The sequence below is a fragment of the Ixodes scapularis genome, unplaced genomic scaffold, assembly GCF_016920785.2.
Source record: "Ixodes scapularis isolate PalLabHiFi unplaced genomic scaffold, ASM1692078v2 PGA_scaffold1__304_contigs__length_218370807, whole genome shotgun sequence".
NCBI lineage: Eukaryota > Metazoa > Arthropoda > Arachnida > Ixodida > Ixodidae > Ixodes > Ixodes scapularis.
This window is the reverse complement of record NW_024609846.1, coordinates 212686754-212758842: the sequence shown is the minus strand read 5'-3', so window position 1 is coordinate 212758842 and position 72089 is coordinate 212686754.

The window sequence follows — 72089 nt, the reverse complement described above, 5'->3', positions numbered from 1 at the left end:
CGCGCGCGATATCGGTTTCCGTGACAGGCAAGATTGTAGCGGGTTCCCGCGTTTTTTTTGCATCATGAAACTTGAATCTGCTGCGTATGCGATCTGCGGTATCACTTCCCGTAAGATGCGAGTTCTCGGCGGGTTCCCGCGACTCCTCCGCAACGTGAAACGCGAATCTGCTGCGTCGGCCACTTGCGGTATCCTTTCCCGTGACACAGGAGTTTGTAGCGAACTCCCGCGTGTTTATCGCATTGTGAAACGCGAATTTGCCATGTCCGCGATCTGCGGTATCGGTCCCCGCGTCACTTGGTTTGTGGCGGGTGCCCCGGCGCTTATCATTAATTTTGATACAGTTTTGCTGTGGCATACATAAAGATAGCCCACCCCATGTTTTTCACCATTTATCTCTTCATTTTGGGTGGGCGTTTTTACGGGATTTTACGGTACCCTTTTTCATAAAGGAAAGTGCGACAAAACCATTTTAGTTGTATTACATCACTATTATCTCGTTTTTATATTATATTGCCGCGCGCGCAGCTGGCCAAGCAGGCAGCGCGCGCGTGGCTTATCGCGCTTGCTTCCCACGCTGAAAGCCAGGGTTCGATTCCTGGCCGCGGAGACGCATTTTTGTTGACACTGTAATGTAAGGTTCTGGTGAATTCGAGAACCGTTTTGCTGATTCGAGGTTAGATAGTTCCACGCGCCGAACCTTCTACGCCAAACGATCCAGAAACCCACGAGGGTACATAAGGGATTCCGCAAGGCGAGCGGGGTCAGTTTTCGCCCCAGCGTTCGACTGTGCTGCTACGCCGACTTCGACGCCCGCGACGCTCTGTTATTATCTTTGTACCCTTTTAGTTTTGGCACAAGTTCGCCACGTTAAACGTTTATTTCTTTCTGTTTATTTTTTGTTCTTTTGGTTACCACCCGTGACATTTTGGTGGAGGTGCGGGGTACCGCATGTCCGTGCAGCGCTCCCCTCCGAGTTCCCGCAGTGCAAGTCTGGACCCAGCCTCCCGAGGACCGAGCGAAGACCAGATCGAGACCCGATCCAGTCGCCGCACCCAAGGTCTACCCCCGGAATGCGGACTTTTACCACCCAGGACCAGGCAGCCGACGATGGCCAACCAGTCGCAGACCCCCGTCGCTCCTGCCGTCGTCTACCTACCCGTCGCTCCTCGGACACCGGCTCCGCTCCGCGGCGAACTCCACGAAGACGTTAAAGATTAGATCGACCAATTCGAACGCGATGCCCGCCACAATAGCTGGACCAACGAGCAACGGCTGCAAAACGTGTATTTCTCGCTCGAGGGGACTGCCGGAAGCCGGTACGAAAATCACGAGTCTTCATTGACATCCTGGGACATATTAAAGAGCCAGCTGAAGGCGACATTTGTCAACCAGCACCGCCGAGAGAGAGCCGAACACTTACTGCGTACCAGGACTCAAGGCCCCAACGAGAGCATCACCGGCTTCGTGGAGGATGTTCTCCGCCTAAGCGCCCGCTCCGTCCTCAGGCTACCGAGGAGAAGAAGCTTCACCACCTGCTGAGGGGTGTGAAAAGCGAGATTTTCGGCGGTCTCATCCGGAATCCCCGAACAACAGTCGACGAGTTCATCACGGAGGCGACAAATATGGAACGGGCCTTGCTAGCCCGCGCCAGACACTACCAACGACACCCTGGCGTAACTACTCTAGCGACATCTGGATCCGACCTGGGCACCACCCTCCCCGGCATCCGTGACCTTATCCGTGAAGCCGTCCAGGAGGAGTTGAAGAAGTTGCTACCTGCTGCCACAAGCCTGGCTACGCCCTCAGTCGCCGAGATTGTCCGGGAAGAACTTCAGCAGGCGCTGCAGCCAGAAGTTCTCGCCAGCGCCGCTCCTGAAACACCGAAGCTGAGCTACGCCGCAGCTACCCGACGACCACCACCCCCTGCTCACCCGTATACGGCGCCACCTCGACGTGAACCTCTAGCGCCGCAGTATTCACGACGCCATGAAGATCGGGCGTACGTCCGCCCGGAACAAGCTGCTCCACGAAAGACCCACGTGTGGAGGACGGCCGATCGACGCCCGTTGTGCTACCACTGCGGGGAGGCCGACCATATCTACCGTCGTTGTCCCTACCGGCAAATGGGCCTGCGTGGGTTCCACCCGAACGACCCACGCCCGAGGTACGGCGAACGCCCTCACCAGTGTCGTCTCTCCGCCGTGAGGCCCGCTCCCCATCGCCACGACGTTCAGCCTCCCCAGCGCCACGATCCCGCCGAGAGAGCCTCTCTCCCCTGCGTCGTCGGGAAAACTGAGTGCGGCAACGCCTGGAGGTGACGTTGCCGAAAACGACGGAAGCAAACTGCCTCCAAGAACGCCAGAGCGCTCCCACTCTCTCGACGCCCCGCATTGCACCGACGCGCCTGCAACGGTGTCAAACAAGCTAAACGTTGTTATCGATGGCCAAAACGCATCGGCACTCGTTGACACCGGCGCAGACAACTCAGTATCGAGTGGGAGGCTCTCTCGCCACCTTCGAAAAGTCACGACGCCGTGGGATGGACCGCAGATACGAACCGCCGGAGGACACCTCATCACGCCTGTCGGAAGGTGCACCGCTCGCGTCGAAATTCACGGCGAGACGTGTCCTGTGAAATTCGTCATTCTACAAGACTGTTCCAGAGACGTCATTCTCGGCATGGACTTTTTGTGTGAATACGGCGCCGTCATCGACCTTGGAGAAAACAGATTGACGCTGCGGACACCTGTTCCGCCTTCAGAGAAACTCCAAACTGCGTCAGCCGCCGTCCGAGTCGCTGCCGACCACGTGAATCTGCCGCCGCGATCAAGTGTTGTCGTACCTGTCGTGACCGATGCAGCTACCCATAGCGAAGTTCTTCTGGAACTTCGCTACGAGTGTCGGTTCGCCTATGACGAACTGAAGTTTATAGGTCACGTGGTTAGCAACGAAGGCGTGCGCCCAGACCCTGAGAAGACTCGCGCCGTCGCGTCATTTCCAGTGCTGACAGACAAAAAGGCCGTGCGAAGATTCCTTGGACTTTGCGCCTACTATCGTCGCTTCGTTCGGGATTTCGCACGGATTTCCGCACCGCTCACAAACCTCACGAAGGACGCCGAGAGGTTCGAATGGGCCGAGGAACAGCAGCAGGCATTCGACGAGCTGAAGCGACGACTCCAGACGCCTCCGGTTCTTGGACATTTCGATCAGGATGCGAACACCGAGATTCACACTGACGCAAGTAACGCAGGACTTGGCGCGGTACTAGTTCAAGTACAAGAAGGCACCGAACGAGTCATCGCCTACGCAAGTCGGACACTGTCCAAGGCAGAGAGAAATTACTCCACGACTGAGAAAGAATGCCTTGCGGTCGTCTGGGCAATCACGAAGTTTCGTCCGTACTTGTACGGAAGCCCGTTCCGCGTAGTCACGGACCACCACTCGCTCTGCTGGCTTGCGAACCTCAAGGACCCGTCAGGACGCCTCGCTCGATGGAGCCTCCGGCTACAAGAGTTCAACATGACTGTGGTTTACAAGTCAGGACAGAAGCACAGCGACGCTGACTGCCTGTCCAGGGCCCCTGTCGAAACACCTTCCGGCAGCAGCGACGACGATGATGACGAGTGCTTTCTAGGGGCAGTGAACACCGATGACATGGCACGACGTCAACGAGACGATCCGGAGCTGCGAGCCTTAATCGAGCACCTGGAAGGGCGTGGCGGTACAGTACCTCGTGTTTTCTCACGAGCCGTGCCGACCTTCGCCATTCGACAAGGTGTACTCTACAAAGAGAACTTCGGGAACAACAACTCGCCGTGGCTGCTGGTAATCCCGACCGACCTTCGAGGGGATATCTTTCAAGCATGTCACGACGACCCGACGTCCGGACACCTTGGATACAGCCGGACACTGGCCCGTATTCGTGAAAAGTATTACTGGCCCAAGCTCCCCAAGACCGTCCACCTGTACACACGATCATGCCACGAGTGCCAGCGACGCAAGAAACCTCCAAAGAGGCCAGCCGGACTCCTGCAGCCTATTTCTCCTCCAACTGCACCCTTCCAGCAGATCGGAATGGATCTACTTGGTCCTTTTCCGCCTTTATCATCGTCGCCACAGATTATCTCACGCGGTACGCCGAAACGAAAGCTCTTCCTTCGGGGACTGCTGTGGAAGTTGCCAAGTTTTTCATTGAGTCCATCGTCCTCCGGCACGGCGCTCCAGAAGTTCTGATCACAGATCGCAGATCATCGTTCATGGCACAACTGACCCAAGAAATCTTCCGACTCAGTCACACCAGCCATCGTCGTACAACTGCGTACCACCCGCAGACCAACGGGCTGACGGAGCGACTCAACAAGACAATCGCCGATATGATCTCTATGTACGTCGAGGTAGAGCACAAGACGTGGGACGAGGTGCTGCCCTACGTCACGTTCGCCTACAATACGGCGGTTCAAGAGACCACTGGATTCACCCCTTTCCAGCTGGTACATGGTCGGAAGGTAACGACCATGCTGGACGCCATGTTGCCCCATGAGCCATCTGACAACGAGAGCGACGACGCCCAGGCGGTTGCTCAACGCGCCGAAGAAGTTCGCCAGCTCGCCCGACTCCTGATTCAAGACCAGCAACGCGTCGACGCCGGCCGCTACAACCTTCGTCGCAGGGACGTCCACTTCCAGCCCGGAGATAGGGTGTGGGTATGGACGCCCATCCGTCGCCGCGGCCTCAGTGAGAAATTGCTGAAACGATACTTTGGACCCTACAAAGTGCTTCGTCGACTCGGGGATCTGAACTACGAAGCGCTTATGGCCTGAATGTCCAACGGGACTGAATGTCCAACGAGCCTGAATGTCCAATCGGTCACGTGACAGGCGAGACGGAATGTGCAACGAGACATTCCGTCTCGTAATCACTACGAAGTGATGCCCGACGGAACACGGACTTCGTCACGCCGCACTCCACGTACGGAAGTCGTCCACGTCGTGCGACTGAAGCCGTACTACGCTCGATAGGACTGTGGACCTTATGTGTTCCAAATGACTCTTTAGTTTTCTGTTATTTTTATTTTTTTTGTTTTCGGATTGCATCGGGGCGATGCACTTTTTAAAGGGGGGAGTAGTGCCGCGCGCGCAGCTGGCCAAGCAGGCAGCGCGCGCGTGGCCTAACGGTTATCGCGCTTGCTTCCCACGCTGAAAGCCAGGGTTCGATTCCTGGCCGCGGAGACGCATTTTTGTTGACACTGTAATGTAAGGTTCTGGTGAATTCGAGAACCGTCTTGCTGATTCGAGGTTAGAATGTTCCACGCGCCGAACCTTCTACGCCAAACGATCCAAAAACCCACGAGGGTACATAAGGGATTCCGCAAGGCGAGCGGAGTCAGTTTCTCCCCAGCGTTCGACTGTGCTGCTACGCCGACTTCGACGCCCGCGACGCTCCGTTATTATCTTTGTACCCTTTTAGTTTTGGCACAAGTTCGCCACGTTAAACGTTTATTTCTTTCTGTTTATTTATTGTTCTTTTGGTTACCACCCGTGACAATATGCGTGCTTGCCGTTGTCACACAAACGAAATAGCAGCTTTTCTTTGGGAACTCTTGGCCACGCTTGGGTAGTAATTTAATTTTTTGCAGTGGCCACATTTATTTGACTAACTTTATTTGTCATTTAATACTTCGAAATAAACGTACCTTAAAGCGAAGTTTGAACACTTTCTAACAGCAGTAACTGAGTGTCTCGCTATGGTGGTCTGAGGACCACCATAACCAGATTCAGACAGGCGTGATCTGAAGATCACTCTGGCGTGAGTGCCAACCTACGTATGCACAGCTGAGCAGCTGGAGGCAGCTCATTCAAGAGGAACCCTGAAAACGCACTGTCTGGAGCGCAATTAAGAATCTTCTCATGTTCAGGGCGAGGAAACAAGATCTGACTTGATCAGGTTGGCTGGCATCTACTTGAGCCGCTTCGGTGGCTCGGAGGCGGAGCACCGGCCTGCGGAAAACTAGGTGGCGTGTTCGAATCCCGGCCGAGGTGCCCCCAATATGACGGAGGCTTATTGCGGAGGGGGCGCCGCGTAATCGAGATTTCGGTGTCACGTCAGAAGATCTCCAGCTGGCCGAAATTGATCCTCTGGGACGTGCCAGATACCCTTCGTTAGTTTGGGTTGTAAAACCCCGATATTTTACTTTGTTTGCTTGGCATATGCTTTGGCGCTGCATCAACTAAATTGCTCCGCAAGCTAGTTGTGGCGTGACTTGTTTAATGACAATTTTTTTTTTTCAATTAATCGGGTTTCCCGTTTTCCCATAATATATTAAGCGAGAAAAATATTCTAGAACTTGATTAGCTTAAGAAGATGTAGTAAAAAAATATACAGTGATGTCTCGTTAATATGAACACGTCCACTCTCGTAAAAAGTCGTCCATAATGAGAGTTGTCTATAATAACGAGTCAAAAATGCATGCATTTTCCCAGTTTATCTCCGAAAGTGGTCGCCATATAGCTGGGTATTCATATTAACGGGGTCCCTATTAACAAGACATGACTGTATATATTTATCTTATAAAAAATAACACCATTGACATTGATCTTTTCTGAAAAAAATTGTTTTGCTACTATCCAATGATGGTTGTGACATTAAAGTTGTGATAAAAGGGTGATGGATGTAAATCGACGCTTAAAAAAAGCTTTATTGTTGCTAAGTAACAATGAATCACATTTTGATACTCAGGATGCGAGTACTTTGGCAGTTTGAGAATATACACACGTTGACATCTTCCTATACAAAAACATTCATTTGAACTCGTGGTAGGTTGTAGATATACAATATTGTGAACGTGCATTGAGCAATCCTCGCAAATTCTATACAAAAAACGCTAGTCGTATATAAAATGATTATGTCCTTCAAAAAATAAGACATCGACTCAGTGTAATATGTTTCGTAAAAATGTAAAATATCTGTCACAACCTTGTTCTGATATTCTCAGAGAGCAGAAGCGTCGCAAGTAAACACAACTACAGCAGCGAGAAAAGCCACGCTACCAGGTCGTATACTTTGTTTCTAGAAAAGCACATCTGGCTCTTAACACATTTCTGTGTGACCCAACCTTGTATGTGCAACACGTATATCAAGGTCGCTGCGCAGCATTGCGAGCTTCCAGTTCAATTTCCGTAATATCAACTTCACATTACGGTCAATTTCGCACAAGGTGATGTCCACTTGAATTCAGGACGTCATTGCGTGGCGTGCGTTGTGCTGGCCGCTTGTTTTGTTCGGAGTTCGATCTTTCAGGAAACTTGTTTATATTGCTTGAGGTTGTTATAACTCAAAAGAATCCCAGTGCAACCGCGTGCTCCCGAGACTTTTGGCGCAGGCTTGCAAGAGCGGTGACTGGCATCTCGAAGTCCTTGCACATCTGGCTAGTGTTAGCTCCTGCAAGGCAAGTGGAACCAGTGATTAAATACACCACCATGCACGGAATGTTGTTGTGTACACGACATAAGTGCGAGTTCATTTTAGATTGTTGACGACTGGCCAGGTTTCAGTCCAGTGCCCTGTGCTTTTGCTGGTATACGGGCAAGCAGCTTGGCTATTTGGCGTGTAGCAAGATTACTCCACACGAAGAGACGCAGAAGCGTCCAGGGGTCCTTGCATATACTTCGCCTGGTAAGTTGGGTGCAGTGCTGTCAACGATCATTGGCGTGAGAACACAGCTCCGCAAGATAATTTCTTGGATGCTCTCCCACACAAAACAAAAATCACTTTCTAAAGTCATCCGCTTGCCTGTGCCCTCAAGGAGCAGATCGATACTCTTATTTTAATATAAATAACCTTCACTTAGGATCTCCTTTAGTGAACCTTCTGTCAGCTGGTACAAAACTTAAAGGTTTCTGTATCAGACATCACGTGTCCAAAACGCTAAACTAAGGTTTTTTATAAACTAGAATGCTTCTGGCGCACGGTTATGAGTTTGGCCAATTTGCAGAGCGAAAGCACACATGTTTATAACGAAGAATTCGTGTTTTGTTTTTATGAAAAAGGGAGGGGGAAGACCCGGAGTATTGCAATGTCACGGGACGATGTAACGTTACGGAGTGGTTTATCGCATTAAAGAGAAGCTACGGAGGTTCTTGAAAAAAATGAGTTAAGAGGTGAATTCTAGCGTATTTTTACCCCGTGAACCCGAATATCCAAACCATTTGCTGCGCAAGCGCGAAAGATAGCCGGTGTACTTGACGTCATCGACGGATCTTTTGGCTGCTCAAAGCTAGGAAGGCGGGGCTTCAGCTCTATTTTGAAATTGCTCTTATGGCTCTCCGGCGCGTCGCATTGAAACATAATTGTGATATCTGCTATTCTAAAGGCCAAATGAACGCGGTACAAGTGTTTTTTTCTCGAATGCAGAAGTGCCCCATCTTCCCTTTAACAAAGGCGATGACTGCAAAATAAAGCATGAATTTCCTTTAAATTGAGCCGACAGGATTAGATCGGCAGTCAGTCCCGGAACTCATCGGAAACGCATTCTTCGTTAACATGAGTTTTGCGAGGGCCTACGTATTTTTTCATGGGCAAGACAAAATAAACTTCTCACTGACACCTGACTTCTGCAGTTGTGCTTCTTCACAAGTTGGTGGCAAGGTGGTAACGCACATGCATAACAGAAGTGGCTATCAATCTGTTTTTGACGTGATTAAGAACAGCATTGGTTGTTCGTCTCTCTCGTATTACGACGACCTTGGGGATTTCATACAAAGCAGAAAATGGTGCAATGGTGCAGTAAGGCCGCTACAGTGTAGCTGTGGAAGCGCGTGAACTGCAAGAACTAAAAAAAAAAAATGGTAAATTTAAATACAAGTAGGGTGAGACACATAAAACAGCAACTAAAGGATTTTTTTTTGCACAGTTTAGCGAGTTGAGGTTTGGAGGGAGGACGTCAGAAAAATGCAGATGTATTTTGACCAATCGACCAAACCGACACGCCTATAAGTGACTTTTATACGGAACGCAGCGGAGTGTGACGTTTAGCCCGGCCTTGGTGGCACGCGCCGCTGTGCCTTTTTAAAGCGTCAGCTCCTCCTCCTTTTTTGCAGCTTTCTTTTTTTACAAAAGCTTTGGAAATATGGCCAAATCTTTTCGAGCATCGCGACGTCGCTTCGTTCTCCCCTGCTCTCTTTTTTGCGGTTGTTTCCGAACGCCTTTTGCAAGCTTTCCACCTCTAGTGATTTCCACCGTGCCATGCCACGCGCGATACGAACACGAGCGAAACTTGCATTAGTTGCCGTAAAAACGCAATTCTGCATCAAAAGGGGCCTTTGTACTGAGTGATGGCGGGACGGCATTTCGATCTGGAATTTCGGGGGCGGGGTCTTTCCTGAAGTTTTAGGCTGCGACAAACTTGACACACCGGATGAGGACTCGGTGAGGTGGTGTTGTTTACCTGTTGCGAATTGACTGGCATAAGGAAACGTTGATTTCATATCCATGGCCATGGCTCCGTGGGATCCTCCCAGGTTGTTGAATGTGCTCGAGATGAAGCCCTCCGTATTGCCAATCATTCCCCTGTGTTGAAGGAATTAAAGCATTTGTGTCAATAGAGTCACTTTGAAATTCAGTCGGGAAACTTCGGCCCCAAGCATCATCTCAGTGTATGGCAGCCGGGCCAAAGAAATGGTGGCGTTTTTGAAGCTGATGAAGAAAAAAGTTGAAGATACTGCCAAGCAGAGAATGCATGATGCCTGTACGTTCGAGACGTCTGTAGAACGCCACGCACGAATTTAGATAAAGCATCTGCCGTTTATTTCGGAGTGTGGTCCAATCAGTCTCTTGGCATAAGCTTGCTCTAAAGCCTTTTGATTACAAAAGTGTAATCAACGGGCTTACTGGTCACTGCTTTGCAATGGTTTGTTTTTCTGTTCATATCATCAAAACTAAACAAATCAAGGAAAACTAGTGAGGTGATCGAAGAACCAATTTTCATCTGCCATTGACGTGCGAAAGTGACTGTGTCCATATAAATACAGTTTCATGACAGCCATCAATTTGTCAAAAGTGGAACTGTATTTATTTTTATTACCAAATGCCACTGCATTTTGAAAATGGTCTATTCTTCGCAACTTTATCATTTCGGAGTTCGAACAAATATTTAGCTTGACGAAACTTACAAAGGCTACAAAAATTAAATGAAGCAGAGGAAAATTAAAGTCTCTATTTTATAATTTCGGATTTCCGCGCAACTACTGCAAGGCAAACTGGAAGTGGCATCTGATAGGAAATGAAGTGTGTTTAAATTCGTGTGAAATAATTGCGCCGGACTTTTGAAAGGGGCATAGCAGTGACTTCAGCAATGCAGACGGCTTAAGTACTCGATACATGCAGTTCTCCAATCAGGGCCGTTTGCTAATGTAACTCTGTTCAACAATGCTCCACAGCACGCAGCGGATAGCGCATGGATCTCTATAGTGAGACCAGGGAGGGTCAGAGAACTCATGCTTTGAAACGTGAATAGCCACTGCATTTCCTGTTAAGGTACGCTAAACCATAGCTCCGTTCCTTATTGGGCGTGAAAGTCGGCCCTTCCGGCCTTGAACCGGATGACAGAAACAAATCCCCCGAGCACCCTGATAGACATCCTTAGCTAAGAAGGCCATAGTGCCCAATGTTCGACGTCAACTACCAGAGGCAGTCTCGTGCTATCATTGAGTAATCACGAGTCGAAACTAAACACCCCGCGATGGCCTCCGATAGGTGACGCGCTAAATGAATACAGCGCTACCGCCTCGCTATACGGGAGTTTTTAGTTATTCTTTCAGATTTGTTTAAAAATAGCCGTGAAAGCTACACTTACGCGGTTTGTGCAGGTGAGTTATACGGCCAAGTGGACATAGGATGGAGAAATAGTCACAGCTATTAGTTGGCTAATTAAGTAAAATTTGTTAATTAACGTTTTAATTGGTGCAAATACACACATAGTTCCAATTAGAAGCTTGCTAAACATTATCGAAAACTGCCAAATCAACTATTTTTAGAAGGTTATAACGCAGGGGCAGCATTTTACGGCGATCTGTAAAAACGCTCCACTTGGGCGCGTTGCTAGATTTCGGTTTCTTATCGTAGCGCATCTTTGCGCCCGCGGTCATGCACCTCGGTGGTCGCGGCGCGAAGCCACCCCCTCGCCTCCCTCGTGGAATGGAGGGAAGTAGGGCGCACGTGTGTTCCGCGTCTCAGCCACTGGGGAGCAGGACTGCGGGCGCGTAGATGCGCTCCGATAAGAAACCGAAATCTAGAAACGCGTTCAAATGGAGCGTTCTTGCAGACCGCCGTAAAATGCTGCCGCAGCATTATATCCTTCTAAAAAGAGTCGATAAAGTGATTTTGGTTGACGCTCATCAAGTTTCTAATTGGAGCTATATGTTTGTTTGCACTAAATAAAAAGTTAATTAACACGTTTTACTAAATTAGCCAACTAATAGCTGCGACTATCTCCCTATACTATGTCCTCTTGGCCGTATAACTCACCTGCACAAACCGCATAAGTGGAGCATTCACGGCTTTTTTAAACAAATCTGAAAGAACAAATAAGAACACCCTGTATAGCGCGTGTTGGGCTGGCCCTCACGTACCCGAAGTTCTCCGAAGCCGTGCCGGTAAAGGCGGCGTGACTGAACACGTTGGAGGCTGCATCGCCGATGGCGGACGTCCTCGAGGAAGGCACCAGGGACGCGGAGCCAATGGCTGCTGCCGCCGGAGTCCACGCCATGTCGCTGGCCGCAGTCAGCGCCGGAATGTGGAAATCCGGCACGCTGAGTGAGGAGCCCGCGGCTGCAGCGCCGCACTGAGCCGAGCTGTTGCTGCTCAACAGGTTATAGACCTGCGATGGTGGAAGAGAACCAAGTTGCCGTTGCACGAACCGGGAGAACAAGTGGGAACGTTCAAAACTAAACACGTATACCGTTTACTGATACGGTTGCTACTTCCACACGCCAAACTCCGATTGTCACCGACAAGACCAGAACGGCAGGGAGGTCCTTTTGTTGTGTCGTATTCAGCGCGAGCTTCCTACCTTCGATAATGCTTCGGCTTCTCGTGACCCTCGAGCATGCACGCGCAGGCACATGTCGACGAAGAGCAACGAAAGCGTGCTGGAGCCGGGCACCCGATAGAGACGTCCTGCCGTTTTTATCCCGTCAGCAAATATTGTGATTTTCTTTTTTAACAGCGGTTTATAGAGTTATAGAAAAGTGTTGTTATCACCTTCTGCGTGTTGCCATCTTTCTTGATTGGGCTATGGAACGCATTCTGGGCATGCGCAATAAGTGTACGGAATGGCAGGCGCTGCGCCTGCGTCCACAGCTATGTGACTCGGCATGTTTCGCCTCTAGAATGAACGCTACAAAGGTGTATAGCCGAGTGCGATTGAAGTATTACAGCGATATTACAGCGATATCACAACGATCGCTGTTAGTGGTACACTTCGCGATTCCACGGCGTCGACGCGGGCCATTTTTGGCACTCCGCCAAAACATTCCGTGGGCCACTGATAACAAGATAGCGAGCAAGCAAGATAACATCCATGGCCATGCATGGTAGCCAGATAACACGCACGATTAGTAAAACAGAACTCGTTTGGCAATCTGGCAGTGGACTGGGGCACGTGGCCATGTGACCTAGAATTAGCACGAAACAATTCTCGGGATATACGCAGATAAAAGTGCCTTATGAATTTACGATACATTCTGTATCAGAGCACAATGGGAAAGCAAGTGCGTCAATGCCCCTGACCGATACAGAGTTTTATTTTCTAAACGAATAGCCAGAAAGATGATATTAATAACGTGTGGTGTTTCAATTGACCTTCATTTAAGAGTGCACTTCGTGTTGTCTACTTTCTTGTCCCTGTGTATTCGGCACTTTTCGTTTAGCCCGTGTGACTATTTCTAGTGAAATGTTCTCAGCTTAATAGGGCCTCATTGATTCCGTCCGGTGTGGAAACACCTATTCGTATTCTGTGGTGCACGCTCGCACCTCTCACTTTTATTCAGTCCATCTGCTCGGAAATGTCACCTTAGCAGCTGCGACGTTCAGTCCTCAGCTGTCGCTGTGCTTCACCTTGCAGGTTGCGTAAGTGTTTACAATATTTTCCCTAGTATATTCTTAGGTCGGGGTGTAAAGCGCTCCCCGCACATGTTTCGGTGCATGGCTGAGAAGAGCCCACGACTTTTGCATTTAGTGCCCGTTCTTCACCTGTTGCGAGAGTGGGCCTCCGTTGATGCAGGACTCCGTCGGGTAGGAACTGTAGCCAGACTGTGGGACTGATGCTGAAGCTGCGAGCGACTGGTGAGATCGATGCCACGCTGCTGCCTCTGTGAAAGCATAGCAACAATCGATTGGTTCAAGATTCCATGCTTATAGCATAATTTCATTAATGTTTTTGTTTTTTGCCATATTGCGCAAGAGTTATGAATCTATGCATTTCATTTTACCTTATAAATTTAATCGTCAAGATTCCTCCAAAAATGTTGTGAACTGTGCGCTTTGCAGTCCCCTTCGGCACCCACCCACTTTTCTGAGTTCGTAAGACAAAAATTAATTAAGAAATTGCCCAAAACATTGATTTCGTATTGAGAGGTAGAACGGGCAGTGCGTGGTCTTTTCGCAATACCTTTCTGCATTTAATTATGAGACTTAATGTGAACTGCTTTCTATGTTTCGTGGATCTGGGTTAATAATACTTTAAGCACGCGAACTCCCCAATGAAATGGTTGAAACCGTGACGTTATAACTTGAAGGCAGTACAAGTCAGATTTTTGCGGCCCGAACTTGCTGCGCACTCATCTTCGGATCAGCGAATAAAAACAAGCGTCATTTTAGGAACTATCGAGACTTTTAACGGAAACTACAAGGGCTACATTTTCGTAACGAATCATAAATCTGGCTTTTTTTCGAAATCATTGTTTACGTGAGGCGCCGAATGCTGCGTGCGTACCGTGGTGCTGAAGACTAGTGGCTGTTGCCATGGTCGTCTCCAGGTGGGACTGGGCTGAAGACGTCGGGGCTGACTGACCGTAGCCGTGCAGCAGCTGACTGCTGAACGCTGCTCCCATTGGCTGACTGCCCATCTGTTTTCGCCAACGTGCTCTCCTGTTGCTGAACCAGACCTGCGACAAACCGGGTTCCCAGAAATTTTTCAAACCAATTAAACCGCACTACGCAGAAATGCAAAATATGGGAAGCGTTTGGTTTTTCATGAATCATTTGTCACACTCAGATTAATTACGAAACGCCACGTGTCGCGCAACGTGGTCACGAGATGTCACGGTGCCTGTAGTCCCGGTGTCAAGAGATGTTATGTAACATGGAAAAGCGTCACATGACGTCGCGCTGTCAAGTCAAACGTATTAGGCGACGTCACAGCACGCGGCATCACGTGACTTCTTTACGTCATGCGACGTGGTCACGTTATGTCACGTCACGTTGCACCCCGACATAACATCCAAGAATACTAGATCCAATGACGTTGTCGACACCCTACAACCGCGACTTTGCGCCGCGAGCCACGTGACATTGTAACGCCACGTAACTTGACGTCAAGTGACGCCATTTGATGTACAACCCACGCGACGGACGAGCAAGAAAATTCAGTTAGCTTCCGTTAGAATGGAATGGTGTAGTAACATTCTTCTCATAACATTTCTGGACAATGATCACGTGTAAGAGTCTAGATTTCAGAGTGCGAGCAACGAAAACCATGAGTAGGCTTTTGCAAACTATTGACGTACAATCCTTCTAAGCAGATTGAATGCAAGCGCCAATGGGTTGCGCTGTCATACGGCGAGGAGGGAAGGGGGGCGGAAAGGCGAAGACACTTGCAGACGATCGACAGTTCCGTCACCCCCTCGCAGCTAGTATTGTAAATGCGGTTCATTAACCACGTGACCCGATCAAGCCGTTGGAAAGACTGAAATTTAGGCATACTCGTCGTGCGCACTGCCAGACAGAATATGGATGAGTAAAAATAGCATCAATGTTTTGTGTGCGTTTTTTGTTTTGCGTTTTTTGTTGACAGTGCAGAGAGGAACGCTGACATTTATCACCTGACCTCCGGATTAGCACATTCAAGCGCGCAATATTTTCTTAAGGACAGCGTTTATGTTGTATAGATTGATACGTTGGAATAATAATAACAATAAATCATATGTGGTAATTAATAATAAAGGTGGAAATAATACAGAATCTTGCCAATGGAGCAGTTCAAAAGTCACGTTGTCATTCAATTAGTCTATTTCTTAATCGTTTATAGAGCGGTTCAGAATTCAAATTATCCTAGGGAGTATATTTTAATACAGTTCGTTTATCCAATGCCTCCAAAAAAGTACTAAACCATCGAAGTGAGTAGTACTTTCCTACTTACAGACAGTTCCACATAATCAAAACACTGGCCAACAGGTTTAGTGTTAGCACTTCTTTTGGGACAGATTATAAACAGCCATAGGAGACCCTTTGTTTCAACAAATACAGGTTGTGTGAAAGATGAAAATAAAGGTTACGACCGACAGAAATGAAAGGTAAATTTACGTCCTGTGTTACCTGCACAACCTTATTGAATGTAACGGCCGATACATGACGTAGACACAAGCATATCGTGAATTTTTACTACGTTATGTCCGATGCAGCATTCGTTAATTGGTTAAAATTGAGACTTCATCCGTACCTCCAGGTACAGATGCTCGTCACATTATTTTTTTCTCGTTTTCTCGCCTTCTTTAAGACAATTTTTTTTTTTTTCACCTTTAAGACGATTTCTTGCGAATTTGTTTTGAGCACTCGCAGACGTTCTAAGCAATTATAGAGAGAAATAAAATGGTAATGTGATGCGAACGTGTGCTGTTTAGTGCCGCAGGGTTTCCGGTAGACTGGTTGAAAACTGGCACAATCATGTGCCACTCAAGCCGCAACGCGCGCTAGCTTTGGCAGTGTTTTCTTCCAGACTGTCTTAAATAAAGAGCTGTTTCGCTTTCGAGAGGGGCCGCAAGGGTGTGATAATGACAATAGACCCTCTGCCCTTAGTCATATCAACTTTTCTCTCAGCACGAGCCAGCAAGGGCTACAAGCAAATCTAACACGCGCGGCAAGGATAGCAAGAAGTGTTTTCATGTAAAAGAAAAATGAAATTAATTGTATTAAGGATGGGAAATAAGAGAGAAAAAAAATATGTATGTGACGGGCATCGAACCAACCCAGCTTCAGCAGCCTCGATGTGCGAGGAACACACTCAATCCCACTCAACAAAGATGGAGGTACGGATAGAGTTGAGATTTTAACTGATTCACGAATGCTGCATTGGACGTAACGCAGTGATAATTCACGATATTTTCGTATTTACTTCATGTTTCGGCCGTAAAGCTAAATATAGGTTGCGTAGGTTACACAGGACGTAACTTCAACTTCTACATCGGGTTACGACGGACGTAACTTTACTCTTTATATCGAGTTCGGTCGGACGTGACTTTAATTTTCATTTCGAGTTCCGTCAGACGTAACTTTAATTTTCATATTGGGTTACGTCGGACGTAACTCGAAACCTTAGGGTAAAGTTACGTCGGCCGCAACTTTAATTTTTATTTCGGGTTCCGTCGGACGTAACGCTAGACACTGCGTTGAACATTTCGAATTGCAGACCTAGAAACGCCTTCTGGGCTGAGATTCCGCTGCCGTGCATGGCTTCTCGCGTGTTATATTTTAAATCACATCGATCGTCCGCCCTGTTGGTGTGCGTTCTGCACTGCACGCGGCGACCACCGATTCGCCTATACAATCCAGCTGCTAAATTGCAGACTCCCAAGCCCATTCTGTGCACCTCACAGTTTAACAGATATCATCAATAGATGCTTAAGTTTCTTTTTTCTTTTTTTTGAGAGCATGCGACAGGTGGGAAATAAATCTAAGGCGCAAAAACTTCGGTGTTTCTTTTTTTTTTATGTTTTACATTCTCGAATTGCGATTCTCGAAGCCCCAGAGATTATGTAGAAAATAAAAAGAAGGAAAAAAAGAAAACACGTGGCGATTTTTTGTTTTGACCCACCTGAACCCTGGCCTCGGTGAGCTTGGTCCTCTGGGCGAGCTCTTCCCTGGTGTAGACGTCCGGGTACTGCGTCCTCTCGAAGGCCCTCTCCAGGTCCTCCAGTTGGTCGGCAGAAAAGGTGGTCCTGGAGCGCCGCGTCTTCCGCTTCAGCATGATGCCCGGCTCGGACTCGCAGTCCGAGTCGTCGTCCACGCCACTCAGGCGCCCTGCTTTGGGAATCGGAAACGGAGGGCCATCTAAGATAAACACCGATACCGGCCTCCAGTCACGGCACTATATACCGAAAGCCAGAAAAAATCTAACCCACGTCAAATAAAGAAACAAAAAATTGTTTCTCAAGATCTGACGCTGTTGTCTACCGTAAAATTATAGGTCAAGGCTACTTGGTTCGAATGTTTAAGGGCAAGCTGAGATTTCCGGGGCATTTACCCACACGATTTACATCTGGTTTTCTTCAACTTTGTTGGATGGATAGATGGATGTTAATGAATATAGCGTTTGTAACGGGCTGTAGCTAGCGACACCTAGTCTAAGTATAAAAAGACAAACATACGTTTCCTACTGCCCTTCTAAACCAATTGCCCCGAGCTGTCCTGAATTTAAGATGGGGGCCTCCTACAGATTACAGATGGCCTCGATTTTCCAGCTTTCACATTAGGTGTCCCGATATTTAACTGAGACGCGTCTATGCAAGGGGCTTTCCATCCGTTGGCAATATATTTGAAGGTAAACGCTCGGCAGCCCTCGGCCTGGTTAGGAGTTCGACACGAAGCGAAAAATAGGGACTCTAACCAAAAATTTTATAAAATTTTACCAAACGTTTCAGGACCACTTTGGTCCCTTGTTCACGGATGAGTGACGAAAAGAACACGCGTCGCTCAAATGCACATACGGACGTATTGAACTTTGCTGACGTCACGCAGTCCCGAGACGTAGCTGCGGGGCAGGGAGCCCGGAGAACGATTCAGGTTCCCCTTGGTGTGTTGGATGAACCAAGACTCAACGAACAGCAGCTTTCGCCAATTCCTCTCCAGGGCCAGCACGGTGCTGTCCTCAAAGTCGACTGTGTGGCCGGCTGTTTCTGCGTGCTCCGCGAGGGCGCTTGCCTCTACATCCTTCTTCCGGACATCGTATTTGTGTCGCGTAAGCCTCTCTGCAAAGTTCTTACTTTCGCCAACGTATGAGGCGGGGCAATCTTTGCATGGTATGCGGCAGACCAAGCATTGGGTCTTTTCTTTAGGGAGGGGGGGTGGGTGCGATGACCGATTCTTGACATTGGCTTATGAGTAACGGCAATCCCGTAGCGACCGAGGACGCGGGAAAAGGCCTCGCTGGTGCGGCTTATGTAGGGCACACGGACGCAATAGAAAGGGGGAATGCTGCGCCCTACGGGTGGATGCTGTGACTTCTCGAGTAACCGAAGAATAAATCGTTGAAGGTAGCCGTTTTTCTGGAGATCAGATGGAAATTGATTTCTTCCTGGAGGCTTTTCTTTGTGGAGCAGGTGGCGAAGTCGTGCCAATATATTTGCAACAAGGAGGGAGCGTTGCATTTTTTGTCAAATCTTCAACAGCGTATGGATCGCTTGTGCTGGCTAATTAAAGCACCTCCCTTCCAGAGCCCTAGAGGGCTCTGTTGCATGAGGAAAACCCTGACATAGAGTGAGAACGTTCAGTAAGAACTCCAAATGACGCTTATGACTTGGATGCAAAGCGAGCTTTCAGGCTTTTGCTTCCTCTCTCCAAATGAAGCAGTCGTTCACCTAGTTCAAAAGTCTGTAAACAATAAAAAAAAAAACCTAGTTTAGCCAACACTTGGAATGTTTCCGACTCTTTCGTTCAACACAAAATAATAGAACTTGTATACTGTTGATACATACAAACACTAAACAAATAAAATACTTTAACGCTGAAAGAAAAAAAGATTTGACCGCATTTCCGTCGTACGAACCATAGGACTTGGATCGTAGGACTGAAATTTAAAATAGACCTTTTCCGAAATTCACCTGCCGAATGTTAGAAGGTCAGATCCACTGCATAATGGCGCAAAAGCCGACGCGTGCAAATCGTGAGAATCTGAAATTACGTATGATGGCGATGAAATGGAATTAGTAGGTTTTGTATAGTTCCAACGTTGGCGATGTTTGTAGTAGTGTCCGCCATTACGTAGGGTTTTCACAGCTTCCAACAGTGGGTAGACTTCTGAAAGGTGTCTATAGCCTCAACATTGACGCGACGTCAAAACCAGCGGCTTTCAAAGCGGCGTTACAGGTGCTTCGAGTTGTAGTATAATCCGTCAGATTCTCAAAACTAGCATCCTTAAAGCTGCACTGAAGTTGTTTCTGAGATCGTCATTTCATGGCGGTAAAACGATCTACGCGCTGAAAGCATATAAATAATTAACAAAAATTACAGTCATGCGTGGCCTATTTCTCTGTCTAAAAAATTTTTCAAAGAACGAGAACAAGCCTTTCTCAGGGCAAATTCTCGAGTGAAGTGGTCGACGAAGGTGCGAGCGCGCGGGCGGATCAGCGGTGCGGTTGCTGCTGGCCTGAACAAACTACGTTTCAGCAGCTGATTGCGCGTGAGCGTGATGGACATTCGCAATCTGACGCCCTTAGAATTAGAAAGCCTTCGGCGAACAAGGCTGTTTATACTCCAACGTCGGCGAACGCAACGCGAGCCAGAGCAAAACGACGTGGCAGCAGCGTCGTCTGACACAGCGTACTTCCATATCTTGCGGTCGACACAAATCATGAGATCGGCGTGTGTGGTTCGTCCGTGTCGGGGGTCATGCTTCGAAGCAGCAATTCTGGGCAGTGATCAGCAGTTCGAAAACAAGAATATGATGGGAATAACGAGTTCACACCAGCGTTTATTTTCTACGAAATGTTATTCCGTCGACCACTTCACTCGGGAAAAATTCACAACTTCGCGTCCGTCGAGGCCAGCCGCTTGGCAGGTTCGCCGAAATCGTGTCAAATCGACTCCGGTGAATCCGCCAGGCTACTTTGGTGGAAGCGACGAACACGATATTCCACATTGACGGAAGACGGCGTACGATGCTAAATTACGCAATGGATCGCATTTGAAATTCTAGCGCACTCTGCGGAGCCCCACAAACAATGCAGGATTTGGTCTTATATGCACCGCCCCACCGGTACTATCGTTTACAAACTGAGACACCCCAGTTGAAAATTTCTGGCCGGCTAAATAGCAGATGTTTCACTGACTTCGCCGTTCCCGTAAATTCGACGGCGCTCGTTGTTTCAATCGGGAATGGCCATCGGCGAGTCTTCGAACTTCCAGCTTTTGCCGGCCAACGTGTGTGCGAGTCTCGCGCACTAGTCCTACGAAGCGTCTCGAGGGCAGCACATCCTCGGAGCAGTCCACGTCCACGCACACACTCGCCAAGTCGATTGCACAAACGCTAAATATACACACCAATGCAGGAACATGATAACAGCACATGACACACGGCAGGTTCAGATTGCAGAAATGAACGTCTCACACACTCCGACTGACCCCGACATTTCCGAATGGGGCGCTCGCGCGAGGGCGTCCGGGGAAGCCACCGTTGTCGGTGTGCAGGGTCTACGCATTGCGTTTCCGTCGTAAGCTACGCCGCTACGCCGACGCTCGCTGGGCTCCGTTGCGCTACGTCGCATTGGGCATGAAGCTGGAGTAAAAACTCTCGCTCGCAGCCAGCGTCGGCTAACGCGATCGGGCGACTGCCGATGTTACGACGAGCAACCACGACGAGTGGAACGCGATGAAGACGAACGGCGACGGCCCTCCGCGGCTAGGTGGCGTAAGCTACAGCCCGTTATAAAGAATACGATCGACATCCATCGATTCATCTATCCATTTAACGGAGTCGGGCGGACACATCATGTGTGTGTTTTTTTCTCGGCAAAAGCACACAAAAACGATGTCCCTTTCCCCGCCATCGTATCAGAGAGGCACGCATGGCAAAGTAATGTGTCACCGGGTTTGGCGAAGATTCTATCACAAGTTAAAGTAAACGACCCCTTCAGAATACCAAACTCGGACCGAGTGATTTTCTTTCTCCAGGAAAAAGGATGTGAAATTGTTTCGGGTTTCTCCTTAGATATCACGGACATGTATTATTCGATTGCGCATGCCGCACTCCTGATGATCCTCCGAACAACCATCAAGGAGCAGGGCCTTCAATGCTTCCAAAATGCAGCTGGTACGAGACTCGATAGTAGGGATGCCGCGAACTTTTTTCGAATCGAAGTTTCGATGATCGATTCAAGCGGTTCGAAAGGTTCAAAAGATTTCGATTTTTCGAATTGTCTATATCGTAAAATTCGACGGAGGTCGAATTTTCGAACTTGTTAAGCTAAGAAGTTCGACGCTTTTCGAACCGTCGAACTTATTACGCTAAAAAATTCGATCTTTTTTGAACTTTCGAACTTATTGCGCTGCAAGGTTCGATGCTTGTCGAACTTTCGAACTTGACTGACCAAACAATTCGATGAATTTCGAACTTTCGAACCTATTTATCAAGAGAATTCGAAAAGTTCGAACTTTCAGATTCTGAAAAGTCAGAAGTTCGACGAACTTCGAACTTTTAGGGTAAAAGTTCGACGTTCGTCGAACTTCGAAAGACCGGCGGACGGTTTCATTTGATTTCAAGTAGTGGGGTACATTCGTAATTTTTTTTTCTCGAACTTTTACACGCGGTGCTGCGTTCCTTACGAAAGACAATGTCGTTTATTTCAATGTTCTGGCATGCTTAGGTTTAAAGAAATAAATCCCCGAAGGGGCGAGGAAGGACGACGGGTTTTTGACGATTATCGTTTGTGCCAGATTTGAAGCACGCTGCAGCCGGAGCTACTTATGGTAGATATGTTATACTTTTTTTAAGAATGATCTATGTATAGCCTAGGTAAGTGCCGTCTTAAGATGTGATTATTGTTATTCAACGTGAGTTTCGAAGAAATGTCCAAACATGTATCTGCATGCAATTATGACCTAAACTTGATATTTATTTTCGTCTGAGTTGTTTGAGGTATCACATTTAAATTAACACCACAGACAGTACATATCATTGCCATCTGCAGAATACGAAATAATATATTTATTGTTTTTTCACGTTAAGGAATAAATTAACTCATGGGAGAAGATTTCTAATAGTGTTCAAGTTCAGCACGTCATTAAAAGAAAACTTTTTTTTTTCGCTTCACGTTCCTGGGACGTGTTTCTTTTAGCCTGTAAACATTTTGGTAAAAGAAACTTGTTTCGAAGTTCTGAACCTCTGAATATGCAAGAATAGAACACTTCCGACGAATTCTTGATAGTTTTTTTCTCCTGCTTTTTATTCCCGCATTTATTCTTTTTTTTTTTTTTTTTTTGTTACTATCGGCACAGGTGTTTAGGTCGAAAAGACAGCTTTGAACTTCCGAACCACTAAGCATGTGACGAGCAGTGCCTTCTGACAACGAGCTTCTAACAATGACCATCTACGCAGCCTTTTATGCAGTGAAGAGCGACAGTAGCTATACATATGCATAAATAATTTCAGATTAAAATAAGCTCGACCACGCCCCCTTTCCCCGTATTGTTTTCTTTAACAGTTCGAAATACCTGCAAGGGGAAGAAGGAGGCTGAAGCCCCCCCCCCCCCCCCCCCCCCGCTACCCTCTTTCCCCCCGTTTTTCCTCTTCCGACGCCACTTGTATGGTAGAACGCTCCTCGACCTCGAGTTGTGTCGGCTTTTGTGCTTTTTGCGAGGCGATTCCTCCGTCCCAGAAAATAAACCTCCAGGACAATTATAAACTTCACCGGATCGGATTACTACCAGTGTGCGAGGGGTGGCGAGGTAGTTTGCCAGGTCGCTTCAAGGTTTTTCTGAGCCTCAACCTCCTGCTCGCCCCTGGCCGTTTCGAACTGGATGAGTCTCGTAAAACAGTGTGTTCGTGCAATCACTACTGCGTGATGCAGGTTAAAGACGCCCCCCCCCCCCCCCCCCCCCGGGGCTGGCGGTCACACTTCTGCACTGGCAAATATTCTAGCACGTCCGGGACACTCGTCGTCTCATTTAATTGCCTAACCAACTTCGCAGAATCTAGATATCACACCCTAACTTTTCTAAACTTGATTTCGTGAAAACCAGTGAGTCGTGAAAACGTTATTTGAAACTGAAACTGTGAAAAAACTTGAAAATCGGACTTCGAACTTTGAAAACTTGAATTAGAAAGAAATTCAAAATCTTCAAAGTTTTTTTTTTTTTTTTTTTTTTTTTTTAATTTGGCGTTAAAAGAGAATCGAAACCTTCGAACTTTTCGAACTTTATGCAAAAAGAAATTCGAAATCTTCGAATTGTTCGAACTTCATGTCTATAAAAATTCGAAGCGTTCGAAGTTTTCGAATTTTTTTTAAAAAGAATTTCAAGATCTTCAAATTTATCGAACCTGAAGTAAAAAAATAATCGAAATATTCGAATTCGAAATTTTGGAAACCGTGAAAGCTTCGAAATTTTCGAATTCGAAACTCCGCTGTGGTCAAAAGTTGCGAATTTTTCGAAATCGAACCTCGGTCGGTACGAAAATATCGAAATTTTTCGAAATCGAACCTCAGTTCGCTTCGCAATTATCGAAACCTTTCGAAATCGAACCTAGGGTGGTTCGCGACATCCCTACTCGATAGCTTCTTGGAGCTTCTAGAAATCTACCTCATAGCGACTGTGGTATCACACCAGGAGCAACACTATGTACAGAAAAGTGGAGTATGCATAGGATCCCGAGTAGCCCCATACTTGTGCGATTTGTACCTTGCAGCATGCGGTAAGAATATCCAAGAAAATCTAAAAGATCAACGCATCGAGGCCCGAGTAGGCCCATACTTGTGCGATTTGTACCTTGCAGCATGCGGTAAGAATATCCAAGAAAATCTAAAAGATCAACGCATCGAGGCCATCTTCTGGTATGTGGATGACTTTCTCATACTGTGTAATTCCGATGCAGACAAGCCGAGCAACGGGTGTTTAGATGGTGTCATACACACCTTTAAACACAGCTGCCCAGGACTATCTTTCACCCAGGAACTTCCGGTAAACCATTCCATATGGGTTCTGGACCTCCCCTTGGAGTTCAGAAATACTCGCGTGTGCTGGATGGATGAAGCCCGCTCATGTAAAGGTTTCCTTCCAAGCAACTCGGAACACTGAAAAACTGTAACACGAGGGTTGACACCCAAAGCTCTCGTCTCGGCATTACAAAAACCTTGCCCCCATAGCTTTCAAAAACGGCTCTGTAGGGTTCATGACTCTGGTTACGCAAGCACACTCCTAATACCGGTATTCGAGAGCCTCTGCAAGCAAGTGCGGCAAAAATAGGAAAACAATGCACAACCAACAAAAAAGAAGCCCCCCAAACCTTTTATGGTGATGCGATACATCCACGGGATAACGCATCGCCTATAAAAGATCGCCGGCCGACAAGGTGTACAGGTCGTATGCTCAGCCCCCAACAAGGCAAATGCCGTAAGGTGAATTGAAGGAATGACCAAAATCAGAGGCCCACCTGTGGCATCGCGCACCGAACACCGTACGCCCCGTGCGAGAAAGGAGCTGTGTACAGTATTCCGTTGTCACGAGGCAAATTCTATGCATTGGACAAACTGGGCGGTGTATTAACGCCCGCACCAGGGAGCATGCAAGCATGCAGCTTCCGTTGGCGCACTAATGTCAGCTGGCCATCTTCCGGCGCATTGTCGAGTATGCCAATGTGCTCCTGATTTCGAAAACATTACCATCGTCACAAAACACAAAAACCAGCTTGCAAGGGAAATCTTGGAATCTCTGCATGGCAATCGAGGCGCACGGGGATGACTGCATAAGTGCCGCCTCCATTACGCTATTTCCGAAAGAAAAACTGTACCTTCTGGGAGCGCCCCAAGTGATAAATCAAGTCAGGAACATGTGAACACTAGCCACCAAATATCATCCCGAAGAAGAAGTTGCCCCTGGGAACTCAATAGTATAATTCATGAGGGCAGATGAAAAAGAAAAAGAAGAATTTCAGTAAATGGTTAATAGTCCAGCAGTGTGTGTCTCTTTTTCTCCACTCCTTGGTGTTTTCCTCTACGTTCAGCTGGAAACCTTCAGAATCACATCAGTCTGGGTACGGCGAAAAGCGAAGAAAAATATAGTTGACCGGTTTCGAAGCGAAATTGCAGTATTGCCTTTTGCGCCATCAACAGTTTTGCATATTTGTCTAGGAGCAATGGAAACGTGCTCAGAACTAGGTATAATGATAACAATCGTAATCTCCATTCGTCCAGAAAAAAAAAGAAAAAAAAAGAACGGGAGGGAAAAGAGTTTGCATGATTTTAATTGTCATGTGATCAGTACGCAATATTGTAATCTGGGAATATATATATAAATGTTAACGGACACCTGTTACACAAAATAACACCAAAAACTTTTTTTCTTCAAAAACACTTTAGTGCATTTTTAACTTCGAAGCCTTACGTCATGCTAACTTATTGGAGCAGTATATGTTACTAACACTCTGGAAACTTGCAAGGATGGCAGCTTACTTTTAGTGGATGCTTTTAGACATGGGCAATAACTGCAACGAGCGCACCAATAGTATAAAACGCCTCCTAGAAGAACTAGATTACAGATTATCCGAAACTGTTGTCTAGTTGTGTTTTAGGTGCTCACTTACGCGCACAGAGATCGCCACTTAGGATAGACGTAACCATCTTCGACAGACTACGTGTGTAATCATTAGAAACCATTTTGTAATCATATATGGACTCTGCCAATCCTGCGATACAGTATTAAAATTATTATTACCTCCCTTCCTCCCCCGTAGCCTCGTCGTACCCATGTACACTAACACTTCCCGTTTAAAAGCGACTCATAATAACGACTAATGTGCTGTAATGAATGTTCAGAATTAAGATTTAATAGGCCTTCGGAGGTCCAATGAATTTTCCTTTGAATCCCTTATCCGTCTTCCCACGCTTTCGCCAGCCCATTGCTTCAAGCCGCGTTTGACAGGAATTGGATCTGGAAAGGGTTGCACGATACCCCGAACCAACTCTAATGAAAGCCAAGTGCCTCCACAAGCGCTTCGATTGGACACACCACCTCCGCTGCTGATTTCCGGACCAAAACAGAACGCTCTCCTCCCCTCCCCCTTCCTTCGCGTTTTCCGTCAACGCCTGCCTTGTCTCTGGACATCCTTCGACGAGGCAACAGGCTCGAGGGAGCGGCCTCTCCCAGCGGGTGTGTCTTGTGACTCTTGTCGCCGGAGTCTACGCGATGGACTTCCTTTTGTGAGGAAGGCTCCGAAGAAAGGGCTCCCGCCGAGTTTTTCGTTGGGGGGGACTCGCGAGCCGGAGCCAGATGTCAAAAAAGTCTGCTCAAGCTGAGTCTTGTGGTTCGAAGGAAGTCAATGAAAGACTCATCATTCCCAGTGGGCGACTCCACGGACTTCTTGAGGTCGCGCCGACCACGGACTTCCGGGAAAGTCAATTTGCGGCGAAAGTACTTGAAACAAAACGTCGCGCGGGTCGACGAACCTCGAGAATATAAGTACTTTTTTTTTATTTCTCGAACTTCAGCGTTATCTAGTGGCTCGAGTATCAGGTTTGTCGTTTTGCATGCTGATGGCGGTGAAAATGTAGTATGTCATCGGGCAGCGGCAGTTTTGTGCGTCAGTGGCAGACGGCAATATGCCGCACAATGTACATTTATTTTTCTCGATTTGTTTCAGCTTCGACGGCAACAAATAAGACTACCGTTCTGCGCGATGCACAAACCCGAGTAAAGCCGTTATTATATTCCATTTCACGTTACTGTCGAGACCGGTTATAACGAAGTCGGTTATAACGAAATAGCGGCTACAGCGAAGCAATCACGATTTCCCATTCCCGTTTGCACTTCGTTATAACCGTAGTCCGTTATAACGAAACAGCGGATTTAGCGAAGTGATTTCCGATTCCCGTTGACTTCGTTATAACCGGTCTCGTCTGAGCGAAGTCAACGCTACGATTCGACGGCAGCGACAAAAGTGTATCGTCGTGGCGATCGTCGTCTCTGTTCGTCTGCTAACATCGACTAATCCAATAGCGCATACTGAAGGCGTCGTGATTGTACACTTTTTTTCGGTGCATGATTGGCTTAACATACAACAAAAAACGCACAAAAAAAAACAAAAAAAAACGACAAGCATCAAGACGATATATGTTTGGTTCTGTTTGACTGGCTACATCGAATCGCAGCATTGGCTGGCGTCGGACTTAATGTGACACTGGGTATGATAAACCTCACCACATCGAGAGGCCAGTGGGTCATGCGTGTGCGCCACCAGATTAATAAAGCCTAGTGGAAAATACCAGGAATCGCGCGGTTATATCTCAGATTGTACAAAGTGGCCAGGGGAATTGCGTTGTTGTTCCGACGTAGGCTTTCGCCTACTCAGACCCTTCATGTATCATTAAAAGTGGCCCGATGAATGACTATTTGTTTCTCGTATTCCTGGCAGCTCAGAGCGCAAAACGAGGTCATCCTGTTCTTTGTTTTGCATTCCTTTGGCCTTCTATGCATTCTGAAAGAGTACCAAACCAGCGTCAACGTCAACTTTTATTCCTGTATAATCTCACGTTTTACATCGAAACGTCACGATGAGGGAAACAGGTGGTGGAAAAGTCACATATCCCCCCTCCCCCCACCCCCCACCCCTAAAAAAAAAAAAAAAAAGAATAAGGAAAAGTGTTTAGATGCGAGTCTGAAATGAACGCCAGTTGGGTGCCGCATTGTGGTAGCGTCCAGAATTCAAAGGCTTTCTGTTACCCGCTTCCAGGCATATGTTTGAATTCTTCCTTCCTCAACTACCAGAAGACACCTGTTTGTGTGCGGCAGATGCCGTATAGTCAGATGATGAGGGTCATGGGGGGGGGGGGGGGGGGGGGGTAATTACTATTATCTAAATATCGAAAAGGGTCTGTTAAGTTCAACGGGACCACGATAGAAAATATAGACACTCTTTACATTCTACTCTTTCGATTTCTCCCCTGCTCTACTTAGAATATATTTCGCGTCTGCAAGATTGGACGAAATTATTTTACCCTTATAAACGTTTGCATAATATGACCATTTCCATGTAGAGAGTTATATTATTTTAATCGCAAGATGTGCCTTCGTATTAATTCTGGGTAATTATAGGTTGCTTGATTTAAAATTGTGCAACGGGTTCTAACACTTATCTCATTATAGTTCTTGTCATAAAAAAAAAACTAAAGTAAAATTAAGATTGCTTGAACGGATAAACTTTTGCGTAACATATGTTTTTTTCTTTTTTTTTTTTTAAGTTGCACATTGATCCTTTGGGTTCTAGTGAAACAGACAAAGGCAGCGTTATATGTGAATTGTGAACTCGACCAGAAACAACTTCCAATATGATACCCCCACCCGCCTGCGGATGAAAAAATTGCATGGCGCGTATATACCAAGCAGATGCAGATAAAACACGTGCTGGGGCACATCGTGAATATGTTTTGTATCTATAGTTATTACAAAAGTGTGGCGATTGCGTGAAAAAATGAGATCCTTATTAAATGTATTTGCCAGTCAGATATATCCCTTTAAAAAATGCTCGTAATGTTTTTATCTATTTCATACGGATGGGCTCCCCCGACAAACCAGCGAGTCTTGTTGTAGCATTACTGCAATTCAATTGTTTGCTTCTTACAATATCGATCTAAATATATGTATATATATACGCATATTATTACCGTCGGTAACTTTATATGCTTTTCGGAAGCTGATATATTATATCACATTGATTGGGCGCATCACCTCCTGCACGCAAAACTAAAGTGTATGTACAGAGGCGTGCCGCCTGCTCCGCTGGTTACAAACCGAGTCACGAACTCGAAAGTGCGTAGGGCTCGCTCAGAAATGTTTTAAAAGCTTCAGTGCAGCAATTTGCAGTATCCCTTGTGCTCTGGCATTGAGTCACTTCGGAAGATTATAACACTGTGTTTTCTTGGATAACTTTCAAGATACGTTCGCTTGAGTACCGCAGAGTTGAAATAGCATTTTAAAAGCTAAATGCGCAAACCGAAACATTGATAAAAAGAAATAACACTTACGACAAGAACTGACGCTACTTAAACCTGATTGTATTGAAGAAATATTCGCACCGCCAGCCTGTCGTTCACCATATTGATAACAGGCCATAAACCGATAACATGCCAGCAATCTCATATGAAGCCATGAAAGAAACGTGCACTCAGCCTGTCCTTGTCGTACTTGTTTCTCGTTTCATCCGTGTTGCGGTTGGTGTGTTTAAAGGGGTCATGAAACGCTTTTCCAACTTTTTTCTGTTTAGCTTTCCTCCTCAACTCATAAATCGCGCATTCTACCAAACAGTTGAAGAAGACGAAAAGTGGGGAGTCTCCTCTTGCTCGGAATCAGAGCCATTGTCCCCCTAGAAGATTAGCCCGTCGTTCAAAATTCAGGCAAAAGTTGCTTTCCCCACCTCGTTCACCCCGAAGCTGAGAGTGCCGTGGAAGCTGCGAGCTCGTTGGGCCAGCCACACCTTTGCCACGTGATCACGCTCTCTCGCGCATACCGACGCGCAGAGAATGAGGTAAGGTGATGAAACAGAGGCGGCTGATTGGTCCGGCAAGAGCGTAGCTTCTACCACAATGTCAGCTTAGGGGTGAAGGGAATAAGGGAGGTCCGGTATCGTGTGACGAGCGTTTGGACCCGGTGACGCGCTTTGGGAACCGCGGATGTCTCACAGTGAAAAGGCAGAGAGCTTATGAAGGGGGATAAGGTACGAAATAGTCCGCTGTGTTCTCAGATGTCGCACTGAACGTCAGGCTTTTGACTTTGTACATCTTTTCTTTTGGCCAGCTGAACGATGTGCTATTAGTAAAATGCCAATCTAAAGTGATTTATACCAGCCTAAAATTCGCTTCACGGGCCCTTTAACTTTTTAAATGATATGAACTAAATAGACCCCATCAAAGTTTCGATAAAACTTTAAAACTTTGATTTGGTCTATTCGGTTCATATAATTTATTGTGTTTAGAGTTTAGACGAGATTAATGTTTGAATATACAGTATATTTAAACACGAATCTCGCTTACGAAACCTTCGAAAACAATTAACCCCTCTACAGTGTGCGTCCACAGCCGTCATAGCTGTGCGTAACAGTTGAATGCATTCTAGAAAAAAGCTTCCATTGATTAGATTTTAATCCACCGATGGTATTGAGGGGTCGTTCTTCGCAGACAATAAATTAATTCAGCCACCCCCACCCCCTCCTTTTCTGACGAAGTGGGATCCAATAATAAACAACACTATGTGTTTTTGGGACAAGAGCGCAGTCCAACCCTGTGTTGTTAAAAAAATGTTATGGCTCATTCTCCGTTTGAAGGCGACCGCAACCCGAGGGTAATACGGGCTAGAGGCTGGTGCCATTCATGTCAATACTGAGGTTACGAGTTTAAAGCAATGCTTTAAACTCATACGAGTTTAAAGCAATCACTTTCTGCCTGCCATCACAGCAAGCTTGTGCTCGTGCGTATCAAGGCGCTTCACTGACTCTGCAAATTCGCAATCTTTATGAGACTAGACAGGATCGAAAGCTCGCGCTGCAGGCTCAGTGCTACGAGTTCTAGCGTTGCCAATATTAGTGCTGACGTTCTACCAACGCACATTGTTTATTCATCACTGCACGATGGATTTTAGAGCCCCCAGGTTACCATTCGTACTGCACCTTGCAACTTCTATCATGCAGCGGTGAGATGCGTCACCTCATTACATATGTAGTAAAGTGTAACAATGTACTCTCTAAACGTTTACACAATCAACTTGCCTTGGACGCACCGTGCACTCTAAGAAATGCCTTCGCGCCTACTTAACAACAAAACACTCAAAGAGCAAGTCATTGCGATCTAGGAAATCAGCTCAGCGAATGATGAGGCTGAACATGTTTAGATCTTAAAATTAAGTCCGCGCTGGCATTACGCAACGCAAGCACGACACTTTGCATTGCGTAATGCCACAGCGCAGACTTGGTCTAAAAGGATGTTCCGCCTCATCATTCGCTGAACTGATTTCCTAGATCGCACTGATTGGCTAATTTAGTGTTTTGCTGGTAAGTAGACGCGCAGGCATTTCCTAGAGTGTGGAGCAGACAGCGCGATTTTGAAGCAGGTCGACCGAGCAGATTTTACTCCAAAAAGCAGTTAAAAAGGAGATGCGTCTTCTATACACGTCATTACGTATTCGCCACGGAAATTCACTGTTTTGCGTAAAAAGGAGACGTGTGGAAAAAAAAAAGAGAAAAGAAACGTATTAGGTTGATCCCGATAGACCAATACATTGTCTGCCCTCAAATCCGCGTTTCCTCAGACCAGCTGTGGGCACTGCGTATGCTCAGAAACCAGATCCACGTGAAGTGAAACGTCCGCTCATGCAACGACAATACCGTGTTTTATAATAGGGGGCCCCAAATCTCTGGGTGTCCCAAACAGCTCGGGGCAGCGCAATGAGCATGCAAAGAAATTTTGCGCATGCGTAGTGGGACACCCCAAGTTGTTTGGTGCACCCAAAGCTCTGGGGCACCCCTACTTCAAAACTCGCTTATATGCCATAATAGCGGCAGGACGTCAAAGCTGCGTGATGGTCTGTATACGCGTGACAAATCGATGCAGCCAGAGGTACTGTTGACCGTCGCGTACTACAACGTCCTCATCAGGTTGGAACAAGAGAGACGTGACTGAACAAAGGTCAAAAACAGGGGCAGAAATATCGCTCGCGCTTCGCGCAATCTTCCGGAGGGAGCCCTGTCGGTTAAAGGCTCCCGCCCGGGCCCCAGTAGCGCGCCGCGCGGCCTCAAAAACGTGTACACGAATAATGATATGTTTTCCCGAACCTTATCCCTCAGGGCTGCGCACCTCACGGCGTATGCCATAAATGCGAGCGAAACTTCGAGACACCTGGTCCAATGCGAGGCGGCGCCGTCATCCACATATCCATCCTTCCACCGGGGTCGTCACTCTAGTTAATTTACTATAAACGGACCATCGCGCTCCTTTCGACATTTGTTTCGTCACAGCATCGAATGTAATTTTCCCGATTCAGGAAGGAATCGCTCTTTCCGCATATTTCTACGCGATGGTGTCGCCTTTACGCGTGGAATTTTTTTACGTTTCTTTTTTGGTCGCGCCACTCGAGAGCGGTTTGTAAAGAGGGAGAGAGGGTCACGTGAATGGACGGACGGTTGCATTGAGCGCAATAAAGCGTCAAAAGAGGGCGAGACGGAAAGAGGGGAGTGAGGCGAGCCCGAGTCCCAACTCGGCTGCAGGCGTTCCGGTCGACGGGCCAATGAGCGTGCTTCCTGTTTACGCCGAGCGCCGCGTTCCTTGGAAACGTCTCTCATTGTATGCGGGGTTGCGAGTTCGCCCCCCGAAAGTCCGCCGCTTATCATAACGACCCCCCTCCCTTTCTCAATTCAACTTTCCCGCTCTCTCTTTTATTTGCACGCACTGCGTGGCAAGAAAGATATTCTGTTAAAAAATAAATAAAAACATAATATTTTGGTTTGTGTTAACAATTATTTAAAAAAAAAAACATGTCTGCTACTTTTTTTGTTTTCCACCATTACACCGTGAGTGAAATGCAACATTTAAACTGCGATCGTTTAAATTTGTTTGAAAGACATTAAGCGGTTTCTTATAATGTGGACAATAACATAATTTATAATAATTTCCCCGCTGATTTTGGGGGAAATCGACGTTACTATGAAGTGAGCGTTACGTCATAATAACGCGTACATGGCACCATAACGTCAACTCGCATCACCCCGTCCCCGTGACGTCAGGTTAAGTGACGTCACTGTCCGCGCAAAACTTGGCGATAAATTGCCGTCACGTTACTTAGCGGGGATGAGACGGTGCTCAGATATATGTCCCAGATTTTTTTATATATATATATATATATATATATATATATATATATATATATATATATATATATATATATCAGTGTGTCGAACCGAAAAAAATACGGGTTCGGTTACGGTTCAGGTTCAGGTAAATTTATTTTGTTCCGGTTCAGTTCCGGTTCGACTAATTCGATCCGCGAACCGGTTCGCGAACCGGTTCGGGGCGCTGAACCGGTTCGCCAACCGGTTCGGAAATTATAAAGGACAAATTGCAACATCAAAATAAATTACAAATAAAACATCTGAATCAGCACATACGAAACGGGATACATCGTAGTGTAAGGCTCAGGGATTTCTACCAGGAATGGTTTCTTTATGTGCACTCAAAGTTTACCTCACCGACGTTTACGCATTCAGACTTCATCTAATTGGGTCCGACGCAGTAGCTGTAAAATCCGCGACCTCCTTACAAACCCACTTACAAGTAGAACTCGCTAACTATCCCGCCACCTCGGCGTGTAAGCGATTGAAGGAACAGTGGGGAGAAAATACAGCTTTCTTTATTTGAACTAGCCTTCGGTAACTCAAATTAGACCCTTAAAGAAGTTTTCATTAAACAAGATACGGAATATGAAAAACACTTCACCGATCGCAACGCCAGAAGGACGAAATAGGGTAAATATTAAAATAGAAGAGTTCGCTGTCTCACAAATATGTTAGCTTCTAAGTGCCTATACGAAATCGGATGCATTATTATCAAACTCCACAGCCTTTTCTTTTCTCATTCCGATGGAAGCAAGCTTCAAGAACTCGCGCGTTCTAGAAACGTGTTATGAAATGAGCTCACAGCAGCATTTGGGATTTACGAAATTGTAGGAAAATAAAATCCCGTGACGCGATTTTTTTTTTTTTTTTTTTGCACAGCCTTCCGATTTTCTTTCTTCCGTGCAAGCCGCGACCAGCGCAATACTGGTTCCTATGTCAAGATTCATGGATGCAGCGTTTGTCAAGATTCATGGATGCAGCGTTTATATTCCTAAGACTGAGTGGAGAAGACAAATATGTAAGCGAGGTGTGTGTCAGTTGACGGCACTTAAAAAAACAAATGGCATTGATAGCACATTCATTGTCAACAGCGCGTGGCCGAACCGTTTTGGCATAAGCCGATAACCATTATTTTTTTTCCGGTTCAGTTCCGGTTCGGGTTCATCGCGATAACAATATAACGGTTCGGGTTCGGGATCAGTTCCGGAAAAAATACCGGTTCGGTTCCGGTTCGACACCCTGATATATATATATATATATATATATATAAACGAACATAGGCAGATGAATGAACCGTACTTAATCCAATGAATCAAGTTAAAGTTTTCAGGAACCCGCCGAAAGCCAAAATAACGGCGGAGCCAGGATACATATATATATATATATATATATATCCGTTGGTCCGTCCGTCCGTTCGTGCCGATTCCCGGTAAATTTAGCGGGCATATTGACGTCTGACAAGTCGCATGACGTCAGGCTACGTTACTTGAGATACGTCAATTTGCCTGCTAAATCTAGCGTGAAAGTGCACGAACGAACGAAGACTGAAATTGGGGGGATTCCTTCAAACACATTCCCTGCTCAGCCGCTCGACTTGCCCTTAATACACATTTTGGAGGGACTACTCTCCCGCAAAGCAGTTGTTAGAGCCAATTGATGCATGCTATGGAGGGAGAGTGACGAGGCTAGAAACATATTTAGCCCTGTATAAACTACCTGCCCTGTGTCACCGCTGCGATGTTTCACCGTGCGCATTGCTACAGCGCAGGCAGAGTTTTTGTTTTGTTTTTTCAGGTTGAAAGGTTATTTTAAGTGCTTTGCAGGAAAGTAGTCACTCCCAATCTTTTAGAGTAGAGCACGGTTGCGTTCCAATCAGTTCAGGAATTTTATATTATAAATAAGAGAGAACGTGCAGGCAAGTTGCTGAACTTGCAATGTCTTGAGCACCCGATACCTTGAGGCATAGAAAAATGTCTGTCTGTGTGTTGCACACTTTTCTATTAAAGGTCTCACGTTTTCAAGATGTTGATTTTGTAACCTGCCTTCTTCATTCGGTATAGTAACGAAAGAGTGACTCAGCTGTAGTTTGGTTTTGTCCCTTGCAAGAATTTCATAACACATAAAACTGACGTGGGTTATCAAATGTTTCGATTAAACATTTGTACACACTGAGAGGTTAAAAAAAAGCAGTCTTTTTTTTTTTTTTTGGTCTTTTTTTAATTGCCTGCTTGACCTACATGCTTGCCTGCCATGATGTCATGGTACCCACTGAAAAGTGCGGGTATATTTGTACGTTGGTTTTGCCATAAATATTATGTGCCGATTTTACAAAAAAAAATATTGAGTTCCGCAATACTGAATAGCATACCGGAAAGGGTAAAGGTCAAGGATGTAAATATATCAACGTGTGGTAACTCAAAAAATTGCCGGAGTATTAGCAGGGAGACAAAGGCTCGCAGACTCCTCCTGGGGCGCTATACTCGTCAAGTACAAGGTTGGGGCTAAAGTTGAGGAAATGCGCCGATTAGATTCCCCCGATAATGACGCAGCACTTTTGCCACAAGAGTCCGATAGACACGCTCCAAAAACTTTGGGTTCCAATTCTGCTTCTGACGAGTTCTTTTTAGATATAAAGCTCTGCATGTCAGCCGTTCGCATGATGTTTTTTTTTTTTTTTTTTTTGGCATTAGCATAATATGTAAAAGATACATGCGTAAGCATGTGCTAGAGCTCTCGTTTGATTTGATATTGTTACAATGAGGGCGAAGCTGGACGGCGGCCGGCAAGCCTAGAGAAAGGAAGACGAACCTGGCATTCATGTTCTTGACAACGACTGACATTCTTCAATTTGTCTTTCCTTAAAGTGTACAGTAAGTCATTTCATCCCCACTGTAACAATATATGTCTGACGCGTCCATGAGGTATTGATGATGAAACTAGTGAGATTGATCGGAGATGTTGGGGGGCCGATTATTCGTTTCCAGAGCAATATTTAATAAAGTAATTATCATTATCAAACTGAATGATGCACCGTGGACGACTAACAGACGCCATTGATGATGGGAGTCAAAGAAGAATATCTAGCGACTGACGGCCTTGCTCAACTCGCAAAACAAAAAGACTAAAAATCCAGGTGGCAACTTTCTTCAGGGAGGGCATCCCACAGGTTTTGTCACCTCATAATGAATGCCTTTATTCATGTTGTGAATATGTGGAGACGTAACTATAGCCTATATGTGCACACTTTGTGTGTTAAATGTTTTTATCACCCTTATTTTTTAAAGCGCAGCTCTTAGGCGCCCGTTTCGGGCTTGAGCGGCGTCGGCGTAACCGTGAGGTCACATGACCCCCGTGACGTCAAGAGGGTCACGTGACATCCCCCTGAGGTCACGTGACCTTCCTGAGGTCCCGTGACCCCCGTGGCGGAGTAGCGGCCAGGATGACGAGGTGAGGAGGAGGGAGGAGGGGTATACCCTCCCCTCAGTAGCCTTCCATCCTCCACCTCGAGAGTTGCGCTCTAATTCGGCGTTACAGGGAGTTGTAAGCGGCTTTCATTTTTTACCCAGTTCATTTGAAGTTGACGAAAACAGCTCTCGTAACAAAGTGCAAGTAATTGCAAGTCAATACCTAAATACCTTTTGTGTACCAAGGCATAGACCCATAAGTAGTTTGGTAACTAAATTTATCTTTTTTTGTAGATTCTAAAGTAACCTGGATAGTGTACAACATGCTACGTTTTATTAGCTACTTTTTGTGTACCAAGGTCGTGTTTCTTTTTTTTAAGTGAAACGGTATTTTAGATACATATTCTTGCTTGCAACTTGCAACTATGACATCTTATTTTTCAAGGGGTACTTTTGTAATGTCTCAAGAAAAATTGTGAAGACCTCATACCTGCACAGGAGGAGGAAAAACTCTAGACTTGAGTGTTTACTGCAGAACGCGTATGCTTTCTATAATCCTTACCAGGAAATGATAATTACTGCATTCGGCGGGAGTTGGTTCGGCGCCACAAGGGCGCCTCTGTGTTTGGTGCCCCAGTAGAGTTCTGGTAGTGTGTGTATTTGTTCTTCATCCACGCACAGTGATCGGGTAAAAAGATTTTCCTTCGGAGAAGTGCCTGTAACACGTTTGCAAAAACCTGCGCTCCTTGTAGAACGTAGTACAAATAACGAAAGGATGTCAGACAAAAGGAAAGGAAGAGGAAAACCGGAAGCGCGGAGGGGTACGCCGATAGCGGGCGGCAGCGAGCTTGTTTGCAAACAAACGTCGGTGAATAGAATAAGCCGTTGCATCCTTGGGAAGCTTCCCTCGAAAGAAGCGCACACAAACACGCACGCACACACACAAGCACGCACACGCACGCAGATGCACGCGCACACGCACACGCACACGCACACAGACACGCACACACAAAGTGAGCAAGCGCACACACTCTAAAAAACGCCCGTGCGTCTATTTTCCCGCACAACACTCTGCGTTTTTTGGTCTAAACATATGTTTCGCCAGTCATTCGCTGAGCTCTTTCCGTAAGTTGCGGTGATTGGCTCTCCGAGTGTTGTGTGGGAAAGCAGGCGCACGGGCTTTTTTTTTAGACCGGATAAAGAGGTGTGATGCTCGAAGGTTGACCGTCTTCAGCTCCGCAATCACCGATCTGCACCCGCTGAAAACGTGAGAGCTCCCATTACGATAGATATCGCTTAACGGGAGTGAAGGTCAACTCGTCAGCTATTCGGTACTTGCACTATGACGTACCTTTATTGCCGAAGCTACCGGAATACAACTCCTCTATAGAATAGGCGTGTAAAAAGGTGCGGCTTCACACGCTTATGGCCGGCAACCCGGAGCTAGCAAATAAAGAATCGGTGTTTCCTACCTGCCCCTGCCCCCTCCCCTTCCCCCGAGACACTCTAAGAAAATGAGGCCTCTCCTCTCTTTACAACAGCCTATAACTTATAAGCGAATCCGCTCGCTATTGCCTACCAAGATTTTCCTTCTTCTTATGGCGTTTCAACGCGCAAGCAGTACAGAGCGAGGGCACAGGGTTCTCCGAGACCAAGTGGGAGCTGACGGTAAAACAAGTCGACCGTTAAAACCCAGGCAAGTTCAGCGAGGCAATGACAAACTTACGCAACGCGGAGGTTTGCTAGTCTCAGCCATCTTTTTATGGCACTGCAGCCAACGAGATTGCTGGGTAAGCTGTTATTAGAACCACGAAAAACCCATTTCGGAGCAAGAATCGTTGACATGAAAAGCCATGCCCTACGTTTCTTAAATGACTATAGTGGAAGAAACAAAATTTTACTTTTTATGCAACTAGGCGTCACACGAAATTCACTTACCCAATACATTTGTGACCATATCAGCTTAAATTATTTTTTTTTGCTTGATTTTCTTTTTTATTCCAAACAGAAAACAAAGTTTCAAACTAATCACAAAAAGTCAAAAACGCTCACACGTGAAAGAAATAAGTATTCAAGGGGCGAGGTAGGCAAGTTGGTTTGTGACTGAAGAAGATAATATGTAGCGTGCAAAACACAAAGACCAAAGTATTAGAAGCGGACAGGAAAATCGCTAACTGACAAGTGACGATTTTTAATCGAAGCAAGAAACAGCGCAGTAGCCACAGCAAGAAACCTAACTGACTAAAAGACACTAGCACTAAAGAAACTCATCTTCAAGACCACTTATCTTGATTTTATTGACAAGTAGTCGTGAATATGAGGTTTTTTAGTGCTTGTATATTTTAGTGAATTCGGGTTTTCCCAATAATTGTTGCATTGTTCTTTCATTCCTTTAAAAATCGTCAGTTGTCAGATAGAGCTCGTCCTATCTATACTTCTAATACTTTGATCTTCATGTTTTGCGAGCTATATATTGTTTTCTTTAACAATATTATACTTTAAAGCACGATCTGTAATACATGAATCTCAACATAATTTGAACCAGCGAAAGCGTCAGACTTTTGTGCAGGCACAAATTATATTGTTTGTTCGTTTGTTCGTTTCTCTCTTTGTTCGCGTTCGCGATGCGTATACATATCAAAGTACGCGTAATAGTCAGTAAGTTAGGCTTCCCGACATCAAAGGAAAATGCCGTGAGGTGTTTATGAGAAGAGGCTGCACGCTACAGGCACATAAACACGTCGCGCTGTCGGATTTCGTACCCAGCGTGAAACGAGTGCTACGTTGCGGATAAAAGAAGACCAAAAATAGGCGACTAATATAAAAGATACAATGTTGCGGCTCTGATTTACGAAACGACCGAAGCATCCGAGAAAGCCTGCACAGAAACATTCGAAGTTTTGTTTTCCTTCTGGTTGCGTCTATAGTTCGTTAACACGGAACTTGCGAGACAATAGTTCAGTAAACATCTTTAGGTAGTTTCATAAAATGGTTTCTGTTCACTTTAAGGCGGTTCCTTTAATGCGCAAAGATGTTTCGAGTCCTCCTTTTTTCTGTCCTACAATTTGTTTCAAGAAAACGAAAGCGTGACGAGCACTCGTAATTTTATTAGAAAAGCACCGTTACCCTCATTGTGACATGGAACCTAAGTACACTAGCGAGAATGAGTGTTCTAGAAGTGCCTGTGGCATAGCTCCTCCTTGTGATTAGGCTGCCCATCTACCAAATGACGCTGACCTTAGCCTTCTCATCTCAGACCTGAGTACGCGATTGGGTACTTAGGCAAAAAAGGCGGAAATGTGTCTTAAGGAAGCGTTTTAACCACAAAACCGTGTGTACGTTTTTTTTTTTTCTTTTTTTTTTTTTTTTTGTAATAAGGCATTACAAGCACTCGACTCAGCGACTTTTTCGGCGGAAAAGAACGTTGGACGCGTTGTGCACATTTGATTTTTGGGGGTCTGGAATATGTATTAATTATCCTTACAATTAATAGAATAATGCCTGTTTCACGATCAAATTTTTATCGGGGTTATCGGTTGAGCTTTAAGTAATAAGTTTCGGGGAGAAAATAAAATTCTCGCTTTAATACCGGTACGCATTTATGCATTTTAAGAGACGGCACGGTTGAATATTAAGGTAAGACTTTAGGATTCCCCATTATTGTAACACAAGGTGATTATCTGGTTAAAAAAACTGCAATACTATTTATTTCAAAGGTGCACAAAACCACTTTCTGCGATAGTTATTGATGGTAATTACTCAATCTATGGGCTATAAGTATCCTAAAAATCATTAAATTCATGCGTGTCCGATTTCTCTATTAAAATTGGTATCAATGATCAATTACCTCGGATCTCTCGCTAAAGCCAGATGGTGGCATCAAACAAGGAGGAGCCAAAGAGAAGCCCTTCCTCTATTTCTCCTCGTCCGGTGGCGCCATCTGGCGTGGGCTATAGTTCTGATGTAGTCGATCTTTGATACCGATCTTAATAGAGAAGTAGGCTGCACATGAATGTACGGTATGGATTTTTAGGATGCTTAGAGCCTATAAATTAAATAATGGTATCATAAACAGACTACCATGGAAAGTAGTTTAGTGCCCTTTAAAAGGGTTTGCTCGTGTTATTCTTTTCACAAGGCCATACAACGTCATGCTCGGAAAGAGGCGGCCCATTCCATCATAAATGGCATATCTAAAAGTAGCACCGAGAAATGTGTGGCGTTCATGTCATACTAGATATTATGCCCGAAGGCCGATGCAACCGATTAATTGGTTAAATAGTAGATTCAAGTGTAGCGATTAATCGGTATCAAGTTTCATCGATTCCCGGCACTTGCATCTAATATGGTGTGCACAAATAATTATGACAGAATGGCACCCAACGCACCCAACGTTTACCACCGGCAGTGAACGTTGGGTGCGTATAAAAACCTTTTACTTTTTCTTAATGACCAATCTGTCTAGGCAGTCAGTTTAATACCCCGGATAATTAGGTACTGAGAATCAATGCACGTATTGCTTTTTCCGGTCCAAGTATTTTTTTTTCAAAGATGTTGTCAAACGCATGCCAGGTCTTGCTCGTCAACTCGGTCTTAAAGTTTTCCTTTGCCTTCGGAACCGTGCCTGATTCATGCCTTTCACTGGGCGCTAGAACCTGGAGTGCACATTTGGGCCCTAGTTCTAGCTTCAAAAACAAATGTAATATATTGATTTAGAAGTTCTTATCTTTACCCCTTTTTTTGGCTATCATAATAATAGTGAAATACGTTTTGAGATATCTTGGCGGTTGATCCAGGGGTTTGTAGAGTACAGACATGCAGAGCGTGCCACCAAAATAAATCTGCACTATTTTTTTATTCGTTTTTCACCTCAAAAAACGAACTATGCGCATCGCGAACGTTCAGTCTGGCACCAAATGTAGCGATAGCGGTCCGGATCAAGGGCCAACGTTCATGAACTAATCGTTTTCTTATTCAAACCTTATAAGTGATTTCCTTAGACATTTCATGGGAGAATGCAGTGCAACCCTTGTTGCACACACCATCCATCTTTATTTATTTGTGTGACTCGTCGGCTGCCGTTTTCCAGTTAAATTGTTTTGAAAGACTCTCGTGAATTTGGAATCGGACAACGGCAAGCTCTGAAACTTTGACATCTGGTCCGAACCGCTGGTACTACCTTTGGCGGTAGACTGAGCGTTCGATGATCAGTAGTTTATTCTTGCGGTTAGACAAATACTATCGATTTATTTCGGAAGCACCCTAACGTCTCACACGTCTCATTACAATTACTATCTATAGCTGGTGCATAAGAGTGCAAACAGAGACACGTGGTAATACAGAGCCGTTTCACCGCAGGGTACGTCAACTAGTTAAAAAAATACACAGAAATAAAACAAAAAGGACGATGAAGAAACCAGACAAGAGGAGTTGTCTCGTCGTATCTCAGCAATATTTTTACTCCTATTGTACTATTTAGTACAGTGCTCACCATAATTCCAATCGGCTACTATTCTATCTTGAGCCCTATTACCTGTGCTCCATTCGACAAGATTGTTTGATTTCTTTGGCTATATTTTCTTACCCTATATCCATTCCATTGCGTGTCAAAGCGCAGCCGACACTACGAGGCGGTGGCTCAAATCGAGCAGAGTTAAAAGGGGTACGTCGCGGCGTATGTTGTTTTTTTATGCGTGTGATAGCATCGGCTAAACCAACCGAGATCACTGGACGCGCCGTGACCTTGAGATTGTAATCCGTGCGTCTGCGTTGGTATGTCTCCCAGTATTTGACTGCGTTTTGGCTTAGAGAGAAGCGAAGCATAGTTTGTTTTACTACATTTTACATGTTTGATAACCTTCTAAAGAACAAATCACCTACTCAAAATGAAGAGTTCTACAAGGCCGTACTTTCCCAACATCGGAATAAGAAGGCACGACCTTTCTTTCACCCATGCGTCCCAATGTACAACTCAAATCATCAATTATCATCGAAAGGAAACGCACCTTTTCAGCACCATTAGTGCAGCTAAAAATACCGAGGCAGTTGGACCTGGATTCACGCATGACATATAATATTCTACAGAAAGACGGAACGAGAGCTGCTGCAGAATCTCAAAACGAGTGCCACACACCAGTAGACGAAACTGGCAGCGTCCAGTAGGCGATTAATGGAACGGTCCACACATCATACCATGACGTTCCGCAAGCGAACACAACAGAACCCACCAGGCACTTTATCAAGGGACCACAACAAGCGGCCTAACGCAGTGACAAAGTCGAAAAAAGAGGAAAGACGACCTCGCCAAAAAGCGCGAGGTGGAACGGACGAAAAGAAAAGGAAGCCACCACGGTGATTAGCGCCCCTATTACAAACCCCCTCGTTTTTGCCGGAACAGCCCACCGACGGACCGCAAGAGAGGTGTGAACGCTTCGTCGCCTCGGAGGCAACGCGCGCGCAGAGCCACGGAAGGGTCGAGAAAAGCGATCGGATTTAAAGAGGAGGGCTCTCCAGTGTACGACCTCTTTGTCGCGTCTTTCGGTGGCTCTTCAAAGGCCGCCGCTGCAAACACGACGAGAACCCCCGCGTCGGCCACCCGGACACTCCGGCAGGACCTCCCAAAGAGACGCCGCCAGGGGCACCGCCCCCGCCTTTCGGAACCGGACAATGTCCGCCGACATTGTCCGGCCACTTTGGCGCGGAAGACGCGCTGAGAGCCCCGTCGGCGGACTTCACAGGGCCCGGACACAATGGAGTCCGGGAAAACACTGAAAAGCACAACGGACGGGTGTTGAGTGAACACGAGCGGTGTGGCTTCCTCCTTTTCCCCGTGGGGGAGTCGGGAAGCCGACCCGCCATCGGGACACTGCGCGCTGCAACGACTTGTCAAACTTTGCTTTCTATTTCTTTTTTTTTATTATCATAACAGACCAGTTTAGGAGGCTTTTGACGCCTTCGGGCAGAGTACGTGTCACCGGCTCACCGCACGGGAGCCTTCCTTCCATGTTATTTGGGGGGAGGGGGGGGGGGGGGGGTAGAAAGCTATCTCGTTGTTGCTGCTGTAATCGCATCTGCACGTGGCTAGGCCGTCCTCTTTTATTATGGAGGGTGTGACTAGACTAAGCTGGACACTGGTGTGGTGTCGGTTTCGGCAAAGTTAACGAGCCGATTACGAGCTATTAAAGGTGTCGTCGCGCTGTGGCACGTTTGTTTACGATCGGCAGGTTATAAAAGTCGTCGTGGCATGCTGGGCTTTTGGTGGACGCCACACCGTCCGACTGTATGCCAGCTCAACGTTTATTGACGCTTTTTCTTCGCGGTGTTGTACAGCAACAACAGGAAGATGATACTGCACGGTTCAGGGGGCCCGTCGGCTGGTGCGTGAGGGGTACCTGTGGATTTTAGCGATCTTCCTACCGGGGTGGCTTTTTTAACGAGGGTTCCGCTTGTTGCGTTCCCTAAGCACCCATGGGTGTTGCTTTTACGATGGGTGGCGATGAAGAATTATTGCCACTTATTCTTTTTTTTTTTTTACGAGACGCCTGTTTTACCGGTTATGGCGGACTTTTTGGATGTTGTGTGTTAGAGACGCATGGTGGGTTGAAGTAGTGAGAGGGCCCAACCTCCTCTTTTTTTTTTTTCCTTTTTAGTACTGATGGTGGGGGAAGGGAGGGGCCCCCCCATGGTGGCCTTCACCTTCAAATAAACGTGGGAACATGGCGAATAAACCTTGAAATCAGCGTGATTTTTCGCGCAATTGCTTGGCCCTATTGCAGGCGGACATTTCTCACAATAAATAGTAATTTTAAGTGCAACTGCATTTCTGCACAAACCCTATCCCGTGTCGCATCCGTGACTTGGTGTGTCGCCAACGGAGCGGGCGTCAAGCTTCGGTTATATGCCTACTTCAATTCTGCGTATAGGGAGTAACGCTAGTAAACTTGAGGAAGAAAACGAGAAAGGACGGACAAACACAAACACAAGTAACGCACTCAACAAATGGGATACAATATATTAGCTTCTGAACGTTCTGAGCAAATTTTGTTAACGAGAGTCTTCTTCGGTAAATATATGTACTACCCTTATATTATTATAATAGGCAAGAAACATTTGAATCGTAGCAATGCTAAAACAAAAGTTATCGGTTGGTCGTGCGAGGGCCGTCCGCGTGAAGAAGGCAGTTCTATCAGAACAATGAGTATTTCTTTCAGTTCGATGAAAGAGTTCATAAGCATCGACGAAAAATATTCCCAGAATTTCCAAAGCCGTTGCTAAGCAGCTTAACGAAGAAACGTTTGCGCATTACGAGATGCTGCAAAGTAATATCGCATTCCAACGACAATTTCCGCAGCGATTAGGGCAACGATTTTTACTTCAGCAAGCCTAATACCAAACCTCTTTTTTTTATGTGTTTCGTCGTATAAATGAAGTATATATATATATAAGTACGGCAGCATGCAAGTGTTCAGTTGTGATTCTAACGTTACATTAGGAACGAGCGCATCAGAGGCGCCTTTTCGCATTAAGGCCCGTTCACACAGTTGCGTTTGACTACGTCAAGACTGCAGCGTTCGTCGAGATGTTGCCATGGCGACCCTCACGACGAGCCAACGGGGAGGCGCTGTGCTGCGCGACGCAACGCGGCGAAACGCTGTCGACGCAACTGTGTGTACTAGCCTTTATCTCCGACTGCAAATGGTGGAACTTTGGAACGAGTCCTTTCCCAGCACGCCAGAGCCTCCGACAGCTCGAGAAGCGCCGGGCGTGGTCAGTACCGAGCCGCCTTGTTTATCGCAGCCAATGAGATAGCAGCATTCGCTAATAAGAACGCCCAAGGACGAACCGCGACGACCGTACACATAATGAGCAACGCGTTCCATAAGCTGTAAGTGGCTTTGCGGTGAGCAACTTCGTCCGCTTCTTTTGCAGGGGATGAGGAGACGTCAGAATGCCGAGCTCTGATTGGATCTGATTGAAGGATAGGAGGTAGACCGCAAGGCAGCTGGCTTTGAGGTCTACCCCACTCTCCTTCCATCAGAGCCAATCAGAGCTCGTCATTCTGACGTCTCCTCATCCCCTACAAAAAGAAGTAGACGAACTTGCGCTCCGCAGAGCTTTAATGATACCGTTTCTAAGAGGAAAACAAAGGCATCTGTTTCTTCCTGCTAGCTTTGTCATGCCCACATAACTCGTTGTACCGTATCAACTGTATAAAAATAGTATTACTGCGTAAACCCCCGACTGGATATCCATCTTTCTATTTTTACTGAATATTTGGGAGCGGAAGGCGCTGCAACGCTTCGAACAAAAAGGCCAACTAACTCAATTCTTCACTTGTTCAGTCAGCGTTATACACCTTCGTTTAACTATTGTTCTCTTTGCCATGAACATGCCCGCCGTGATTCCTTTAAAATGTCCACGAAACTACGTCCGAAACGGGTGGTCCCAGCGTTGTCTTCCTCCGAAACGTCGAATCGAGGCTTCCAGATGGGGTCTTTTTATCTCGAGATTAAGAAACCCCTTTGACTTCGCGAGGTCTCCAACTGTGCTTGCGCCACATAAGCGTAAGCGAAGGGACGGTAGAATTTTCAGAAGCATGCGGCTTGTCACAGTTTCCCGATGATATCTATATTCACACGGCTGTTTTATTGCTAATATATTATTCGGAATTCATAAGGCTGTTCAAGATCTGGAAAACACGGAATCTACACTCCGTCTAAATTGTCAAACAAAGAGGCTATTGGAAAACTTACTGTGCTCCGCATAAAAAAAAAGAATACTTCAAATGCTTGTTTGACAACTTGTACTATAGCACTGAAGAGAAACAAAAATTAAGAACAAAAATGATGCGTGTCCACCGACAATCATGTAAGGGAACTTTCAATATCCTGTTTGCACGGGGGCGCGACCTTTTTTATTCATGTTCAGAGGTCACAGAAACCCCTAACCGCTCCACAAATATTCCTAAACATATATTCGCGTTTTCGCGCGCCAATACGAATGGGAAGACGTCAGCGATAATGAACTTCGAAAGGTATAACATCTCATCTCATGGCAAGAGATCCGCAGGTGGAAGCTAGCTCCCTATACGGAGAGCAAGTCGTCTGCTTCTTGCACAGGGGTTGCGGTGACGTCAGAATGACGCCGAGCTCTGATTGGTTTTGATGGAAAGGGCATTGTTAAACCTCTGTGCTTGATGTCCTACCCACTATTTTTGTTTTCTCAATCAGCCAATAAGAGCTCGTCGTTCTGACACACTCGCATCCCCTGTACAAGTAGCAGACGAACTTGCGCTCTGCCTTAAAAACACATTCATAAGATCACTTCACACATTTGTGCCAAAAACTGCTCTTCCATCTGACTGTGCATCCCCCTGATTTATCAACAGTCCAAAACGTATTTTCACCTGGCCGCCAATTTGATAAATTATTTCTTTTCAACCATCTTCACCCGTGAAATCTTCCCACTCCTCTCCTGCTCTCCGTCTTATGAGGAAGTATGTATGCCTCCAATTTTATTCAGTTCCGAGGGGATCCTCGAAGCAAATCAAAACTTGTCTTCAAACCAGCGCCCTATAAATGACGGTATTTCGGTCAAATTTCTAAAAGTGACAAAGCGTAAGGCATCAAAAATGATCACTGCCCTTTTTGAACCAAGTCTAAATTCTGCTGACGTACCATCTGGTTGGCGTTTCACCCAAGTTCAGCCCATCTTTAAATCAGGCGACAAATAAAATTCATCCAACTACAGACCTATTTCGCCTCACCAGTGTATACTATGTAAACTTATGGAACATGTTATTTCTTATAATATCATCTCATACTTCGAGATCAATGCAACATTTTCCCCCAACCTGCACGGTTTTAGAAAGCGTCACTCGTGCTAGTTAACTATTTGAGTTTGTCACGAATCTTCATTTTAATACTCATTTCTCAATACAAAGAGACGTTATATTTATGAACTTTGCCAAAGCATTCGATACCGTTTCGGATCGACGACTACTCATAAAACTTTCTCTTCTCCAGTTTAACCCTTTAGTCATAGAAGGAATAACCTCGTTTCTAACAAGCAGATCGCAGTCAGTCTCAGTGAATAGTTCATGATCTAACTCAATGCCGGTAACTTCAGGTGTCCCCCAAGGCAGCGTTCTCCGCCCTTTACCGATCTCCCCTCTTTGATTCACTCAACTATTCGATTATTCGCAAATGACCATGTTATTTTAGAAACACTTTACATACGGCAGATTACCACGTCCTCCAAAATTACCTCGACGCTATAACTTCATGGTGCTCAGAATGGAAGATGACCGTGAACTCCGATAAATGTACGCAAATGGCCGTTACTACAAACTCGAACAAATCATGCATCCAATATTTATTACTAATGCAGCAACTAGAATATGTGCCATTATACCAATATTTGGGTGTTCATATTTCGGAAACATTGTCATTGAATCAACATATCGACAGCTTAATCACCAGCTTATTAAAACCGCTGTACCTTTTTAAGAAATAACCTAAAGCTCCCCCCCATAATGTCACGAGAACCAAGAATAACTGAGTAAACTGAAACGTTTAATGGGGCGAACTTGTGCCCAAAACCAAAAAGGAAAAAGGAGAAAACAACAGAGCGTCGCGAGCTTCGAAGTCTGCGAACAGCAGCGAACGCTGGGGCGAGACTGAATCCGCTCGCCATGTCGAGTCCCTTATGTACCCTCGTGGGTTTCTGAAACATTCGGCGTAGAACTTTCGGCGCGTAGAACATTCGGAACTCGATCAGACGAAAATGTTCTCGAACTTACACGCGCTCGCTCGCCGACGCGCGTGGCAATATCAACAAAATTGCTACCGTATGAAACAATGACTCTTCCTAAATTAGAATCTGCAAGTATCATATAACTTTCCCATCAAATCTATCTATCTTCTAAATTAAGACATGTTCAAAACAAAGCAGCCTGGTTTATATCAAACGACTTTTCGCCTCTAACCAGTGTCTATGTTTTAAAAACAAATCTGGGTCTCTCTTCACTGTCCACCAGGCGCAAAATGAATCGAATATGCTTTTCTTCATCTTCATTTTTTATGACGTACACTGCAGTAATTTATACTTCAAAAACGCATTCAAATAGCTCCTCGAACTGCTAATCCATGGATGGCACCGCAATTCCGTTTTCACACGAATTTCTTCCTGTTTTCTCCCCTCACATTCTCCATGACGAAATGCATAACTTGCCAGACGAGAAAGTTGCTAGCACAAAGCACGTGCAATTCAAAGAAATGTGCGAGCGTCTATGGCATGATTAGTCGGAAATTGAAAATTATTATTGTAAAATATGTCGGCCTGATTGGGCCTTTTTTGTTATGTAGTGCCGGTAGTGCATGTGATTAGAAAATGAGTTTGATCACGTTGTTTTGTCGTAACAAATATGCTTACAGCTCACCCCCTTTATGTGATGTGTCCCCAAAAGACGCCCTTGAGGTAAATAAAGGAGATAAAACATATCTTTGATACTATGGTAGGATACCCCCCCCCTCTTTCTCTCTCTCTCTCTCTCTCCCTCACTCTATATTACAGGCTTTGAGGCTCTAATGAGCATTGCTGCACCTCATACCATATTTATAGGTGGCTTCGTAATTATATTTTTTTATAACTTGATAGTTCTGAGTCATAATCGCGCGTTTTCTTTTTTTTTTTTTTTCGAGATATTTTAAGATCATATTATGTTCAAGCCATAGGGCGATTTCCTGGCCATAGATTGGGACTTGTCTAACATGTCACTCAACAAAAGGTCACTACCGGCAGCCTTTTTTTTTCTTTTTCGTTGTGGCTTTCCTTTTAACGTGTCTACCACAAACACTCGTTTTACTAACCGCTATATAAATATTTTTCTTCTTCTTAACATTTTAGCTGTAACCCGAGAAGGATGCAGGGCATAAGCTGAAACTACCTTCTTAATCCAGAAACGTCATCCGCACGCAAAATCCAAACCATTTTAACCGCGAAACTTTGTCGCGAGAACGCGGCAGTCGTTTATTGCTCCCAGTGCAGGGCCAACAGGCCTAGCCTAAACTCCCCACGAAACCATTTCCGTAAATCCTTCTCTCGCGGCGCTGCAACGACCGGATTACGAGACATGACCCCGATTGCCGGGAAACCAAAAGAGGCAGCAAGAGAGGCTCTACGCCGTTCTCTCCTAAGCTGACAGTGCGGTATAGGAGCCAGCTGATCGTCGAACCAATGGACCACCTCTCTTTCACCACCTGGTCCTGCTCTTTCTGCGAGTGGTTAGGGGCTGGAGGCTGATCACGTGGTACTATAGACGTGTGACTGGTTCAACGAGCACGTACCTTCCAAAGCACTGTCAGCTTTGGTGTGAGGGGAGGCAGCATACCGAATCCCGAAGCTGCCGTACGCTTCGTGGAACGACCCCACGAATGGCTTCCAGGTGCGAATATTTGCGGGCACTCCGACTTTCTGCGGTCACCTGCCCTTTTTTCTCCCCCGTGGCGGAGAAATCCAGGGACCCTTCTCGTCGTCATCATCGTCGTGTGTTGGCACCGGTGGACGGATCAAAGGTCAAGACACGACATGCAGGACATGGTAGCTTGCGTCGTAAAGTTGGGTCTTTTGCGGCGACGTGCCGGATTCTTATTACAAATTTTAAAGCGCCAGCACATTTTTTTTTTTTTCAAATAATATATGGTTACAGTCAGTCAACAATGTACGAAAACGACAACCAAGCAACAAGCTGGCACGTAATCTCCAAACTTATTTGCCGAAATTTTTTTTTTTTTTTTACTTTTATTGCGTTTTTTGGCAGCCTTCATATGACACGACAGATTCACTCTACGAAAAGTAGCACACCCGGTCGCTTCCACGTCCGATCGTGCAATGATGGTGCGGGTCATATTTATTATAGTTATTTAAAAAAAAAAAAAAGCATATGGTAAAGTCACGTTCTTGGGAGTAGCATTCGGTTTTTTTTATGCGAACGCGGCGGCTAATTTTATTCCGGTGATACCAAATTTTGAAGCTCCAGGCGTGGAGATTGCCAAGGTTTCGCTATGGGATTTCGCACAGTCGACAATTTCATTCCGGAATCAATCAGAGCCCGTGTGAGCGTCACGGGACCTTGGAGAGGGGGCACAGCGACGTGCGGAAAGCGTATCATGGGCTACGTCCCCAGAGCGGGATTGGCTAGGATAGCTCGTACCGGTCCGCTGCGTCTGGTCTCGTAAGGTGAAACGCAGTATAGTAAGCTATAATATAATAGAATACAATATAATATAATGAGGACAGCTGAACTTGTTATAGCAAGCTAATATTTTTTTGTATGAAACGTTTACGCGACATGATCAGAGGACTTTGAAAATTACAATGAAATGAATCTGTCCGAGGAATTTACGAAACACGTCAATTAAGCACGTTTTAGAAACACATTCATAAATTATTTACCAAAGAACTATTAAGGGCTCTTTTGTTATTGGGCGTAGTCTACAAAGATATCCAGCTGATTGAGCTGTACTTGATCGAATGATTTGTTTTATTTAGTCAAGTACAGTTCGTTCATCTGCATCATTTTGAGCTTCAATATAATTATGGTTTGAGGGACAGTCTCCTAGAATATAAATTTTTCCTAATAATCATCCCAGCCACTTTTTCCAGTTTTTATTTATTTTTTTTATTTTTTGGGGAGGTTTGTTTTGTTTTGGAGTTTCAGTACTGCAGAGAAAGGCAGAAATAATTGCGGGAGCAATAGCTTTTTTTTTATTTTGTTGTTGCTCTATAAACTGCTTCATATTTGTAAAAAAAAAAGAACGATATGAGAATTTACCAAAATTAAACAGGCGCCATCATGAAACAACTTTTATTTGATGTTTGATGACCAATCCCTCACAACTACATCTCTTCTTTCATTTGTAGGTCTTTATAAACCTCGCTCTAATTGTCGATGGTTCTTGAATTTCTTGAGTTAACGATATGTTACTCATTTCCTACACTTTAATGCGCTGCGAATGATAGGATCGCGTAACTCCTCAATTATGTTTTTTTTTTTTATTTAAACTTTGGAAACCGAGGACCGGCAATAGGATAACCATAGGGGATCCTTTATAAGTCGAATTCGGCTTTCAGTGGAATCAAATTAAACACAATTTTTTTTATTCAATTACATAATTGTTACCTCTACAAAACCGACTGTATGCACCGCTGCCAAGTTAAGCCCGAACCACACAATCGATGAACTGGTGTGATCATATATCTTGCACCACTTTGTTTTTACCGATATGCACTATTTTTGGAGTTCTTCGAGGAGTGCTTGCGCAAAGAAAATTCCTCCTTCCACGCTCTCTTAGTATTATACGCGTTTTATTGACGATGTTTAAAACGGGTGAACACTGTCAACCTCATCGTCCAATGACACAATTTCTTTCGTATTTTTTACATTCCTTAAGTTAAATCCCGTTAGATTTATTGACGTAAAAGTTTTAGTACATTTGGAACCCGAGTTTATGCTGTACAGCATATAACTTGTGTGGGATGAGCTCGTTCACAATTATAAAAATGCGAGACCTGGGATCAAAAACAATTGGACAAAGAGCCATTATTTTTCCTCTTCTTCCTCAGTGTATTGTGGCCGTAATATATAAAAGTTTACCAACCCGCATGCTATTTATCTTTTTTTTTCTACGATATTTTGGAGCAGTGGCACGGTAAGTATTCCACAGAACAGAAAGCACTGCCTCCCACTTCCCCACACTTAAAAAAAAAAAAAAAGAATACAGGCGTTGGGCACATTTTTTCCCCTTTTTCTGAAAATATCGTGTCACGTAAACCCTTATATCGCCAAAAATAATGGACGTTCCCCGCTCGCCAAGTCACACGGTTTTCAAACGTCAGTGCCCCACGGTTATCCAACCAACCCTCTCTCCCACGCCTTCTTCCAAAGTATGAGCAAAAAAAAAAAAAAAGATACACCCAAAAGTAGTGCAAAAGTTGTCGCCGTCAACTGGCATAATCAGGCATTGTAGATGGGTCGGGCACACGCGGTGGGCACGGTGGCACAGGCGCTGTGGCTGGGGACCACCCTTGACAACGCCACGCACCACCACCCGCCAGAACCGGGCACAGACTTTATGCTCGGGCGATTGATGCACGTTCATTCTGCGAGGGCCACGGGCGCACTTTTAGGCGCTCTGGCCGCTATTCCTTTCCGCTTTGTACGCACACTTCGCCGGTGGCGTTTCGCATTTCAAAACGCATCGCTAGCCGAAATCAAAGATCAGAGAGGTGTGCCCTTCGAGTCACACAGACACACGCATGCACGTTGATGTACTATATCGCAAAAGCCAAGCCCCCTCCCTTCTGGTGGGGCATATCCGAGAAGGCGACGGAGGCTAACAGACCCCACATTATGCCGTCCGTTCCTCCGCGTGTATCCTTTGTGCAATCTCGCCCATGTAGACTATGTGTCCCCATAATGAAGCGGAACAGCCCTCCCTCGTCGTCGCTGCACCCTCCTTCTCATTCCTCCTCTTCCTCGTTTTTTTTCTTCCTCTTCCTATTTTATATCTCTCGCCCATTGGGCGAGTCTCTCCTTTCCCGAAAGCCCCAGGCAGAGAGAGAGAGAGAGAGAACCAGGGGTTTGCTTGGCCTCGTGTTATTCACAGGGGCTCGATTCGATATAGCCGATTGGGCCCCCGTGCTCCTGAATTCAGCAGTGATGGTGTGTGCCGAATCCTGCAGATGTGCCTCGCCTGCCCTGCCGTTCTGCTTGCCCGTTGCCCGCTGCTTGCTTGTTCTGTTCGAGACGACTCTGCTTTTCTTTTTATTTTTGAATGTTTTTTTCTTTCCGTATATTCTCTCGCTCTTTAGTATTACTTCACCACTTGCGTGTCTGTGTGTGTCTACGAACTTTGTGCCGTCGGCAGGCAGCATCTGTTCGTCCCAGAACCCTGGCCGCATGCGCCGTACCCGTCGTGCCCCGTCTGATATGAAACATTCAAGTTCCCGCCACCGTTGTGTTCCTTTTTTATCTTCACCTTTCGCCATTATATATCACGCGTCTTTCTTTATATATTTGCTCGCTATGGGGGGAACGGGCGAACGCGCGTGAACCTTTCTAGACTTTTCCGTTTTGTGCTTTTCTGCTTCTTATTCCCGCCGTGAAACCTTTTTGGCGTCGATGCGCATCCAATCTATTTATGACCACCCGCCATTTTTCTTGTTCGACGCAGACGACAACCACCGCCCGTAGCAGACGATCGCGACCAGGGTTGCCCGAGACTGTCTCATTGAAACACCAAAGAAAAAAGAAACGTTTTATACAGATCGTATATAGGCTCGGTATTTTTTCTTTTTTCTTTTTTTTCTTTTTTTCTCCCCTTGGTACTCGCGCGTTCCCGCTCTCTTTTTCAACGGTGCATTTATAACCCCGCGTTCTGGACTTCCGAGCTCACGCTTCTATCGGCTGCGGAGTGAATCCGGAGATCCGATCAACTACAAATCCGTTTGGAAACGCTTCAAGCCAGGCTCGGATACGCCGAGAGGATTGGGCGTATCGAGACAGCGCGGCTTCGTTGTGTCTTCTTGACTACCATACCGCCGCGAAACGGGACTTGGAAAGTTCACGCACGGGATCGGGTTTGCTCGGCGCATTAGTGCGGCCAAGGAACGGTGGATTCTTTCCGCCTGATTTGAACGGTTGTTGGCATCGCGTGTCTCATCCGTGGCGTTCTGCTCGCTCCTATCTCTTGGTTCGGGGAAGGGGGCAGGTGACGTAGTTGGCTATTTTAATGCTAAGCCTCTTTTTACCTGTTTATTTGTATAACGGATGTGCATTGTGTATCGTAGTTTAATGTCCGCTGCTTTTCCATTTTTTTTCCTTCTCCGTCAAGATTAATTGAAGGTGTTTTGTGATTGATTGGTCTCCAGGCAGGTTCGCTTATTATACCGCAAAGAAGTAATGCCGATTCCTCCGTCACGACGTGCCAGGCGTAATCATGGTTCTATACACTCTAAAAAAAAGCCCGTGCGTCTCCTTTCCCGCACAACACTCGGAGAGCCAATCAGCGCAACTTACGGAAAGAGCTCAGCGAATGACGATGCCGAAACATATGTTTAGACCAAAATACGCAGTCTGAGTTGTGACATTAAGCAATGCAAGCCTGACGTTTTGCATTGCTTAATGTCACAACTCAGACTGCGTTTTTTGGTCTAAACATAAGTTTCGGCATCGTCATTCGCTGATCTGCCTCCGTAAATTGCAGTGATTCGCACTCAGAGTGTTGTGCGGGAAAGTAGACGCACGGGCGTTTTTTAGAGTGTAGGAAAGGCTCTTCCGCTGCTGTTGCTTTCTACTGAATGAAAGTGGTGTCTAAGCTACAGTTTTCTAAGGATTGCATTACTGGTGCTTTTCGAAGATTTTCCGATGATTCAAGAAGCGGAATGTAGTACATGTTTACTTGCCTATTCATCTCTAACTAGCTGTATTTTCGGTCATCGTTTGATGCTGAACACCGTATTGGGGCGCAACGCAAATAAATTGAGACAATCACTGTGTCTACTTTACATTTTGGGTGTTTTTGTGAGCATTAATAACGTTGGATTACTGAAGCACTTTAGTCTCTCTGAGCATCTACAATTGCCGTACAGACTTTCTTTTTAAGTTTCAGTTTTATTTTTTTTTTTGCAGTTTTTTTAATTGCTTGGAAAGAAAAATGAAAATAAAACGAAACAGTAATCGCGCACTGTCAGTGTCAGGAAATGCCTCTTTTTCAGAAGATTATTATTATTATTATTAGAGTTCCACGTGTGCCTACACGGCTTCAACCATCTTTTTATGTAGCTGGACATTTTAGCGACTTAAATCCGATCCAAAGATCGGCTACTCTGATACAATTGATATTTTTAGCTCATGCGGGAGCAAGTTCGGAAACTGGTGATGTCTCTCTTTTGTGCTTTTGATGTCCCTTGTTAATTTGAGTATCACTCGTACTTATTAATATTTTTATTCTCAGACTGGTGAACAACGTTCCCCTTCTGCACTCGTGTGTGTGCGTGTTTTCATGTTTGTGTTTTTACTCGCTTTTTTTTAAAGTGTGCCAGCACTAAGGCCGATTGGTTGTTTCTGGACACTATATTAAACAGTGATTATTATTATAAACATTGCTTGCTTGCTTGCGTATTTATTACGTTCTGCGGACTTTGGAACTGCCCAAGCAGAAAAGACAGTAAACATATTTAAACGAAAAACCCGTAATAGGGCACTACAAACAAATCAGCAATGAACGGTATACAACAAAATGAAAGCGAGCAAGATATCAAAGAAATGCAAACGCACGCAATAATTACTATAATCATAAATAGATTACATGGCTGTAACACACAAGGAAAAGTAAAATAAGACTTCTAGAGTACATTTTCAAATAATGATGCAAAATTACTTGATGATATAATATCGCAGGGAAGAGAACTACATTCGTTGATTGTGCGAGGAAAAAGGAAAATTTCAACAAGTTGTTACGAGCAAAGTATTTGGTTAAAGAATGCTGGCGATGGCCTCGGCCGTGCAAGAACCCAGACGTCTCTAACTATGTAGCTTCGGTTTGAACAAGCGAATCATAGGCTGATCATTTTACACTCGAAGTAGTCTGTTTTAATTCATGACATAACAATCCCAGTTTTCTAAAAGCTGCAAAGAAAAAGTATTAAAATCTGAGCATTTATTATTTTTTTTTGTCATCTGTGATTTGGGATGGTGTGAAACCTGGGATCTCCTATCTCATGTTTCACACCACTTATAGCTTGGTTAATTGGTATTTGGTCGTCGGGGGAGGATATTTCTTTAAAAGTATTGTCCGGTCAAATTTTGTATTCAAGAAATAATATAGTTGTTATCGCCTCAAGACGCGTCGCACGTGGAATATATGCATTTTCTATGCCCCTCTGCATGAGTAATTGAATTTATACTGCTCCAATCGCACTCTAGCGTAAACGCTGCTTTTGGTGGCAACATTGGAGCTTTGACGTCACACAACACAAAGCGAGCATTTCTGTCTCTTTGTTTACTTGGTTTACCTGCGAGTGAACGCCTCAGCGTGCTTCGTTCTTGTTGGTGTTCTCGACAAAAATCAGCGAGATTTTTGTTGCGTGGTTGGGTGCCACGACCACCGGGCAGCACATGCGAGCCAAGACATGACGTTCCACACTTGTCCGCGAGACATGCAGTGACGAGCGAAATGGATCGTTGCCGTGCGTAGGGACTGGGTTCATGTCAAGATCGAGATCCCGCTTATGCAGCAGTCATCTCACAGAGGAGAGCTACGAGCTGAGCTCTAAGCGGAGAGAAGGCTCGTAAGCTGAGGTGTGATGCTGTGCCAACGATATTAAACTACGTCCATCCTCCGAGGGAACGACCCGCAGCCTCATCACCGATCCAGTGGATCCGCCGAAATGTGTACCCAGATGCCGCTTCGTGTACCTAGTTGCCGCTTCAGTGGCGAAATCTGCATCCTTTGCTTTGCAAGCGCTCCTAGTTCGATCGGCGTCCGTCGCAGTTGTGTTTGCACGAAACGGCATACGTCTGCTCGAAGCTTATTGCTGTTTTCGAGTAATATCCAGCTAAAAGGCGTGATTTCTTTTTTCGCGCTCTTGGGAACTGCATTAAAAGAACCGTATTTCAGTAGGGTACAGCCTAGGAGACTATATAATTCGAAAGAAAATACAAGACATCCGTCGACCAACGCTTGTTATCTCGATCATCCGACAAACCTTTGCGTTTTGTGACGTCACGCAGCAGCTACGGATGTCAGTCAATGACACTGGCAAAATTCGGGGTGCAGTTTCGTACATACGCTCATGAAAGGTTTCATTAATAGCGGGAGATCATATATCAAAATAAAAATGACGTTTGTCCACATGAAGGCTCCCTCGATGAAACGAGCTCAAAAACTTAAGCACTTCCGGTTTCGACCGGACAATCCCTTTAAATAAAACACAATCGTCCGCAAGTTAAGAATTACCAAATAGTTAACGACTGAAACGATATCAATAATGTAAATTTAAAAAAATTAGCGGTTCAAGATCACTTCCTTGTTGCACCACAGATGTAACTTCTAATACCTCAAAGCAAACCTCATTAATTTCCCCAAATTGCCTACGATTTTTCAAGTGCAATCGTGCTGAGCTCCTAATAAAGGGTTGATTGATTGATTGACTGATATTCTAATTTATATTTTATATACTATAATATTGTCATGATTGGTATAAATTGACGTTGCCCAACATTTCGAGAAAGTCATGAAAAGTTTATGAACAACAAAAAAAATTGTTGTTATTTTTGTCTTGTGATTGTCGTTGGGTGTACTCCGTTTATTTCTTCCATCTGCTCAGAAGTAATGCTAACACGGTGCGAGTAACAGTTCCTAATGCGGGAACAGCTATTCATTTGACTAAAAACCCCGAGACTGCGACGAGAAGGGATGGACAAACACAAAGTCGCAAACACAGAGCTGTGTTCGAGACATTGTGTTTTCCGTCCCTTCTCGTCCCAGTCTGGGAAGTTTAGTCAAATTTTTAACCACCACGAGCTCATTTGCGCCCTTACCTTTTGTTGAACAGCTATTCATTCGCGCTCCTACGAAGAGCGCGCAAAACGTTCTCCCGTAACGCTTTGCATAATACAAAGATATACTGCTCATCCAATATCTCACTTTTTGCGTATTGTTTGAACACACTGGCCAACACGCCGGCTCGCTAAAATCAGAATCTTAGGTTAGACTGTGCCATAGCCTCCTCTATACACTCTAAGGCCGGTCCCACTTAGTAAGAGGGACATTTCTTCGATTTTTTCCCACTTAACTTTAAGGGGGGCGACAGACCTCTTAATATTACATGGAGATGCTCCCTCTTAATTAAGTGAGACACCACCCCTCTTAAAGTAGGCGAGGCGGCGTCTCCCTTAAATTTGAGGTCAGAGTCCCTTAGTAAGAGGGACAGTTTTTAGATATTTTCTTTCTTAAATTCGGAGGGACGGTGGCCCGCTTAAAATGCAGGGTTACAGTCTCGCTTAAGTCGGGGTCACGCTGCTTATACTTCATACAAAATACATTCTGCAGACATGTTCCGAAACGAGTCGCCTCGACATCCGCGCTTCGTACGCCACGGGGTAACCAATCAAGAGGTTACTTTGTCACGTGGCATACAAAGCACGGATGTCGCGGTGACTCGCATTGGAACATGTCTGCAGAATGTATTTTTTATGATGTATAAGCAGCGTGACCCCGGCTTTAAGTTACCTCTGTTATTGTATCGTACAATTTCTGCTCCTTCGTGTTTTGAGTGTCAGCTGACAGGCTGCGCACTGCACTTCTCGCACTTTCGCTGATATTGTTTAACCAAAGTTATTCTGTGCAGCGTAGCAGAATTGAAATTTGATCTGTATATCTTGTTTGATAAACGGAATCAATGTGTTAAAGAAAACAGTAACAATCTTTAAGAGTAAACACTGTTTTATTTGCCATGACACAAGAAAATATTTTGATATGTCTTTATCAAAATAATAATTCTATAAAGATGTTCTGGTAGCTTTTACGAATAAAAAAGACTTAGAACGACGCCAGAAATCGGCGTTTCTTGGAAACTATCACACGAAAAATTTCGTGTTGCAAAGTGACTAATTTCGCCTATCATAAACAATAACAATACAATCGTGCTAGAGAAAAAAACTTTTTTTTAGCGGATAACACAAAAAGAACATTCTAAAAAAAGCCTGGGCGTCTACTTTCCCGCACAACACTTGGAAAGACAATCACCATAACTCTCGGAGGCAGCTCAGCGAATGTAGAGGCCAAAACATGATTATACCGAAACATGATTATACCAAAAAAAGCACAACAAGCGTGATGTTTTGCATTGGTTAATCTCACAACTCGGACTGCCTTTTTTGGTCTAATCTTATGTTTCGGCATCGTGATTCGCTGAGCTGCTTCCGTGAGTTACGGTGATTGACTTTCCAAGTGCTGGCTCGGGAAAGTAGATCCCTGTGCTTTTTATAGAGCGTATTTACCTACTTCATAGCATTAAAAACGAATTATTCGGTGTCTCTTGCCATCAGCAGAAGCTCAGAATTTCTGTTGTTTTTGAACGGCCATAAGCAATTTTATGAGCTTCTCCGACATATACTGAATCGAAACACTTTATTTTCAACGAGCAGACCCTAGAGGAGTCTAAGGGTTTGTCCACATGCCACAGGGTAGGAGAGTCCCGTTATGTAATACACCCATAAGCACATGACTAGTGCCCCCTCCATAGTCGTGCTAGCGGTGAGTTTCACTGACCAGTTCCCAGAAACGATCCCTTTCTCCGAACCGAAGAAAGTCTTGGGTCTTGGAACTTTTTCGTCAGGGGTAAAATCGTCCTGCAAGCAGCAATTGTTAAAAAAAAAAAAAAAATTGCGTCAGCGTCAAACTTAGATTTCTATTTTTGCATTCGCTTTTTCACATACCATAGGTGATGAAAGAACTTCTGGCAAATCGAGACCGGAGGATGGTCTTAAAGTTCAAGAATGTTGTTGGGTTGTCTCCGCAGAAGGCCCCTTTTATCTCCTCCAGGTTTCCTAGCATGGTGACGATCGTGTTATGGAACCGAAGTTGTGCATCCACCTTTAGCTGAATGAAAGACCATATTGTTTTCCTTTAGATACAGAGAGTGGGAATTAGAATAAAGGTAATGAAGCGCTTTCACCTGTTATCAAGCAGGCGCTAGGAAACAAATGCGAAGATAAAGTGCAAACAGTTCAAAGATTCGGAACCCAATCTGTATACGATGAAATAGCGAGTGACATTAGCTTATGACGTAACTTCTGCTACTATTAATTTTTGGTACGAGAATAGACTGTCGTTTTAAATAATTTACGAGAATCAATCGTTTCTGTGTTACCAAGACAAAACGAAAACGCGTTTAGAAGTAGATGAACTTTAGAAGCCCCATGTGCTTTGGAAAGCATGGATTGCATTTGCGGCTCGAAGCTGCAGAAGTGATCTAGTGCATGTTTTAGAAAGCAACATAATCAAATAAAAAATTACATTTCTGTAAACATTTCGCCGCAAGCCATTCATTTACTTTTTTTTTTTTTTTTTCAGAAGCAGTGCATATGCCAACAGAACGTAAATAGAGCCTACCTATACATACCAGAATACAAAAAGTTAATAATTACCGAGTTCGTTGTGAACCGTGTGCGGGTGGCCGCAGTAGGCTCACCACTCAGGGTGGTGCGTTCCACCGTGCAGAGGGTCCCGGTAGAGCTCTTTACACGAGCAATCCAAGCGGAACCCCCGCCTGATTCCCTTCATGTCAACGTTCGTTGCCATTGCCTCACTCTGAAAACAAGATTGTTAACAACGGTCAGTCATTTAACGCCCAAGTCAACCTAGCCCTAAAGCGCATAAGAAAGAAAGAAAAAAAAAAGAAAACTTCTGTTTATATATTTTTCACGGATGTACGACACAGAAAAAAAATATATTCAGCCAGCTACAGAAAACAAAGAGCATAATAAACATCATAAAATCTCCAAAAGCAAAAACATGGTCGGCTTCAAAAAAAAAAAAAAAAAGCCGGTAGCTGTGCCGGCATGACCGCCAAAATATAACGAACAAAACAGTACGCCAAAGAAATAAAAAAATAAAAAAAATGTACTCCCTGGCCACCGCTACACCCTTCCCCCCTTTCCGCAGACGCCGCGACGCCGACGGAACACATTATTCCTTCATTTTGTTTTGTGCTCGTCCAATCCCCCTGCCCTTTCCCCAAACATACATACACATTAAGAGTTTTTGCTCGCCGCCCACTTGAGGAAAAAATTTTCATAATCACTGCAACGCTAACGATGTCTACAACATAACGTTGCAGTGTAAATTGCTGTAATGAATTGTGAAGGCAAACAAACGCAAAATCGTCAACATTGTTTCTGTCAATCAACGCTCTCGGGCGGTCAACCTCAAGCATTTAGAGTGCACACCGAGAAAGAAATCGGCGAGCCAAGCTTACAAACACTGACTGCCCCAGCTAGGGTGCCTTTATGCTGGCTTTGCCTTAGGGAGGGTGATGCCATCCTTTGTAGTACTCGATGCCGACAGTGTACGCTCACGGATAAAATACAAGGAAATTGCCGGTAATAAAATGCCGGCGTAGCACTGCCAAAGTTAGCAGCTCGAGCTGGGAGAAGAACGAACGCGCGTTCGAAATTAAAAAGTAGACAAAAGCGTCGAACAGAAAATGATCTGATATCACCAGCCTAAGACAGACGCGTACACATTGGGACACCCTAACCCGCTAAAAGTGTTCTGTTCGAAAGACAGCCCTGCGGCTCACGGCAGGGCAAACGATTAGCGACGCTTTGTGCTAGCTGAACGAGCAGATCCAGGAAGCGACCGCGTCCGCGGACTACAGCTGAACACTCTCACTCTACATGCAAAGCTCGTGCATCTCACAGCCAGCGTGAAAATATTGATGGCTCGTTATTCCCACCCGCAATGCACCCAAAACAAAAGCGCCAATATGACAGGATTACTCACCCGAAGGAAGTCAAACGAGCAGCATGACGCTTGCGACTCTCCGGCAACGACCGTTTCCAGCTCTCCGTGAATTGGCGCAAAGCCTTAGCACAGTCCGAACTCTTTGCCGTGGATTAGTGCGCCTGCCCCCCTCCTCCTGACCGAACTACATTGGTCCAGTTAAGAGGGACCAGTCCCCTCTTAATATGAAGGGCACGCGTGAATCTTTTTGTCTGGCTTTCCTGTTCAGAGGGACTAACGAAACGGTTTCCTTGGTCTCTCTTAATATGTTGGTGTCGCTCTAGATGTTGCTAATTTATTTTTCAATTTCCCTCTTAAAGAGAGCTGCCCCCCTGAAAGCATTGTTGTCCACTTTAAAATCAGAGGGACAGCGTTTTTTATGAGAGACCGGTTTTAGAGTGTACTCACTAAGCCTGACAGTTCGATGACTGAACCATTGAGTGCCCGGCCGCAGATTTGGAGCGCGAGGATCTGGTAGCACAGAGCATTTCTCGGGAGTCTGGTATTCCAAGCACAACTTTTGCAGCGGCGAGGACCCGAAACATGGTTTTCAAACCCGACGAGAAAAGAAGCGGTAGCCCGAGGAGCGCGGGAAGCACGAGCGCACATTCCACTGCTCGGGGCCAGTGTGCTTCGAAGTCTCGCCGCAGCGGGGCGCCCGTTACCTGACTCTTGTCTGCCGCTCTACCTTTTAACTTTAGGCGGCCGCGTCACGTGACGATCTGCCAGGCTTTGTCAGTATAGACCTTTTTCGCATAACCTCAAACCAGCCAGTAACTGACGTACACTCGACCTGGTGCATTTTTGGATTGCCCGCTGACACAGGGCATGCAACCGCCAAGGGTATGGGCGAAAAGGCTTAAAAACGGACGTCGTGCATGAGTTAGTTCCGAGTGCTCCTTTTGACCGTGCTGCAATTTCCGAAAATCTACGGTTGTCTGGCCACCGCTGCGTGGTCGATGGATAAATAATTTTAAAAAGCATAAGAACAATAGCAGAAAGTGTGCCATGAGCACAAGAAACTGCAGCGCGAGTGTGTTTGCAATGTTATCGAGCTTCGCATTTTCCCCAAGAATCCTTATTTATGAAGTCAGTCGATTGCGAGCTTGAATCGCGAGAGATTCGTATCAGAATCAACGTCACGTTTAAGCTCACGGCCACTTCGTCTACGACAAGAGGGCCGATTTTAATTCCCGGTGCAGGTGGTCCAATTAGGTTATCACTGCAAGCCCCATGGTATGTGCAGGGTATGAAAAGGTTTACATGCCACCACTCAAGATGGAGCTATCAAATGTCAAGAGCTTACCTGCATAGACTACATTAAACTGCTCATATATACTTCGCTGTGGAAACTCAATGAAAACATTCCACCGTCTTCGTCCTCGTTCTCTTGAGGAGGCAAGGTGATGGCCTGGGAGTAGCCAGCTGGATTCAACCGGACAAGCTCCAACCAAGTTATTGCAGCCCACCATAGCCAAGTCTAGCCAAGTTCCCCCCATACCCACACCGTTGCCTACCCAGATAGCTGTGCTGCCAGAACTAGCCGGTATTTCTTTTTCTAAGCCGCTAGACGGCGTCGTCGGCGCCGCAATTCTCAAGATGGCGGCGCCGTTAAAGAAAAGGTCTATAGAGGAGGCTGTGGTTGTGCGAAAGAAAGCCTGCCAAGCCTGGGGCGCACGAGCGCTTGAGACTTGGCTTCACATGCTACGCCGGTCGTGGGATAGCTTCGGCAGTGCTTTGTTTCGCACAGTTTCAGCTTAAACGCTTATTCTATAGTAAGCTGGCTCTGGTCTCCGCGTTATCACGCGCTATTGTCTTTCGGACAAAGCGCGCTCACTCACCGCCGAGGATTCCATCGATGCTGTGATCGGCCTTCTTGGCGCACTCGCCATCGCTGCCGGCTCTCTGATTCTGGTCGTCGGGGCTGCCGGGGCCTCCTCCTCGGCTTCCCCGTAGCACACGGCTGATGGAGCTCACGCTGGGCGCCGAGTTCTTGTCGCACACGGCATCCTACGCCAAAAAGCGAGGTAGGTATGGAAAGCGAATTTTCGGCTGGGATAAATGACTTTATATTGGGATTTTACTAATAGCATATCGTTTGGTGGGCCAAAAGAAAGAAGGTAGAAAGACAAAAGCCTGACTTTCAGTGCGAAAATTTGAAGACGCAGTGGGCTGTTTTGTACCTCCTTCACTTCGAAAGCTCGCTGCCTTTTTACTGTGATACATTTCCTAAAGCGCGTCACCAGGCCCAAACGCACAACACACGACACCCGGACTTCACTTATTCCCCTCATCTCTAAGCTGACAGTGCGATGGAAGCTATGCGCTTGCCGGACCAATCAGCCACCTACGTCACATTACCTGCCTCATTCTCTGCGCGTGGGTATGCGCGAAGGAGCATGATCACAGGGCAAAAGTGTACGTGGCAAAAGTGCAAATGCATGATCACCTGGCAAAAGCGTGATCACGTGGCGAAACGACCACGTAGTTTCCACAGCACTGTCAGCTTATGGGTGAACGCAGAGCCTCTTATACTGTATTAAAGGCTCTGGGTGAACGGAGTGGGAAAGCAACTTTTGTTCGAGTTTTGAGCGACAGGTTTATCTTCTAGGAGGAGAATCGCTGTGTCCGGGTACACAAACGAGGGTCCGGAAGAGAGTACACCCTCCTTTCCGTCTTTTTGAATTGTTTGGTACAATGCACGATTTCTGAGTTGTGGAGGAAAGCTAATCAGGAAGAAGGTGAAAAAATTGTTTCATGCCCCTTTTAAAGGAACACACTGGAGGTGGAGTGGACAAGCACTAAGAATAAACTTCGTAATGACGACTGCGACACAATTCTGGCATCAAGGTTGCAGCAGCCTCATCCACTGTTGTTCCGCAAGTATCACGATATTCAACTTTCCTTTTTTGTTCACTTCCACTTGTTTTAGTGCTCTATTATTTTTTTATCTCTATGATTAAGTCACCGACCAAAACTTGGCCTGTGCTATTAGCGGCGAGATGTTTTGGTGGCGCCCTCCTATGGTTCCCCCTTGTTACGTCATTACCTTGCTAACAACAAGTTCGATGGTGTTCGTAAATAGCACGGTGGAAGCTTGAAATCATTGAGCTCTTAAAGCAACACTGCCAACACCGTCAAAATTAAAGTTCTTTCATTCCTCTTATTTCCGTCGATGATAAATCCCCTTTCCTACGTCATAGTCAGCGTTCGGCCAATCGTGGAAGGCCGACCACAGCGACGCTTTCGGTCGCGCACGGGGCTAATTAGTGGCGAGATGTTTCGGTGGCGCCCTCATATGTTTCCTTCTCGTGACGTCATTACCTTGCGAACAACATGTTCGATGGTGCTTGTAATGCGCATGGTGGAAGCTTGAAATTATTGCGTTCTGAAAGCAGCATTGCAAACATCGTCAAAATTGATGTTCTTACATTCCTCTTATTTCCGTCAATGAGAAATCCTTTACTGACGTCATAGTCAGCATTCGGCCAATCGTGAAAGGCCGACCACAGCGACGCTTTCGATCACGCACGTCGCCAATACGCAGCGCAAGTCTGTATGCTTCTTCGTAGGGGTTGCGATAATGTCAGAACGTCGAGCTCTTATTGGCTGATTTGAAAAAATAGTGGGACCTCAAGGCGTCTAGCATTGAGGTCTACCCACTATCCTTCCAATCAAAGCCAATAAGAGCTCGGCGTCGTTCTGACGTCACCGCAACTCCTGTGCTTGAAGCAGGCGACTTTTTCTCCGCATAGTCGATGACAGCATAAGAAACAATGGGCGTAGCCGTTATTTCTTCCTGATTCGTTCTTCGCTATTCTTATCGGCTAATGTCGCCATGTGCTTCGCTTTGGAGTGATAGTAAGGTACCCGGGGCTCGACAAGCCCTGCGTTTGTTAGGGTGTAGTTGACTATTGGCGACGTGCGCGACCGAAAGCGTCGCTGTGGTCGGCCTTTCACGATTGGCCCAAAAGCTGACTATGACGTCGGAAAGGGTATACCATCGACGGAAATAAGAAGAATGAAGGAACTTTAATTTCGACGGTGTTGGCAGTGATCCTTTGAGAGCGCAATGATTTCAGGCTTCCACCATGCTATTTACAAACACCATCGAACTTGTTGTTCGCAAGGTAATGACGTCACAAGGGGGAACCATAGGAGGGCGCCACCAAAACATCTCGACGCTAATACTATATCCGTCCCCGTGTTTTCTCCTGCCTTTTTCTCACTTCGTGATTCAGTACCGCCGTATCAATTAGTGTTTTTGGTGGAGCTGCGGGCTACATAATGGTAGACGATATGCGCACAGGTAAGCAGTTGTACTCCGCGTACTACATATACTAAATAAATTCTCGCGTGACTTTACGCAAAAACGTCACTACCCACTAAAAAGTAAAGAAAATGGCTTTTTTTATTTCATTGGTGAAAACAGCGCTAAAAGTCGTAGGACAAGGGCGAAGAAACACGCAGCACGTTGCCTGCGTGTTTTCGTCTTGGTTCAATTTCTTTTAGCACTGTTCCCACCAAGCAAGTACGCACCACCAACTAGCCCAAGTACGTGCCTGGTTGGTTTATTCGAACCTGATTGCCTACTCAAATATAGACTCTTCCAGAATCGTTTGAAGGAGCTGTGCAACAATTTTAACGTTGAAAGAATAGGTATCTCCTACTTTTGACATTGTTTATCTTGTCACAAAGGACCGAAATGTTGCGATTCCGCCGCGCAATCGCGAGACAAAAATTAGAATATTCCCCGACCTGCAGCCGCGAGCGGCGGCCATGAGAACCACGCGGCATGACGTCAATGGGGATCTTGTAGAAAGATAGCAAGTTGTGCGAATACCTGCTCGATAAAAGGTAACTTTTCTATAAATCCTATCGTTTCAACATAAATATAAATGCGTCAAGAACCTGATATCATCGACAAAACTTTTATTATACGGAGTTTTAGTGGCGCCATCTATCCTAGGTCCACAAAACCGTCAGCTCTATCTGCTACCGCGAACAGCCACCAGAAGCCGAGGGGGACATGGGCAGAGCCGGACGGGGATGGCCGGACCCGGATGAGACTTTTCCTCCTTTCACCATATTGTTCGCGCTGCGCCAGCACGTGGTCACGCGGTCGCGAGCGGATGAGTTCTCGCTGCTCACTGATTGCTCTAGAGAGACAGCTTCACCGGAACCCCGCGCGACCCCCATTGACGTCACAACGCACGTGACTCGGAAGACGGTGAAGGAATTGAGAGGTGCCGAAAACCTTAATCTTTGTCCATTTTTAAAACAAAAATTAGGGCATGCAGGCATAAGCGTTTTTTTTTTTTTTGTTCTTCCCTTTAGAAAGGTCGAGACATCAATTACCAAATTATTTAAGGAAAGCACTGAAATTGTTTCACAGCTCTTTTAAATTAGCGGGCCCACCTCTCATTTAGTTGAATTCGTATTAGGGTCTATGGCGGTCATTGTTTTTAGACTGGAGTTAAATGTGGAGGACGAGCGAGCATTTAAACACAGTCTCAGACATCATAATGGTTGACCCTACACAAATATCGTATCTTTTTCACATCGTCATTCGCAAGGACATATCTGTAAATCCCAGAAATGCTCTATCCGTGCGCTCTCCTGGAAAATAAATGTGTGGCCTTTCACAGACCCTTTTCCACTGAAGGTGATGCTGTCGCTCTTTAATTTAATTTAATTTAATTGGCTCAGGGGAGTCGGGAGTTCGCCAGAAATTGCGACCCCGCGAACTTCCGGTAAAAATGAGAAGGAACAATACCCGCCATAACTTACTGCAAAGTTAAGGAATTACTTCAGTTTATCTACATACTTCCTGGAGCTTAAATAAGGGAACAGCTAGAGGAAGATTTGTTTGAATTATTTTAATAATACTTTAAGACGACCGATAGCCTTGTAAGCTATATTGAATAATACTGCAGAACTAACCTGCTCAACCTCCACCTTGGTCCTTTCCATTAAGCTTCCTAACAATAGACCTCTTTCAAGACTGCAAGCCAAGTAGTAGCTGCTGCTCCAACAACACGAGGCTGCCATTTTTCGGGCACGTTCTGTAAGTACTGGACGCGAGGGCTACGTCAACGTTCGGCGTGAACTGGGCTCAGCTCCTGTCAATATCGCTAGAACGACTCAGCTGGGAACCTGCCATAGAGCCTGCTTTGAAGATGTGACTCCGATCCGTACTCGAGAACCGAACTAAAGGCGATCGCAACGCCGCCGTTTGTCCCGCAGCGACAACTCCGGGGTCCACACGGCTGTACGAATCGGTCCCGGTCGAGACGCGCAAGGGCCGGTGGCGCCATCACGCAGCATTATTTCGCAAAAGCTATATATATCAACTTTCATGTTTTGACTCGTCGCTAAAGGGTGGCGCTGTTATCGTATTTAGTTTGGTCTCGTCGGACGCGAGTGGTCCAGGTTTCGAGGGTGAGTTTCCCAACTGAATGTTGTAGTAACGTTGGCTCGTGTCGAAAATTAGTGCAGCGTCAGCGTTTGGTACGGCCTCGGAACCCAGTCACACGTTTCGTGTCCAAAAAATGGCAACCACCAAAGTCGCTCGACGAGGTTTCGAAAAGGGCTTATTGTGGCGTACACGGGCTTTGAAGGCCTGTCGAGATGGGGCGAAAGGGAGCCTCTTGGGAGGCAAGAGACGGCTTGTACTTGCAGACGGGACAAGGGTCTCTAGAGCCTTCCGTGTAACGCTGCTGAGAGATATCAGAAGAGAACGGCGGCCGACGTACGTTTGCGCCTACCTTGATGAGCCTGTCCCGGATCTCCCAGCTGAAGATGCCCGGGTTGTCCCTCTTGTACTCTTCGATCTTCTGCTCCACGTCCGGAGTTGCCACCCGGGGCTTGCTGCCCCCGATGACCCCGGGTCGGATGCTGCCGGTTTCCTGAACAGGCGGAGGAACGAGCAACGACGATGATTACCAATAGTAAACGTATACCATTAAAACAGCGCAAACGAACACAAGGACAAGTGGAAGGAGGGACACAGACACAACGCTGTGTTCGTGTCCCTTCTTCCACTTGTCCTTGTGTTCGTTCGCGCTGTTTTAATTATATGTTTACTATTCAACACCAGCTAGCCCACGTCCAGACATTACTGCGATGACCACCAAGTTAAGAGATTTTAAAACTTGAAAAAAAAAAGCCTTTTTTTAACCTTTAAAGCTGAAAATGTTCGTCTGTCCATCCGCTGTGCGTTTCCTGCTAAATTTAGCAGGAAATGGACGTCACGTAACCTATACAATAATTCAGTTTCCCCGCCAAATTTAGCGGGAGAGTTGAGGTCACGTGATCTATACTACACCAATTCAGTTTCTTCGTAAAATATGGCGAAAAAATTGATGTTACGTGACCTGACGTCACAAGACCTATACACCAAATCAGTTTCTCCGTTAAATTTAGCGGAAAAATTGACGTCACATGGCCCTTAATAGCAAGTCAGTTTCCCCGTTAAATTTAGCGTGGAAGTTTATAAAAAATATCACACCCTGATACGATTGTTTAATGCCTTTTAAACATATTTAAACAATCGGTTCTCAAGTACTGAATCTTATGCATATTTTGATGACCTTGAACATAAAGATCGATTTCAATTTGTTCTTTTAGAGCCTTCAATCACTTGAATGAGGAGAACGGTAAAGTGCACACCTGCAGTACAGTTATCGTGATTTCATCATGATAATAACAATCATCCGCTTTCTTAGCTACGTTTGATAGACACAAGCAAAGTTATGAGCTGGCTTTAGACACCTCTGAGTTGACGTAATTAGAAGTTAATATCACGAAGAGCGATTATATGGTCACACCTATTGTTATCCAAGTATACGGATTGTTGGACATATCCCGTGCTGGGTTTCCGTGAAGATTGTGAGGACGAAATATTTCCTACCACACTAATGGAGTGTGTTCAGTGGTGCCCATGTCAGCCTGTGTCGTGTGTGAGTGCCTCTGGGAGCGAGTTTACACGCCGTATTCACATAATTGCCGTTGTTATTTAAAACAAAATGGTGTTACTTCAATCAAACAGCAAAATATTTGTACATAAAACTGAGAAATACAAAATGTATGTGGGCCGCGGAGACTACGAAAATACGACAAAGCAGGAGAGTGCCCTACTGAAAGAAAAAAATATAACATATTTGATTGTGTTTAATAAACACAGGGGACATATAAGATCATATCAATTTTTTATTTATGCCTTTCTGATATATATTTTTTATTATAAAGTATGTTTGCGGTAGTTCAGTTTGCACTTATATTACTCTCGCTGTTAGTGTGAGTGGATGTATAATATTATATTTGGAAAATATTCACGTTACACCATGAGCGTCAACCATACAACGAATTGCTCTATAATTTGTTCCCCTTTTGTACATTCATCTGTTTTCTTTAACTACAAATAACATTTTCGTTTTCACTGGAGTGTTTCATCGCACAAGCCCCCTGTTGGCTGAGGTGCACCCGCAACACGGAACTGGTTCTTTGCTTGTAACAACAAACTATTAATAGGTAATTGCTGATTAATATTTTTTTTCTGTAGTTTTCATGTTTTCTATTGTTGTACTGTCCTAAAATGACTGCGCGTCTACTTTCCCACAAAACACTGAAGAGCCAGACCCTGCGATCTGCAAAATCAGCTCAGCAAATGATGAGGTGGAGCATATGAATTTAGACCTCAAAATTTAGTCGTCGCTGTGGCATTAAACAATACAAGCATGACGCTTTGCATTGCGCAATGCCACATCGCAGACTTAATTTTTAAGTCTAAACGGATGTTCCTCCTTATCATTCGCTGAGCTTATTTCGTAAATTGCAGAGATCGGTTCTTTTAGTGTTCTGCAGGTAAGTAGAAGCGCAGGAATCGTTTTAGGGTGTACTCTAGGCCTCACAATCTGGGAAATATCTTTTTTTTTTTATTACAGAAACGCAATCTTTTTTTTTTTTCTTACTTTTTTACGTCCTGTGTCTCTCAAATTATTGTCTGATTTGCATTGCTGTAGGAAGCTGTAGGTCTGGTTCCACAAACCTTTAAAGACTTCAACGGGCCAGTTTCTGCAATGAACACAGTTTAAAGGGGGAGGGGGGGCAATGATTTCCGGACTTCGGTCAAAAATTAGTGGAAGTTGCCCTCTGACACTTCTGAAGTAAAGAACAAGAAACCAAATTCGCCTGCGTGCCCTAGTTGTAAAAAAAAAAAAAAAGATAAACATTGGCATTTCTGGCACCCCCCAACTCACTCCCAGCCTTCAGGGCCACACCCGGTCCCCCTCCTAGTGACGTAACTCGGGGTGCCGTGTAGCGTCCCGTGTGCATCCCCCGGAGGACGCTTCCTCTCCTCTCTCTCCTGACATTAGCGGGCGTTATGCTGCAGCTCAGAGCCGAGCGAGGTCAAGTAATCTTTTCGCCGTAGTTCCCCCGGCTGCCACTCGCGGCTGCAGGTGGGGGAAAAAGCTCGACTTTTGCATGGCGATTATGCAGCGAAATCGCGACATTTTTTAATGAAGGAGGTGTTTTCTCTATTCTCCGGGACACGATAAACAACGTAAAAATGACGAGATGCATATTCTTCTAATCTTAAAATCGTTCCACCCCCCCCCCCCCCATCAAAGTGATAATAAGCTAAAATTATTATCAATATTATTATTATTATATAGAGTCCGATATACTTATTTGACAAATCATATCTAAAAAAATAATTTACTTCAATATGGTGATCGGTGAACGTAATGCAAGTCAGCGCGCAAAAGTACTGAACAAGTCCGTGCGTAATGCCCGGGCTGGTTCTTTGGATCAACTGCCGGTCAGCCGAAGTAGGTTGAGATCGCCACGATTGCCCTAAGTAATAGCAATACATATTCTCGAAATACGTTATATTCAACGGCGGGAACTCCAGAGGCGACATAGAAAACACCCGAGCCTACCTGGTACCGGTTGAGGATCTTGGAGACGCATCCGTGCGAGACGCGGAGCTGCCTGGAGATGACGCAAGGACGGACCCCGGCTGCCGCCATTTCGACA